At 33.6% G+C, this 72,089-nt stretch overlaps 3 protein-coding genes across 3 annotated transcripts; 1 reads left to right on the forward strand and 2 right to left on the reverse strand.

Moving 5' to 3' along the window:
- Positions 1 to 25,954: 25,954 nt before the first annotated feature.
- LOC127110307 (uncharacterized) lies at positions 25,955 to 26,410 on the reverse strand. The gene has a single exon (XM_051046085.1). It carries the CDS (start codon positions 26,408 to 26,410, stop codon positions 25,955 to 25,957), a length of 456 nt encoding a protein of 151 aa, XP_050902042.1.
- A 4,014-nt stretch (positions 26,411 to 30,424) lies between these two features.
- LOC127074436 (MYB-like transcription factor EOBI) lies at positions 30,425 to 32,621 on the reverse strand. The gene is made up of 3 exons (XM_051015761.1): positions 32,288 to 32,621; positions 31,625 to 31,754; positions 30,425 to 31,482 (listed from the first exon to the last, which is right to left on the reverse strand). Exons 1-3 carry the CDS (start codon positions 32,460 to 32,462, stop codon positions 30,783 to 30,785), a joined length of 1,005 nt encoding a protein of 334 aa, XP_050871718.1. The 5' UTR covers positions 32,463 to 32,621; the 3' UTR covers positions 30,425 to 30,782.
- A 26,875-nt stretch (positions 32,622 to 59,496) lies between these two features.
- LOC127074445 (protein MAINTENANCE OF MERISTEMS-like) lies at positions 59,497 to 61,867 on the forward strand. The gene is made up of 4 exons (XM_051015771.1): positions 59,497 to 59,612; positions 59,707 to 60,428; positions 60,510 to 60,600; positions 60,688 to 61,867. Exons 1-4 carry the CDS (start codon positions 59,553 to 59,555, stop codon positions 61,801 to 61,803), a joined length of 1,989 nt encoding a protein of 662 aa, XP_050871728.1. The 5' UTR covers positions 59,497 to 59,552; the 3' UTR covers positions 61,804 to 61,867.
- The last annotated feature ends 10,222 nt before the right edge of the window (positions 61,868 to 72,089 follow it).

A 72,089-nucleotide genomic window follows, 5' to 3' on the forward strand; every position in this document is an offset into this window, starting at 1 on the left:
GCCTAGCGAGCGTGACAGCCCAGTACAGCTCTATAAGTAGCAAGTGCCACTTTTGAGAGCCATACCTAGTTTTCCATACTTTTACACTTTTTTTAGATATTTTTACAGCATTGTTCTTGGAATCTTTTGTGCCCTAAATTTCATTTCTCTTCATCTCTTAACCATCTTTTACAAAAAGAAGGTGGATTCCCATCCAATCTCGATTATTCGACTCGGATGTTGATCAACCTTCTTCCGAAACTTGCCGACCAAGCTACCATGAAAATGAGTAGCTAAGCCCTCCATTTGTCAAGGTTAGATGTAGATGATCATTAGCTTTGTGTGTAAATGTAAGGATCTTCATGTGTAAACTCTTTAATGGTGAATATATGATGAAAACTTTGTTCTTATTCAAAACTCTTTGTGTTGGTTTATGATCGAGAGATGTTTACCAACTCTTAACCTAGGTTTTCATCCAATCTTGTTTGTTAGCTAGAGATAGTAATGAATGATTTTGTTCACCATAAGGTTGAACCAAAAAGTTGTCATTTTGATAGGTTGTGTTAGAGATAAACAATCGATCAAAATGGGAAAACTCACAATGTGTGTTCGAGAGAAACACATTGGGAGGACTTTGTGAAATAATTTATCATCTAAAGGAGTTTATAATATTGTTGATCGAACAAATACATGCAAAGCGATTGTTGAACCCTAACTTTGACAATATTTCTCAAATATTCAAATCAAACTTTTACCGCATTGTATTACCTTTTTATGCAAGATAACATGATTAAAACCAAAACCCCCTGTGTTACTTAAGCTAAGATTAATACAACCATCGAACGGCGGTGATATCTTACAATCCCTGTGGATACGATAACAAAAACCCGACACTTAAAATTACAAGTAAGAGTACCTTACCATATTTCGTATTCTACTTAAGTGCACCGTACCTTACGATGTTCCTTAGTTACTCTATCTCTCATCAATCCGTCCTTTGTGTGTGACCCTATAGGTTTTCATGGCGTTGGCAATTATATTAAATCACGTATTTAACATAATAAACAGTGAGCGGTATCTAGCAACACATCACTGCTACCCAAGACACGAAAATGTCATGTGATCTGACAAAACCTCCTGTGATAATAATTATGTGTATAATTACCCCTTTGCCCTTATGTCTATATTGAACACAAGGTATAGACCGTGTCACCCTTGTTCAGTTCAATATTGGGCCCATAGACATTTATCCTGTTACGCAGGACTGGCAAATTCCATCTAGGACACTCATGTCCCTCAGCATGCTTCGTGGAGTACCCATCAATTGTCTTTATGGTTATCCAGTTACGGACAATGTTGGATCAGCAATAAAGCACTCGACTCTACATCTAGGATCCATAGTGGTTTCAAGTCGAAGAGTGGTATACACTATTATCACCATGAGAATAACTTATGACACTTTGCATAACTTTCTATATAGTATTCTCATAGCGGGTCAATCCGGTATAAATATTACTCCTAATACTCATACCTATGTTTAAGACTTGATAACTCTTTATCCATGATCCATGAGATGTGATCATCAGTCTACAAACATAATAGTCTTAATGTTTTAATGTTATCCCACTTCACACTAAAACTCGACTACGGATATTTTAAGAATAGTTTCCTTATGTTTAATGTGTTCTCATGATTAAGTCACACTTAATACATTAAACGGACTATCTATTCCAGGGACTTTATTAATCAACCATAATAAAGAAAATGCATTTTATTATTAATAAATAATTCAATACAAGTACCAAAAGTATTGGCCTCTAGGGCTTACACCAACAATCTCCCACTAGCACTAGAGCCAATCAGGCATACCCCATATGCCCATTGATCTAGTATGGCCATCATGCTTCGGCTGCGCAAGAGGCTTTGTCAGTGGGTCAATCCTATTGTCAAGTGTAGGTACTTTACATATTTTCACATCTCCTCTATCTATTATCTCTCGAATGAGGTGATAACGCCTGAGTATGTGTTTGGATCATTGGTAAATCTAGGCTCCTTAGCTTGTGCGATAGCACCATTGTTATCATAATAGAGACCAATGGGATCCACAATGCTAGGGACTATGCCAAGTTCACTAATGAACTTCCTGATCCAAACAACTTCCTTTGCTGCACATGAGGCAGCAATATACTCGGCCTCGATTGTAGAATCAACAACTGTATCTTGCTTTGAACTTTTCAAGCTCACAGCGCCACCATTTAAGCAAAACACATAACCATTGGAATCATTCACATTAAAGCATCTCAGCACTTTGTCTATGTACTCTGACTTAGGCCAAGCATTTTATGATCTATCTCTATAGATTCTAATTCCTAATATATAGGCTGTTTAACCTAGGTCCTTCATAGAAAAGCATTTCCCCAACCAAGACTTTACTTGTTGCAGGGTAGGGATATCGTTTCCAATGAGTAATATGTCATCTACATATAATACCAGGAATACGATCATGCTCCCACTAAACTTCTTGTAGACACAAGGCTCATCTTCGTTCTTGATGAATCCATATTGTTTTACTGTTTCATCAAAACAAAGATTCCATGAGTAGGTCACAGGCTCATCTTGATCCATGAGTAATACATCACCTTGATCTGTTATGAGATATCCATATCTCTCAGGTAGGTGACATATCCTGCTTGACCTACGCTGGTCTTGTTCTACTTGAGCAGGTTGCTCTTACACAACTACTTTGTGTTTCCTGCTCTAATTCCTCCATAGGTGTATCGATGCTTTGTGATTCTTGAATTTCTTCAAGTTCCACTTTCCTCTTACTGGTTCCTTTGGAAATAAAATCCTTTTCTAGGAAAACTCCAGTTCGAGCGACAAACACTTTGCCCTCAGAAGGATTGTAGAAGTAATACCCTCTTGTTACTTTAGGATACCCCACAAATAAGCATTTGTCAGATTTGGGCTCAAGCTTAGTTGAAATTTGTCGTTTCACATAAACTTCGCAACCCCAAATCTTCATGTAAGACATATGTGGTTTCTTACCACTCCATATCTCATATGGTGTCTTCTCAACCTTTTGGATGGAACACGGTTAAGTGTATAAGCTGATGTCAATAGTGCATGTCCTTTCGAAGAGTTTTAATATTCTTACCTAGTTGGTTTTGTACTTCATTCTTGAATTCCTTGAACTTTTCAAAGGACTCTGATTTGTGTTTCATTAAATACACATCACCATATCTACTGAAATCATCAGTAAATGTGATGAAGTACTGAAAACCTCCTTTGGCCGGCATGTTCAGTGGTCCACATACATCAGTATGTATGAGGGCCAAAAGATCATTATCTCTTTCACCTTTTCCTGTGAATTGAGACTTTGTCATCTTTCCAATTAAACAAGATATGCATGTCTCATATGATTTATAATCAAAAAAGTCCAACAGTCCATCTTTATAGAGTTTGGAAATGCGTTTCTCATTTATGTGGCCTAATCGACAATGCCAAAGGTAAGTTGGATTTAACTCATTAGGTTTCATCCGTTTAGTATTAATGTTATAAATTGGCATTTCAATATCAAGGACATATAGTCCATTGTTCATTTTTGCAGTAGCATAGAATATATCATTCAAATAAATTGAACAACAATTGTTCTTTATTATAAATGAAAAACCAAACTTGTCCAAACAAGAAACGGAATTAATATTCGTGCTAATTACAGGTACATAATAACAGTTCTCTAACTGAATTATTAAACCACTAGGTAAAGTCAATACATAAGTTCCTACGGCTAAAGCAACAACCTTTGCTCCATTGCCAACTCGTAGGTCAACTTCACCTTTTGCCAAATCTCTACTTCTTTTCAGCCCCTGCACAGTTGTACAAATGTGAGAACCGCATCCAGTATCTAATACCCATGATGCAGAAGTAGATAAATTAATTTTAATAACAACAATACCTGAAGTTGAAGTCTCTACTTCATTCTTCTTATCTTCCAGGTACTTTGGGCAGTTCCTCTTCCAGTGTCCGGTCTTACCGCAATGGAAGTAGGTGCCTTCTTTTGCTATGCCTCCACTAGGATTTAAAGTAGCAACGGTGGGTTTGGGTTTGGCAACTTCCTTGCCTTTCCCTTTATCACCCTGCTTAGTGGGCCTTTTGTTCTGTTTCTTTCCATTTCCGATCATCAGAATGGACTTCCCTTTTGACTTTAGATTCTGATCGGCAGTTCAGGAAGCGATTTGTCCATATCATTCATATTGAAATTTAGGACAAATTGACTGAAACTATCTGGCAACGATTGCAAGATCAAATCAGTCGCAAGTTCCTTTTTGAGGGGAAAACCCAATCTCTCAAGGTTTTCCACATACCCAATCATCTTGAGTACATGGGGACCTACAGGGGCTCCCTCAGCTAACTTGCCTTGAAAAAAGGGCTTTTGAAACTTCAAACCTCTCATGCCTTGCTTGTTCTTGATAGAGCAACTTCAGGTGTTCGATCATATCGAACGCTGACATGTTCTCATGTTGCTTTTGCAATTCTGAGTTCATGGTAGCTAGCATGAGACATGCAGTTTCATTGGCATCATCGACATGCTTCTTATAAGCATCTCTTTCTGCCTTAGGTGCAGAACTAGGAGGTTCCTCTTCAGGAACAGGTGTCTCCAAGACATACAGCTTTTTATCATGTTTGAGGACAATCCTCAGGTTTCGGTGCCAATCCAGAAAATTTGTCCCAGACAATTTTTCCTTATCAAGGATTGATCGCAAGATGTTGTTAGAGGTGTTTGCTGTCATGATAATCTACACAAGGATTAATGAAAATATAAGTATCATTGACATATTTAATTAGGCCTTTAATTAAATATGCTCCCACTATTTTATTCAAAACAAATGACCCTCATCACTTGATTCGGAAAATCCCGTTGGAAGATTTTCTAGTGGGTCGAGATCCATATTTCACTTCGTTCTAAGTCCGCGTAGGCGGATTACACTAAACTAGGTTATTTAGGTAGGAACTCCTTCCAATTGTATCTCATACAACTCTCGAAAATTTCAGTTGGGTGAATAACTCCTTATTCCAATCCATCATATGGATCATTCCCAACTCTTGCTTCTAAACATATATAATATTATTATAATTAAGCTTGACCCATTGTCTTAGCAGTTGGATATTACATTTATCCCATCGCACCCTACTAATATAGAACATGCACCTCGCGTAGGCGAAACCTACATATCCTATACCAATCTTGATGAGTGCTAAAACTTGGAAAGCAAACATATATAATATTATTATAATTTGTTTAGTTAAGTTTGACCCATTGTTTTAACAATTGGATATTACAATTATCCCATCGCACCTTACTAATATATAGATCATGCACCTCGCGTAGGCGAAACCTACATTATCTGATATTAGTCTTGATGAGTGTTAAAACTTGGAAAGCATAAACTTAATATTTAATTTGAGGGAATTGCAATTTTTCTGATCTCACCGGCTTATTTATCATATAAATCGCCTCTCACATGCATCAACATACATACATACATAATGAAACAGTTATGGCCCCTAGCGCAATTGTTCTCCCAAGCCAATGAGAGAACCTAAGTTAACCTACAACGATCTAAGCTTCTCCAAGCAAGATCTTCAAGGTTGTCCTCCTTTGGCACTGACTTCTTTGCTTTCTTCATAATATTACATTACATAAAGAAACTCGTTTTACATACGAGGGAGTGAGATGAGAAAAGAAGTTACATTTGGGAGTTTAAGAGAGAGGCACGACACGCAGGTCGTATTTTAAAATCCAAAACAAAATAAAGGAAGACTAAGGCCATAACTGATCACCACAAGACAATAATAAACACTTTATTATTATTATTAATTCCTTTAATTAATTAAAATCAAATTAAATCTCGACGACCGATCACCACATTTTAATGAACAATTCATTTAAAATCGATGTCGCTTTTCGTATCAACACTTGATACTTTAAAAGCACTGAGTTAGCCGAACGGGTGAAAATTTCCTTGCGTTAACCGGTTAACACTATTTGAAATCTGTTCAAAAAATTATTTCCTGCCTTGCGTTAACCGGTTAACCAAATGTGTTAACCGGTTAACACTGTTTGAAAATCTCTTGGAAAACTGTTTTCCGTCTTGTGTTAACCGGTTAACCAAATGCGTTAACCGGTTAACACTGTTGAAAAACTCAAAAATTTTATTTCGTATTTCGTTAACCGGTTAACCATACGCGTTAACCGGTTAACACTATTCCAAAAAGTGTTTAGAAAGCACAAGTCTTGTGCAGTCAAACCCCAATCGCATAACTCTCTGACAACACAACCCTTGTGCCGTCACTAACCCTGATGCACCAATTTCAGACCGTCAAACACATCTCGATTGTTAATTCAGTATGATTGATCAACACGTCATTGCTTCACCATACTAATGTCGGATCAAGAAGCAAATGACCATTGATCGCTCAAAGGAAAACAATCATTGAGTGTTTGAATGAACGAAACGAGAACACTATATCATATATAATGTATTTTGCATCAGGATTACATATATCACATATATGTAACTTGACCGATCTCAATTTAATCTTTGATTCATTCTGTCTTTAATCATATTAATACAGAACAAAAACAGTTATCAGATTCATGGTTTCGTAAGTGGCTCTGATACCACTGAAGGAGAATTGTCATCCAAGGTGCAGTGGAATTTAAAAATTTCTCCATTTAGTGATCCTTACGAATGGGCATGATCAATGATAGAACCGTTACCTCTTGTGGCGATTCAAACCTTTGGTGCAGATCTCTTGTAAAGATCAAAACCTTGGATACAGATCCACGGGGCGATCACGAACGTTGAACGATGACAACGTCTCTACTCAGTCCACACGAACGAATTCCTTCAATCGCAGTGCTAGCTGTTATGAATGAAGGCTTTGAGTGGGAGAAAGAGAGATACGAAATTCCAACTCTTCAGTTGTGTTGTATTCCCATACAATGCTTCTGCACAAGAGTTCTATTTATAGAACCACTTGTGTGGGCTTCAAGTCAAAAAGCCCACTTAAGTGTATTTTGGCCCATATCTCATAATATGCCAAAGTCACTTGAGTATTTGGTACCTTACCATATTTCGTATTCTACTTAAGTGCACCGTACCTTACGATGTTCCTTAGTTACTCTATCTCTCATCAATCCGTCCTTTGTGTGTGACCCTATAGGTTTCCGTGGCGTTGACAATTATATTAAATCACGTATTTAACATAATAAACAGTGAGCGGTATCTAGCAACACATCACTGCTACCCAAGACACGAAAATGTCATGTGATCTGACAAAACCTCCTGTGATAATAATTATGTGTATAATTACCCCTTTGCCCTTATGTCTATATTGAACACAAGGTATAGACCGTGTCATCCTTGTCCAGTTCAATATTGGGCCCATAGACATTTATCCTGTTACGCAGGATTGGCAAATTCCATCTAGGACACTCATGTCCCTCAGCATACTTCGTGGAATACCCATCAACTGTCTTTATGGTTATCTAGTTATGGACAACGTTGGATTAACAATAAAACACTTGACTCTACATCTAGGATCCATAGTGGTTTTAGGTCGAAGAGTGGTATACACTATTATCACCATGAGAATAACTTATGACACTTTGCATAACTTTCTATATATAGTATTCTCATAGCGGGTCAATCCGGTATAAATATTACTCCTAATATTCATACCTATGTTTAAGACTTGATAACTCTTTATCCATGATCCATGAGATGTGATCATCAGTCTACAAACATAATAGTCTTAATGCTTTAATATTATCCCACTTCACACTAAAACTCGACTACGGATATTTTAAGAATAATGTCCTTATGTTTAATGTGTTCTCATGATTAAGTCACACTTAATACATTAAACGGACTATCTATTCCAGGGACTTTATTAATCAACCATAATAAAGAAAATGCATTTTATTATTAATAAATAATTTGATACAAGTACCAAAAGTATTGGCCTCTAGGGCTTACACCAACAAGAAGTTCTAGCAGACTATTGATGAAGAGAAACTTCAATTTGTTGGTCTTCAGAAACAACCGGCTGTGCACCGGCTTCTTCCATAACACCTTCTGGATGCCCATAATCTAGCTCAACTTCCTAAACAACTTCTTGAACCACTTCCTGAATAACTTCCTTAATCTCCAGAGCAGGAAGACATAGTGGAGCATTTCTTAACTTCCAGAGTTCCATTAAGGGAATAAACGCAGAATGGAAATTTATTTCAGATAAGCCATACCCAAAATCTTTTAGCTTGGAGATTTTAGAGTTAATCCACCTTTTGCAGGCTTCCCAAGCAGAATTACTTTCAGCCGAATTAGTTGAAGAATGATTGATCATCATAGCTTCATGCAAACGACTTCTTGAATCTGACTCAAATTTCCTCAAAATCTTACCAATATTGGGACTTGGTTTGGGTGGTTTAGGAATTCTGACAAAAGGTTAATTACGGTTTCATCAGGACCAAGACCATAAAGAGTTAGAAGTGTAGGGAAAATGATCGGGGGTGCTTCTCAAATAAATACTCATGTTTCAGGTTCATAACTGAACATGCCTTCAGGATTACCCTCAGACATATGGTTTCTAGAATCTCTAGAGGGATATGTTCTATGGGTTGTTATCTTTGGATTTTCTATGTAGGGAGCGGAAACAAATAGAGGTGGAATGAGTGAAGAATGTAAATATGAATGAGGTGGTGTGATTGGTATTTGGTGTTGTTGTTGTTGTAACAGAGTTTCAAAAACTGTAGGAGTTTCTGTTACAGGTTCTATGATGAGTGTTTCTATGGGAGATGGAAGTAAAATAGTTTCAGAGATTGGTTGAGAGATGGATGAAATTGGTTGAGATGTGGGAGATGATGGAATTGGTAAGATTCTTTCAAAAATAGTAGAAACAGAAACATCAAGATTACTAGCTTCAAGAAGCTTACCAGAAGTAGTAGTGTCAAAAGCTTTAGAAGATTGTTGGATAACACCAAACGTGTCCTTCATAAGCATTTGTTTCTGCCGCTCACTGAGAGGCACCTCATCTTCATCCAGAAGGATAGCAGGCTTCTTCTTCTTCTTCTTCTTCTTCTTCTTCTTCTGAGGCCTTAAAGATCATTTTTCTCTAGATTTTTTTTTCCTTTTCCCATACACATCTGGATAAGTGTCTGGTAAGTTAAATGGGTCAACCATTGGGTAAATACCATCCTTAAGACAACTCTCAAGATAAGCCATTAGAATTTCCAGAGGATCAATCTTAGTGAAGATAGGATAGTTTTCCAAGGGGACTTTAATGCCACCAATTTTGTCCTTGGAAGGGAAATATTCTGGTTTAGAAATCTTGGAGATCAGACCCATACTTATCAAGGTTTTTCCCCATAAGACTTTACCAGATTCCTTGACCAGTTCATCAGTAAGTCCACTTACAAGTAGGATCCACTAAGCCATTCTCGACCAAAATTTCTGAAATCAACCATCCATTTGGAATGAACTTTCCTTTTCTTCTTTTTTTAAGAACAACCAGTTTTGGATTCTCTAGTTAAATCCATCAGAAATTTGAACAAAATAGAAGGGAGTGCTAGCTTGAGACCCTTTTCCAGAAAGAACAACATAAACTTCTGACGAGTGTTGACATAGTCAGAACTATTGGTGCTAGGTCTATGGTGAATGCAACCTAGAATAATCTTAAACCAAACTGTGAGGTTGTTTGTCAAGTCCTTGGCACTAAGACCTTTATCATCATCAAGATTAGTTCTAGCCTTGAAGATGCCAGAAGCTATTGTTGCTTCTCTCTTAGCATTGGTTTTGGCACTATGGATTATTTTTCCTCTTCCATTGTGCGAGATTAAATCAGTAATGAATTTCTTAGTGGTTACTATCTTCCTGTTCATAACATAGGAAGTTATCGTTTCCTTTTCCGCATAAACATGCACCCAAAACCGCTTTACATGCACTGGGTAAACTGGACCCTTTAATATTTCGAAGAAAGAGTTCCATTCTCTCAAAGAAATAAAACCCATTTTATTTGAGATTATCAAAGTCCACAACAGTCTCACAGAGTACCATTAACTCATTAATAGGAGTATTGAGAGTTAACTCAGGAATCCATTCCATAACGGGATGATTTTCATCAGCCATGGAGCGACTGGGAGATTGTTGTTATTGAATCTGTTGTTGAGAAGCAGCCATTGTTGAAGTTGAAGGAGAGGATGAAAAGTTGCAGAGAATGTGTTTTAGGTTTGAAAGATGAAAGTGTGGGAATATTGTGCCCGTGGTGTGAAAATGTGAGCGAAGTGGGTTTATATAATTTTTTTTGCAATGATGACAAGGTAAAAATACACAGTCGTGGGGGGAAGCGGAAGAGATTTTAACCTAATTCCAAGAATTATGAAACACAATACGTCACACTATTATGACACATGCTCAGAAAGTTGGACATCTGTCACCACTTAGAACCACATGAAATCAAACGACATGACAAACATTTAATGTTATGCCTGTTCATAATCAAGAAGACAAATTGATAAGATTGCTTCTGATCAGAACCTTTCTGATTCATGGATTGTCCTTACTTCATAAAGCTCATGTTTCAGAGTAAACAAATAAATCCTCATAATCTAATCTAGATTTCTGAAGACTTAAACATTTTGAAATACATCTTTTCATTCTAGACATAAATCCATAAATAAGTTTTTCAGAATGAAAACGAATCTATCTTCAGCAAGGGGTTTTGTAAAGATATCATCCCATTGAGGGTCTGTGTCAACAAATTTTAAGTGAAAAATACCCTTCTGAATATAGTCACGTAAAAAGTGATGTTTAATTTCAATATGCTTATCCCTAGAATGCAAGATATGATTCTTAGACAAACAAATAGCAGAAGTATTATCGCAGAGGGTATGAATGTTACTCTTGAAAATCTGACAATCTTCCAACTGACTCTTCATCCATAGTATCTGAGTGTTGCATCTAGAAGTTGCAATATATTCAACTTCGGTTGTTGAAAGCGCAATTGTTGACTGTCTCTTGCTGGACCATGAAATCAGATTGTCTTCCAGAAATCGACAACTTCCAGAAGTACTTTTCCTTTCTATTCTGTCTCCAGCATAGTCAGCATCACAATAGCCTACTAATTTATATTCATGTGATTTTCTATAAAACAAACCAAGGTTAGTAGTACCTTTCAGATACCTAAAGATTCTCTTAAAAGTTGTTAAGTGAGTTTTCCTAGGATCTGATTGGAAACGAGCACATAAGCAGACACTGAATAAAATATCAGGTCTAGAAGCGGTTAGATAAATGAGATAGCCTATCATAACTCTGAATATCTTCTGATTTACCTTACTGCTTACCTCTTCTTTCTCCAGAATACGTGTAGGATGCTTTGAAGTCTTTGTTTGCTTGTATTCTGACAAGTTAAACTTCTTCAGAAGTTTCCTCGTATATTTGTTTTGATGAATATATGTTCCTTCTGATTGTTGATCAATCTGGATTCCCAGAAAGAACTTAAGTTCTCCCGTCAGACTCATTTCAAATTATGCTTGCATTGACTTCGTAAAATCCTTGCACAACAAAGCATTAGTAGAACCAAAAATAATATCATCAACATAAACTTGCACAATCAGAATATCATTCTTAAAGATTTTGCAAAAGAGAGTTGTGTCCACTTTTCCTCTGGTAAAATTATTTTTCAAAATGAAGTTACTTAGTCTATCATACCAAGCTCTAGGAGCTTGTTTCAGACCATATAACGATTTTTTCAATTTAAAAACAAAGTCGGGATTTTGAGAAATTTCAAATCCAGGAGGTTGGTGCCCATATACTTCTTCAGAAATATATTTAAGAATGCACTCTTAACACCCATTTGATAAAGGATGATGTTATGATTGACTGCAAAAGAAATTAAAAGACAAATAGACTCTAATCTGACAACTGGAGCAAAAGTTTCTATATAGTCTATACATTCTTGCTGACTATAACCTTGTGCTACCAGTCAAGCCTTATTTCTGACAACTTCGCCCTTTTTATTGAGCTTGTTTCTGAAAACCCATCTGGTTCCAATGACATGGAACACCAACTTTTCTTTATTTAATCAAAATAGTTCTTACCTTTTCTTTGTTTTGTTTTAATCTTAGTTCTTCTCCAGATCATTTTATATTGGATTTTGACACAGTCGAATTCATCAGTTTCTTTGTTTACTTTCAAGTTTTTGTTACTTTATTGAACACTCAAGTATAAGACCTATAACAACAGTCGAACACATTCTCTTGGAAAGTTATGCACAAAAATGCTCTAGGATTCCTAGTTTGATCCTGGAAGTTATTATTCAAAACTAAGTGATTATTTACCAAAAACTCTGATAAACAACCATCTAATCATTCAATCGACTTCTAAAATATTTTTCCGATCACCATAATATCATGTACCCAGCTATAGGGGATCCAGGCCCTAAGCATATTCGACGGTCTTTCGCTTTTCATGTAAGAAAGATAGAGACACCGTTATTCTTATCCCCTATATAAGGAATGATGTCAAATCAGGTGACAAGTTTCAAACACAATTTGAATACTTTCTCACACAATTTGAGTATTCCATATTGAGTCTCTTAAGTATCTCTCTAGCATACTTTCTTTGATGTAGCACTATACCATGCTCTGACATTTAAAATTACATGCCTAGGAAGTACGACAACTTTCCCATATCCAACATTTCAAATTCCTTCTTCATAAGCTCTTTGAACTTTGACAAGTTCTCAAAGCTATTTCCAATTACTAACAAGTCATTGACATATAAGAAAATGATTGTTATCTCTTGTGCCTAAACCTGGACATAGACACCATACACAGATTTGCATTTGATGAATCCCAATTCAACCAAGTATGAGTCGATCTTCTTGTTCCATGCTCTAGGTGCCTTCTTGAGACCATATAGGGCTTTGTGAAACTTGTACATTTTCCTCTCTTCATGTTGTGTCAAAAACCTAGGAGGTTGTATGACATATACCTCATCATCTAGAGGACAATTCAAAAATGCTGATTTCATATCTAAGTGATATGTAGACCAGCCTTGCTTGCATACCAAGGCTACCACCAATCAGACAATCTTCAAACTTGCTACTGATGCATATACTTCAGAGTATTCGAGTCATGCTCTATGAAGGAATCCTCGAGCTACTAATCATTCCCTGTGTCTTACAATTGATCCATCAGAATTGTGCTTCAGTTTGAACACCAACTTCACTTTGATAGCTTTTGTGTGTGTTGGCAATTCGACTAGCTCCCAAATATTGTTTCTTTCGATCGTTTATAACTCTTAGACCATAAATTCCTTCCATTGTTTATCTTTGAAGGCCTCACTATAGTTGACTGGTTCTGCACCTACAAGTAAAGCAAAATGAACTGACTCTCCATCTTTTATGAATTTATCATCACCAACCAATTCACAATCTTGAAGCCTTGCTGGGAGTACTTTGGTTCTTTGAGGCCTTGCGCTAGCCATACCCTCTTGATTGTCCGCTTCAACTTCAACAGTGACTAGAACATTATCGACTGTAATTTCTTTGTGCTCACTACTTTCTTCATCAACTTCATAGCTCATCAATGGCTTGTTAATTGCATCACCTGAATTCCAGTCCCAGGAAGAGTTCTCATCAACTACAATGTCTTGACTCATCAAGATCTTATTATTCATTGGATTGAATAACCTATATGCTCCAATTTTATGATATCCTACCGGAATCATAGGTTCACTTTTATCATCAAGCTTCCTTATTCTTGCATCAAGAACATGCTTGTAGCAAATAGAGCCAAACACCTTTAGATGACTCACTGATGATCGTTTTCCACTCCATACTTCTTCAGGAACCTTGTTCTTCAGCTTCTTGGTAGGGTACATATTCAGAATATAAATAGTAGGTGACATCTTCACCCCATAAGGATTTTGGAAAATTCTTCTACTTCAACTTGCATCTCTCCATATCCAATATGTTCTTGTTTCTTCTTTCTGTTATTCCATTATGTTGAGGCATGTAAGAAGAAGTTATAACACCTTCAGTCTTGCCTTTCTTGTATCAACATTTCTTGGCCAAATTACCCCATTTTTCACAGCTATAGCACCGCACACCATTTTTCTTCTTCTTTGTCTTTCTGATAGGAATTTCTTTCTCCTCTTTTCAAGGATTCATAAGCTCTATCATCGAACTTATGCTTTTTAGGGTTCGACCAAGACTTCTTGCTCTGAGTCATGTCTCATTTTCCCTTGAATTTTTTGGAACAACCATGTTTCTTCCATGTTTGGGCCTGTAGAGCTTGTATAAAATCTTGAACACATTTTCTTTTGACAATCATCATCTCATGTGCCTCCAACGGATCAACCAAATCTTCCAGTTTCATAGTTTAAAGATTGTTGGATTCTTGAATGGCTACGATAACGTGATCAAAGTGAGAGTCAACATACGCATTACCTTCTCAACTATCATCTTATCAGTTAGGGCTTCACCACAACCTTTCATGAGATGGACAAGATTCTGCACCTTCGAGACATAGCCTGCAATCTTTTCTTCTTCTCCCATCTGCAGTAGTTCATACTGCCTTCGTAACGTTTGCAATTTGACGAATTTAACCTTCTCACCTTCTGCGTAATACTTGACAAGAATATTCCATGTCTCCTTAGCCGATTCAACATGAGAAATCCGATCAAGGTTTGTCGCGTCTACTGCCGATCAAATATAAAACGCAACCTTGTAGTCTTTCTTTTTTGCCTCCTTGTTCGCGACTCTCTGAGCATCAATTGCGTTTTCAGCAAACTCATTGACGTCATTAGTAACCACTTTTAGGGTTTTATGAAAGCCAAACAGAGATTGGATTTGTTTTCTCCATCAGATCCAATTCTTGCCGTCAAGAATTGGAAGAGAATTCAGAATGTCATTGTTACCATTCATTTTTGCAGCAAACGCGATTAACAACTCACGATCTCGGAAACACGATCACCAACGTGTGATTCTTGAAAACACTATCAAGAAACTAAACGAAACTCTAAATATCAATTTGTTAGTGCGTGAGACATTTTTAGTGAGGAAAGAAAAGAGGGAGAGAGAAAGAAACTAAACGAAGCTCTAAATATCAATTTGTTATTAAATGTTATTAAACTGAATTATAAAATATCTATTTATATACAATTAAATGACTTGATTATTAAATAATAAACCTTTACTCTAACTATCTTGGACTCAGACCATAACTTAGATTATATCAAAACATTTTTTTAGTGTTGAATTTTGCTTTTGTTTATTTTTAGGTTGAGATACTGCTGGCCTCTCTTGTTCTGGTATTTTTTATATGTTAGTGTAGGGTGTTGGTTTGATGACAGGAGATGTTATCTTTTGTCATCGATGTTTATGTGTTTTGTTGTTAGCTTAGGAGTTGTGCTTTGCAGTGAGTTAGTTGCGGTAATTTGTCTTTTTTGATGGTTGTTTGGTGGCTTCATGTTTCTGTTCATGTATTTGAATTTGTATAATTAGCATTTATTAAGCATGGTTATATTAATTGTTTTGCTTTTGCTAAAAGAATTATTGATTAAATTTTGGCCAAATGTTTGTGACAGATTTATAAATTCTATGATAAAATTCTCTAACTAACATTTTATAAGGAAAAAAATTGTTACATATTTTGACAAAATTATAATACATAGTGATAAATTACCACACAAATTGTTACAAAATTATAATACATTAGTGATAAATTACCACACTTTTTTTTTAGTGATAACGATATTCAAAATAATCCATTATAAGTCTTCATTGTACATCAAAAATAAACCCGTTACTCATGACAATAAGAAAAATTAGTGTTCTTTTTTATAAATTAAATGTTTTTTCTTACGTGGAATTGCAAAAAATTATCTCAATAACAAATATTTATTTTTAAACAAATTTATTGTGCTACTTTCCTATTCGAATCCATAATTTATAATTAAGATGTAAGAGATTTGTACATTTTATTTAAATATTTTCAATATTCTCAAATAATAAATAATAATTTTTTAATGAAAATTTATTAATTGAAAGAAGTCAACCTAATTAAACCAAATTTGATTAAATATTAATAATCTCTTTAATTTTATTTATAAAAAACAGTTTACTTTTTAATTTAATTAAATAATTAATATATCTAATTTAATAATAATGGAATATATATATTGATTGGATTGGAAAACAGTAGGATTGGAAAACAACTATTCAATATTCAAATAGTATTGTTTGATATTACAAATTGAGTCAACAAGTGGGCAGCTGGATCCCCATCTTTTCTAGTGTGGGATAAGTTGACTTGTCAAAAATTCTAATTTCCTATTTCAAAATAATTCTAGAGTATTATTGTAACATTTATTATTTTGCACTATTACACCAGTTATTTTTAATTTTTATTTCAGTTAACTACTCTATTATATAATTATATTTAATAATAATATTTTTTTTAATTATTATTAAAATAATATAATTATATTTTAAAAAATTATCATAATTCAAACAAATATTTTTCATGAGCAGAATATTTGTTTGAGTTATGAACAATTTTTTAAAAATTAATGAACTAAAGTCTAAAGAATTTATGTCATGAACGTCGATATATAGAAACACTTTTATTTAGGAGAGTATTTTGTAGTAATTAAATATAACTATTGCTTTTTTTCTTAACAGAATTATATATATATATATATATATATATATATATATATATATATATATATATATATATATATATATATATATATATATATTAACAAAAACTTGATAAAAATATCTATAGGACTATAATACAGCTGGTATTGCGAGAGTATATTGACTACTTTTGCAAAATGCGGCTGCAATTTGCAAGTGGTGCTACATTTGTATGAAACCGAATTAAGGTCATTTATTGTTTGAAGTCTTTATTCACTACTAGTTCAGTCTAATAATATCAACAAATTGAATTTGATTATCTAATTTTATTGATAGCCAGCCAGAACGATATTTATCTTTTATGTATGTAAAATCCCGTCCCAACTTTGGACGGGATGAATAATTAAACTTCAACTTCTTTTCAAATATGTTCAAGTATTTCTCTTTCACGTCTCCATCCAAGCATTTAAATCAAAAAAAAGAAAATAAAAATAAAAATTGTTCAAATTAAAATATCAAGGCATTAATCAAACAATAAATTTTTTAATTTATTAAAACAAAATAATTTTAAGTATCAACAAAGCAAATTTACAGTAGGTTTGAGTATGGGTGTTTGAGGTGCGATTTCGACGGTTTTAAAGATAAAAATCCTTCGGACCGCAAGAGGAAAAAAATTACGGTTCAATTTGGTTTGATTGACTTTTAAAAATACAGTCAAACAAAACAAATACGATTTCGATTGTTTTGATTTTTTAGAAAAAAAATTATTGAGCCATACATATAACTGTAGAGAACAATATAACTTTTATGTTTAATCATTCATACATTACTAAATAATATCAAAATGCATCATATTTAGACAAAAACTTCTTATTCAATATATAAAAAATCAGATTAGACAAAAATAAAATAAAAAACATATATAAAATAGTAGCATACAATATTATCAAATATATTATAATAAAACATACAAAATAGATTAGAGAAGCTGGAAAAAAAAGTAGATGAGATGCGAGATTAGAGAAGAAATGTGCGATAAAAATGTAATTGGAAGAGAAAGCAATAACATAAAATTGAAAAGATGAAAAAGAAAGAACATAAGTGAGGAGATATTAAAGTAGAAAAAACAAAACGGACATGGAAAAGAAGATGAGAAAAATGTGCGATACTACTAGTAGAGATTTAAGAAGGTTGAGAACTGAAATCCTAAGTGCGAGAAAATGAAAATCGTTCATGATTATAAAGTTAAAGCATAATAGGTTTGAGTTTGGGGTTGGATGTGGGGTGAGTGAAAATGGTTGTAACATAAAGCAACTTGATTTGGATTAGTTCCATTTTGAAAATACAAACAGCAAACCAAACCAAATTGCACGGTTTTATTAAAAAATTGCCAAACGCATCTAAACTAAATGCATTTTTTTACGATTTTGATTTGATTTGGTTTGTTTTGCTATTTTCTATTGGATTGGTTCGGTTTTAAACACCTATTAGTATTCCTTTTACCTTTTTAGTCTTCATCTTTTAAAGTTGAAAAAAATAAAATTGAATTTCAATTCAATTCGACGGATTTTTCATGTAATATTTAGAACAAATTTGAATGACTACTCGCAAGTACGAATTTTGTAATCATGATTAAAAGAAAAAATTTAAGTTTATATTTATAGTTTCTGGCTACACTAGTATTTTGTATTATACTTCATCTGATTTTTATTATAAAAAACAAGTTTACTTTTTAAATACATCGGATAATCAATATTACGAGTTTATATATAGTATACATTAAGTATTCAATGTATATAAAAAGTGAAAATTTTCTTATAATAAAAATTAGAGAAAATAATAAATATAAAATAAAGAAAATAATTTGAAATTAAAATAGCAAAAGTTATACTTCAATTAGTTTAATGGTCCAATTTGAGAACTAATTAAAATTACATTGGTAGTTAAATGTGACTATTTTTTAGATAAATATTTTTGTAACTTGTGATTGTTATTTTAAGCACATTGTGAGTAACATAATAGATTGGGATAATGTTATTGTGCATAAAAGGGACAGTACATGATAAAATGATCTAATCTAAGTGCATCAATATTGGTGAGCGCTCTAAACGGGTATGGTCACCCAAAGCAGACCTAGTCGCCCGAAGTGAACCTAGTCGTCCGACCCGAGCATCCTATCACTTATCCATTCAGACTTGTACGTGACTTGAGATATGTGGGAAGTGATTAATAGTCTTGACCAGATCATGGGGAAGAAAGGTGGGAATCACTCCTCCCATAATGCCACAAATTCCCCCAAAAGGGGGGAGAACTCGTTATTAGATTGAATCCAACCCATGGAGACTCTTATAAAATGCCTACCTCAAGATTTGAGAAGGAGGATTCACGAATTCCACAAGGTAAAAATACATAGTCTTTCACAATCCTTATGTGAGCAAACTTTCTCCCACTATTGTACTTTTAGCAAGTATCGTTGGCCTCCAACATGGGGCCAGACAAAACTGACATAGTCCATACCCACCTTCAATTCATAAGCCTTCTCAATCACCTTTCTTAACATGGTGACAAGATGAGGCATCGCGAGATCCATCTTCACGATAATGACATAATGAACATATATGTGTAGTGTGACAATTGGGATATAAAAGGGGTACTGCTTTTCCTAGGGAGCTCATGAGATGTTTTATACTATGATGCCTTTGAGAAGCTCCACTTGTATCCAAACAAACTCGAGACATTCCAGGGTTCATTGGTCGGGTTCTCTGGAAAGCAAGTACAGTTGAAAGGCCATGTTACTCTCAAGACAATGCTTTGGATGAACGAGAGTGCAAAAATGATCAAGGTCATGTATCTCGTGGTAGACACCCCATCTTCGTTCACATTATCATTGGACGACCCACCTTTAATCGTTTAGGGCCCGCCCTATCAACCTGTACTTAAGCATATGGGTGGAAATAGACTGGGTCAAGCTAGACTTGCCAAACCTAAGCATGTCCTGCCAAAAATATTAACGCCTAAGTCAAGCCTATAGCCTGTCATATGCTTATTTTTAGTTCATAGTATGACCTTTTCGAAGGTTTGATTAGCATGTTAGCTTACTTAAAAGCATGTTTCATTTGAACATACATAAATAAGACATTCAATAAATTTTTATATAGACTAAAAAAATAAAATATCAATGATATTAAAAGTTTGTTTGCTTTGACTTATTTGAACTTAACCAATAACATAAGTTTTGTGAGACTATATGTTTAGAAAAACTTATGAAAACAATTTATGACATTGTTCAAAAGATGTTTTCATCATATTTTCATAAGTTCTTTAAGATATCGAAGTTTTATTTTTGTCTATAATAATAATTATAATAATAATAATAATAATAATATAATTATTCATATTTGTTTAAATAGGTCAGCCTAATAGGTTTTAAAAGATTTTTTTATAGCTTGAGACCTAGCCTTTTAACTAAATAGACTTACAAAAAAGCTTTGTTATTTTCTATTTTAAAAAAATTATGACTTGGCATGGGCCTGTGTACGCTAGGACGTAGGCCTATGTTAGTTGGTCAGACATATTCTCACTCATTCTTAAGCATGAAGTATCCGCTACCTAATGGGCGGGTTGGAATAGTCTAAGGTGATCAAGAGACCGCCTAAGAATGTTACTAGGACATCTTGAGGATAAAAAAGATAGAGATGGATGCAACCGCCTCTTACAACTACGCGTGCAAAGAAAGAATTTTGTGAATTTGGATCTCATAGTAGAGCCCAATAAAGAAAGGTTCGAGCCCAAAAAAGATCTAAAGGAGGTTCAGATTTGGCCCTAAGATTTTCACACTACCAAGTTGGGTACCTGCTTGACCAAAGTTTAAGAATAGGAGTTGGTCGCTCTGACAAGGAGGAATATTGATTTGTTTGCTTGCCCCCCCCCCCCCCCCTCTCTCAAAATACCAAGTATAGATGCCATAGTGGTGCTCCACCACCTTGCCCGTTTACTCAGTGGCAAAGAGAAAGCGCAAAGTTGATGAACAGAAGCAGACGATGATCGACAAGGAATTCAAGAAGTTGAAGAATGCAAGTTTCATTAATGATCTTTGTCGTATCTTGAAAAATACGACCTCGCGAAGCGTATCGCCCGCTCACGAATGACTAATAAAGTCGCCATCATTCTTTATTTATTCCTAAGGAAGGAGGAAATGATGATAAAATCGTAAAGTAAAAAGGATAAGACGGTCATCACAACCAAATATGGATTCAAGAATTGATTATGCGAGGGAAGGTATTAGCACCTCTCACATCTGTTGTACTCAACAGGAATCTCTTAAACCTCTAGCATTGATTGTTTGCTTAAGGATATGTTTTTTTTTAATTTCATTCCTATTAAGGGATTCAAACCTTTATGCCTACGTATTCTCGGGTTCAATGAAAAAATTAAAGCATCGTAGTTCAGTTAAAAAGTTTGTGTGTCATTTTCACACCACAAAGCGGGGCACCTCATTGACCAAAGCTGAAGAATAGAAGTTGGTCTCCCTGATAAGGAGGAACATTAATTTGTTTACTTTCCCCCCTTAAAATACCAAGTATATATGCCAGAGTGGTGTTCCACCACCTTGCCTGTTTACTCCGTGGCATAGAGAAAGTGCGAAGTTGATAAAGAGAAGCAGACAATTATCGACAAGGAATTCAAGAAGTTAAAGAATCGAAGTTTCATCAATGACGTATGTCGCATCTTGACATATACAACCTCAAAGTGCATCGCACGCTCACTAATGACTAACACAGTCGCCATCGTTCTTTATTCATTCCTAAGGAAAGAGGAAATGACGATAAAACCCTAAAGGAAAAAGGATAAAATGGTCACCACAACCAAATATGGATTCGGAAGTCGGTTATGTGAGGGGAAGGTATTAACACCCCTCATATCCATTGTACTTAACGAGAACCTTCTAAACCTCTAGGGTTGATTGTTTATTTAAGGGAATGCTTTTTTATTTTCATTTTTATTTATAAAGTATTTAAAAATAAAAATTATTCATAAAAGAAAATAGGGAAAATAAATTTTGTAATTATTGAGCTCACCAAGGATTCAAACTCTTGTGCCTATGTATTCTCGACGTAATGAGAAAATTAGAGCATCGTAGTTAAGTTAAAAAGTTTGTGTGTTGGTTACTTTTATAGGATAAATTTAAGTTTCCCTCGTGTTTAAACGTCGGCTTGTATGCTCGCATGATGGAGGCTTAAGCGCTTGTTTTTGTTTTGCGTTGAGAATAACTTGAACTATCCTTTTATGAAGAAAAAATCACTAGTGCACAAGGGCACAAAATAGCTTGATGAGTTGTGTCATTTTTAAGTTGAGTTGATCTTAAGTAATCGATCGATGCGGCGAGCACTAATCAATTGATCACTTAAAGGTGTAATGGATGTATACCAACTTCTTTATTTGCAAAAATATATTAATTTAATTTAATTCAAGAAAATAATTTGAAGATGTATATATAATAAGAAATACTTATAAATTTGAGAAAAAATAAGAATTATGATGGTGACTTATCTTAATTTAAATGTAAGGAGAAAAAACATTGTTTATATATACTTTATAATTTTAGTTTAAATGGAACAATAAATTAATTTAAAAAAACTATTCTTCATTGTTTTTTAATTAAATAGATAACTACATTAATTAGATAAATTATTTTAATCAAGAGATAATTAAGATTAATTATATGAGTTAGTCTACAACTAAACCTAATTAAAAGCTACTTAAATAATTAATAAATTAAAAAAAGCAAATTGAAAATAAAATAAATAAAAGAGAGGGGTGCAAAGCCAGTTAGGTTTTATTGGGCTAAATGGAATAGGTTGCAGGAAGCAAAGGTTCAAGCCCAATTCATTAAAATGTCATAAAATACATAAAAAAAGGGGGGGGGGGGGGGGAAAGAAAAGAAAAACGTGGAAAAAAATCAGGGTTTTTCTGATTTGAATACCTAGGCCAGTCAAGATCCCTCTGGGAGCGTTGGATCAATTGAGTATTAGGGGTTCAAGGAAAATATGATGGGCGTGTGTGTGTATGATCAGTCAAAGTAAACTAATCAAGTAACTCTCAGTGAAGCCACATGTGGATTATTAGAGGGGAGGCGGAGGGAGTGGTTAAACTCACCTTCAAAAATTCCTCATTTCCGTTTCTCTTTTCTCTCTCTACTTTCATCTCTCTCTCTCTCTCCCTCTCTCATCCATCCATATCTCTCTAACCACACTCCCCCTTCTCTCTAACTACGCCACCGGCCAGAAATCGCCTCCGCTGGTCATTTGGCCAAATGACATGCAAATGATTGACTCTGATACAACAAGGCATTATACACTAGCTCAAGTGGATTGAGCCTGACCCAAGACACTTAGATACTGGACACCCTAATGCAGACTGTGGTTTTAAATGATTATGATGGATAAAATAAAACGGTTAAAATTTGGGATATCACAGTTGTCCCTATTTAATTAACTTCAACCCGAAAGCCTAATTGACGACGAGTCATCATGTGACCATGACATGAGATAATTAAATACAAAAGAACCTAAAATTTTGTATCTTTCTCTCTCATTATGGTAATGGTAATGCTTTCTGAAATTTTATGTTCTTCTCTAGGGTTACATTTCATTTCTTGGTTTCTTTTTTAACATAATGACATTGTGATGTGTATTGTCCATGTTGCCATGTTTAGATTTTGTGGTCATAACTTTGTGTAGTTACAAACTCATTATTGGGTTGTTGATTGTAGTTATGGTTATGACTATGCGTTAGGTTTTTAGCATTGTTAAAGGAAGTAAATGACAATAGACACTAAGTGAAGGAGATTTTTTTATTCATTAAGAAGACATTACATTTTGGATCCCAAAGATATTAGATAATTTTATTCTTCATCACACTCTTATTCCATTGGATCCTCCTTCCTCTTAGGATCTATCATTGTTGTCTATATTCTACCGTTTTGGAGGCCCCAACAATTGTTCATACTCTTTATGAGACAAAGGACTTCTGAAACTTTAAAGCTTCCTCAGACTTTTGCTTCTCTTCCTTTGCTTTTTTCTTCATCAACTTGGAAATCTCCTTCTCATAATCCCTCTTTCGAGCCTTATACTGCTTTGGTTTATCCATTTTAGCTGAAGATTAATGTGATCTAGATCGTTATGAAAATATCTATTTTTATAATAAGAAATCTTGGATAATGTACAATCTTCCTTGAAGACTATGCATCTTGGGAAACTTTACCTTTCAAAATCTGACTTCGACTATCTTCGATATTATGGACAATCGCTTACCTTTTTCTCCCGCCATTGAGATTTTATGAATATTTTATTTCTGTTTTTACTCGGATTCTCTCTTATCTTTTTTTTAATCTTATGTGTGTATATTCTTGTTCTTACGCAACACAAGTGCCTACTTCATATGAATAACATCAAGAAGGAATATGGGAAAAATAACAAGTAAGTATTTTATATTCTTCATTCATAATTTACTCTAAGTTATAATTTCTAAGGTTATTTACTCACAACTATTTTTATTTGGAATCATAGGTGTTTAAATCCAAGACACCAAGAGATAAGACAACACGATAGCATTATTTCTAAGGTTATTCACTCACGAATTGGTGTATTGTTGTTACTGGTATGATACGATTTAGAAATATTCGATACAAACTTTTTATAAATGAACTTCTTAACTTGTGCCTTAGGACACAGGTTAGCATTACCCATAAAATAATTTTATTTTTTGTTTATTAATTAATTTTAGATATAAATTATACTCGAATGTCACATTTATATAAACTAGTAAGAAACATGTGCTTCCATATTACATGTATCTATTCCTCATTTGTTAAGTTTGAATTCATGAATTTAGTGGGTTAACATTTATATAGTTACAATATATAATCATTTATCAAATTTGAATTCCTATGTTCGGAATCTTAACTGTTCTATATATCACAAACATACGCTAATATAATTAATCAAATATTGAAGTTTTTATCCAAATAGTATATTAAACAACAAAGTTAACATAGTTGTCACTTTTAATAATACATAATTATTATAAATTTTATAAGTCAACATGTAAACATCTTAAAAATTATCTCCCAAGTAAACCATAAAGCTTTGAACTTCATCACTGCAACAACCAGCCAATAACAATACACCACATCATGCAATTGCATGAAGAAATGTATAAAATTATATATTGCTTATTCGAAATTGCAAAAAACCAAATAAAGTTTATGGTATACATAGATATTAAGTAAAAATGGATATTTAAGTTGGATCACAAAAGATAAGGTAATTTTTTTTTTACCAACTAACAAAGTGCTTGGAACGTCTCCTTGTACACAACATCTGTAGTAGTTAAACACAGTGCATTATCCTTGTCATGTATTAAGATTTTCAGACCACTTTTACTCTTAACTCTTGAAATTTTAACATACAATTGACCATGACTAAAAATAGGAGTAGGCAAATACAATCTGACACTATCAATTGATTGACCTTAGGATTTATTAACTGTAATTGCGTATGAGACAATGATCGAAAATTGTCTCCTAATTAACTTGAATGACCCAGATGACTCCTAAGGTGAGATAGACACTTGGGGAATTTAAAAAATGTTACCTATGTTCTTTCCAGGCATAATTTTTGCCTGAATGACGTGATTCACTAACCTTGTAACAATTAATCTTGTTCCATTGCACAACCCTTCAGTATGGTCCAAAATTCTCATTAGCATAATGGGGGTACCAACCTTTAATTTGATCCTATGATTTGGTAGACCTGATGTTCTCAGTTTACTAAGAAATTCTGGCGTTAGCACTTCATACAATTTACTATAACTTGTATCTATTCTATCAATTGAATCGACACTTAGATACTCTTTCTCTTGTCCTAAAAAATGGTTTAAAATAAAAACATTAAGACATTAGTAAAGTATTTGATACAATGTATTGTTGTATGTATAAATAGATTATAGTTAACACATGTTTACCCGGAATGAAGTCTAATACATAATGATTGATTTTGTCCACTATTTCAATGGTTGAAGCAAGAATATTTTTTCCTGGTAAGAATGCAATATCGTGAAAATTTTCCAATAGATTGTGATACGTGCTATCAACAATAGCCTTTATAGGATCATCAAAACTTGATATTAATAGTTCCTAAGGAACTTCTATATCAACTAAACCATCCTTTGGTTCACAAATCTTACCATCCCCCATATTTAAAATTCATTTTGCGAATTCAACTAGTTCAGTATAACTTGTATTTCCTGTTCCTTGTTGAAGTTTCATATTTTTTGTTAGTGTTAAAACTTGACAATAGTCCCATACATAAAATGAGCTAATTGATTCATGTACAATATATGAGCGACTTGCTCTTGGAACAACATGAAGAATTTGTCTAAAATCTCCTCCAAAAACAATAACTTTGCCAGCAAAAATTGTATTCTGAAGACCCTTTTTGCTCATGACATCTTTAAAGGTTTTATCCAATGCCTCAAAGCAGTTCTTATGAGACATAGGTGCTTCATCCCATATTATCACATAAATTGCTTCAAATAACTGTGAATGTTTGGTGTCTTTGTCAACGTTGCAAGTAGAGTTGTCAAGTGTTGGCATGGGTATTTTGAACTTTGAGTGGGTTATTCTTCCACCTGAAAGTTTTACCATTCCCTCCATAACCATGTAAAAAAAACACCCATCCTCTTTGTTTGTTGACAGCTTCCATGATTTTATCGAAGATTGGACGTTGTTAATCTATCAATTATAATGTAAAAGTTATCATTAAAAATGTCATATATCATGTCTGTTTGACACAAAATCATAGTACAAAGAAAATTAATTACTTGTAAGAGCACGAAAAAAGATCATGGAAATTTTGTCTTTTAGTATCAGCATTGTAATCATGTTCGTCATAAATCAGTGTACTGCCAACGTGCCTTGTGAAATATGAATCTATATAAGGAATAACTTTAAATTCTTGCAAACTTCTTCGATTTGATTGCAACATATTCCCAATCTCAATGAGTGTCAAATTTTTTATCTCCGTGTTGGTCAACTGCAAATCTATCAAAAATAATCCAATCAACACTTTATATAAACACCTTGTGACTACATCCCTATGAACAACATAAACGGAACGTGATTCATGGAATAAAAACATTAACCACCTCAATTTTAAATCTGCAACATCTATTTACTATATAAGTTGCAACTGCAGGCCTATAATGCATACAAGAACATGAAAATTAAAATAATACATACATACAAAAAATTAAAGCACTACATACATACAGGAAATTAAATGGAACATCAACATCAAAATAATACATACAACAAACATCATATAATGTAATAACAAAAATAAATAAGATATGGAACAACAAAATTATATAATAGGACAACAACATATAATGTAGAAGCTGCTAGTTCATTGTGATATATAACTTTAATAACAACATATTTTTGTGTCAACATATCACTGCCATATAGTTAATTATATGTTTACATTTATAATAGTGTATTTCAAAAAATTAAATAATAATCATTTATCTCTATTATTTTTCTTCTGCTTTTGTTGATAGAGAATACCGTCAGATAACGTCCTCCAAGTTTTTCCCCAAACCTAACGTGGTCTATTGATGGTACCAGATAGTAGCATAATAACAAATAACTTTCTCAAAAAATGACTAGAACCCCAATCCTTTGCCTTATTTATGGGTGCAACATATTCCTTGTCAACATTAAGAAATCTCATTTCAAAACATGCATCCCTAAAACTATCCTGAACCTTTCCACCCACATATTTTATATCCTCATAGAAAGTTGGTCCCTTGACAACTGTTAGCACCACGATCAAATAATACAACTCACATGTACTTGGAGGAACCCAAATTAGTTTGCCAATGGTATGACCTCTTTTACGTGGTCTCCAGCGTCAATATCTTTTTTCATAAACAAACTTGGAAATAAATTAAGAGTATGACATGTTTTTTGCCTCTGGATATGTCTTGTTTGCTTCCATCCATAAAGTAAACATTGATTCTTTCATAATTGGTTTGTTAAGCACTTCATCTATCATCTCATAATCAATATAGTAAACAAAATTGTCGCCCTCAAGATGGAAATACAATCTTTCAACTGCAGAAGACCTACCATAAATAGAAAATGAAAAAAGCCTTCAACATGTTTCACTTGGTGAGACATATCTACAATCAAGATATTGTTTGATTTCATCAATATTTCTGATCACAGGAGATCCGTCATATTCAGTTTGGACAACAACAACGGTAATTCTATCATACCCTTTGTTAATATACTTGAATAAGTACTTCACTGAAGTACTCTAATTACACTATTCCATATTAATGTGTGCTTGAAATTTCTTCAACAACTATGGATTATAAGGAACGACATATATGTTATCAAGAACAACATGATTTTTCATCAGTTTATTACCAGTTTCTCTTCTTTTCTACACATGTATCTGTTCTGATCAACAATGGTTATATGCTGATATTTTTTGGGAAAGTATTTAAACCACTTTTTGTTTTTCATGCAAGGTGAAGATCTGTTTGCTAAACCACATGGACCATGAACCATATGTGTCTTGACCAAGTGATACAGTTTCCTATCATCTTCTTTCGTTGGTATCTCTGCTGAAAAGATCTTGTTTATATCATCTAGAGGTTGATACTTGCTCGATGGATGCAAGAATAACATAATATGTGCATGTGGTAAATCCTGCTTTTGGAATTCAATCATGTATATATCTTCAAATAAGTGAATATAGTATTAAACAATGCATATTAAAGATTTAAAATGGGTAATGGAACAACATGTTAACTATAGTCAACTGGCCTTAATTTGACTTACATGCAAGTACTCTCCCTAAGACATGTTTCTTTGTTAAATCTCATAACAACTTATCAAATTTTATTTTGAAGACTCTTGAGATGATATCCGGATGATCTTGAGGATGCAAGTTAATTTTGTTAAGCAATTTTTGAATTTCAAGCCAGTTTGGATTACAAATAAATGTTGTTTCCGGACGATCATGAGGATGCAAGTTAATTTTGTTAAGCAATCTTTGAATTTCAAGCTAGTTTGGATTACAAGTAAATGTGATAAAAAGATTTGAAAATCCAATATGGCTACAAATTATCATTCTATCAAAATAGAGTTGTTCCATGTACCTCCGACTTCCAACATAACTTGACAACAAAACCACTCTTTTACATTTGTTTGATCCTTGAGTGTTTGCGGCTTGTTCTAATCCAGTTAAATTGTAGTATTTAGAAACTCTAAACTTTTTCTAATGCTTGCGAATATAATTCAGTCTTTATGACACAAGTTAGCTTTTTCTTAACTTGTGTCTTAGGACACTAGTTAGCCTTATCCATAAAATAATTTTATTTTCAGTTTATTAACTAATTTTATATATAAATTATACTCGAATGTCACATTTAATAAATTATTTGTCATATTTTATCGTTTTAAGTTTTCAATGCAATTTTATTTGTTATCTTTCATTAGTATCTTGTAATTCATATTTTTAATTTCCTATTTTTCTCATTTTTTATTAATGATAACTAAAATCCACTAATAATCAATAAAGATAATTTGACAAAATTATTATTCTCCCTTCTTCTTTTATCATTTTTTTAATTTATGTTAAAGTGTTAAATATTAAATTTATTTTGGGACAGAAGATTAATATTTATGATATTAATAAAATTAATTATATTTTAAAAACTGTACATCAATTATATAGTAAGTAACTTTTATTTAATGATAAAACAAATAAAAGATCTTAGAATATTGTTTTTGTGGAAAGAACTTTTAGTTTTTCTTTTGAAAAATAAAAATCAAAGGACTTGTTTGAAACATGACACGTGTCACCTTCTAAACACATCACTCATTGGGACCACTTAAATGGGTTCCCCTAGAGGCACGCGCCCTACAAAGATTCCCCGCCGCCACAACCATCTATTTTTTCTTTTCTTCTTTCTTTTTCCAACTCAACTATTCTCTCACGTTTTCCGTAACTCATCTTGCACGTGCTCACTTCAAATTACCATATTACCCTTTAAGGTATCTTAGTACTACTACTCTCCTCGTATGAAATGGATTGGACTCAAACTTCAAAGTTGGTCATTTTCTATCTCACTCCAACTTTGTTCGTACGAATGAATACCAACATATTAAGGGTGAGAAAATTTGAGTAGGGTCCTTTGAATCGTGCTTAGGTGGCAGATTAAGCTTTTTTATATCATTAATTCTTGTTAATAATAGACACTTATTTTTCTGGATGTTCTACATGTTTTGTCTCTAATACAAAACCAATAATTCAACACACCAAGTCTTTAAATATTACATTTGCTTTTTCATCTCTTTTTAACAATCTAGAAACACTTTGTGGGTAGGTTCAGCTCCCATGGAGAACAACGCTTCAAAAGTGGATCCAAAATATTAATTATTTCTAATAAAGAACAATTAGGGTATATTGTGTGGAATCAATTATGCACATTCATTTGTATATTAGAGAATTAAATAGTAGATGTTTAAACTTAGGTATAGATATGTGCAACGGTGATAAATTCTATTCATTATAATTTTATATGACTCGAGATATTAGTTTCTGTCGTAGATAATATTTGATTTATATTAAAAATATGTACTAGTTATTGGATTAAGATAAGAATCAAAATATAATAGAAAATTTAAATAGAATGAGTTTAATAATTTCAAAGAATGAAATCTTACATAAAGGAAGCTTAAATTACAAATATTTAATTTCCGACACCCCTCTAATTAAAATAAGGAAAATTAAAGAACAAAAAGGAAAAAAATAAAAAAATCTACAAACTTATAACACGTACTAATTAATTTACATTTTTCTTCTTTGTTCTTATATTCCTTATTTTTAAATCTACATGTGTGTCCTACATATGAATTTATTCTATTTCCTCGTTTTTCTACTTCTATTACTTTATCATGATCTGTAAAATATATTTCATAATAGTTAATAACACTCTTTTTTTTTCTTTCATTATTTTCACATGTTGTCATTGAGTTGTTGAAAGAGCAACATGTTTTCAACATTCCAGAAATTGTCGGATGTGTCCCCTTGAATCCAAGGTGTGTTTGGTTCCATGGAATTATTGAAATCCATTTGAGGGAACAAACCTGATGGACTAGTGATGCAATCTGAAAATCCAAATTGTTGGGCTTGTTGGTAATAATCAGAATTAGGGTTCATATTGTTGTTACCGCCGACCGGGACATTGTAATAATCTTGAGTTAAATCCGAGATAGGCGAAACTTGTGTCCCGAAAGAATCGGACGACGCGGCCGTCGCGCCATTGCTGCTATTTTCCGGTGTAAAACTTTGTGTTACATGCGAACTACATAAATTGTTGGTGTTCATGTTGGTTGGAGCTAACATCATGTTCGCATTCGAGCTATAAACCTCAAAATTGTTATTAAGGTTGTACGTCGTATTGTTCGGAGCGACCATTGTTGTAACATTTGAAGAATCGTTGTTAGTGGTGGTGGTCGGGGCAGCTGAAGTGGACGCGGCGGCTTGGATCCGCTCCACTAGTCTTGGCATCCAAAGATAACGCATGGCATCTTTGAATTGCTTGCTATTGACGTCACATTTGAGTTGTTTTGCGTGTTTTTGAACACGAGTTCTCCAATAATTCTTGATCTCATTATCCGTTCTTCCAGGTAAATATTGAGCAATTTTCGACCAACTGAATTCATTAATAAAAAATTATGAGATAAATTAAATAAAAATTGATAAATTATCAACAATACTTTAATATATACAACAAAGTTAATTTTATTTAATGACCAAATAATATATTGATAATAGTATATGTATATATTACTTACCGATTTCCCCAACGACTATGAAGCTCGAGAATCAAAAGTTGTTCTTCGAGTGTGATGTTACCTCGACGAACATCTGGACGAAGATAATTTAACCATCTCAATCTACAGCTCTTCCCAGTTCGTTTGAGTCCTAAAACCAAAAACAAAATTTCTTCAATTGGTAAAGTTTTTGAGAATGCAAACTAAAACAAATAAGGTAAAAATAAAGATCAAATTTTTTGTTCTTTGTTTAATATGGAAAATATACATGGTATTGCGTTATAGTATCAAATTCATTATTCTTTTTTCCATTTTCATAAACTTGATGCAGCCTAGCAATTATTTCTGGGCCACCTATAGTTATATATTTCATTTTCAATATTAAAATTTTTTTGCCCCACCACACACACAAGTATATGCTTAAATTAAAGTCCTTGCTAACATAATCACTATCATATGGTGCTCTTCATTAGAAAAACCGCAAACTTTGGCTTTTATAAAAAAATTGATTGGTGTGATATGAAACTAGACGAGAAGTGAAGGAGCTTTCACACCATAATTATAGAAATTAACTAGAAAAAACATAGTGTTGAAGAATATAATATAATAATATAGGAGTATATATATATATATATATAGTTTTTATTTAATATTTAATTAAAGGTATAGAAGAAAAAAAATTACCAGCTGAACGAGCAAGGGTATTCCAACGACCTTCACCATGAGTTGCAATGTAATTGATGAGAGCAAGATCTTCATCAACAGTCCATGGACCTCTTCGAAGATCCATCTCATCATCATCACTTTGGAGCATGGTGGTGATGTTTGAGTTGCTAGTTACACTTGCTTTCACTTCCATGAAATATTGAAAATTGATTACACTAGTTTGGAGAAGCTATAGGTATAGGTTTGTGTGGATTTGGTTTGGTTTTAGTTTGAGAGAGAGAGAGAGAGAGAGAGAGGTGTTAAGAGAAAGAGAAAGAGGTTTTTGGCTTATTACAAAGAAGATAGAGAAGGGTAGGGGCTTTTTATAGATATATTCAAAGGATGGGGTCAAGTAAACGAGTTAGAAGAAAAAATGAAAAAGAAAAAGGAGAAAATGATGGAGTTGTGAAGGGATTGATGAGAGATAAAATTACTACTACTAGTAATAAACTTTGGTTTATTTTAGGGAATTAATAAACTCAGCTCAAATAGTAAAAGTTAATGATTTAGTTAATGAGATTTTTTAATAGAAATAGTAATAGTAATATGACTTGTAAGTAAGGAAAATTGATGCTTGACTTTTATGACTTTGCTGTGTGGGAGTCCTTCAGCTATGATTTATGGTTGCTTATAGAATGGACTATTGGTCTATGATGGATAAATGTGTAGAACCATTAGATTAAGTAGATTGATTTTATGATGTATCCTCTATACTTTTTTCTTTTTTAATATTACTCTCTCTCTCTCATCTACTTTTTGCTCTCTTTTATTTTTATCATCTCTTCTCTCTCAAATATAACATAATAGTATTTCAAGTGAGAGTAGAGCAAGAATCTTTTAGTTCAAGAAGTGGATATTGTACAATACATTAATAAGATAGGTTTATAAATTAAATGTCATAATTTTATGAGTTAGATTTTGAGGTAAGATAGGATGTTTAACTTATTTACATAATTATAATTGTAATGGGATGATCTTTTGAATATTCCGGTATGTACTTCTATATTTTTGGTTAAGCAGTCACATATAATTTTTTGGTTAAGCAGTCATGTATGATTGAAATTGTAGTTGGTATTATTTTTTATTTAGATATTATGTTTAAACTTGATCTATGTGTAATTTTATTTTTTGTTATTTGTAATTGTGTGTAATTATGTTTTTTCGATTATTTGATTAGGTGTGTATCTTTAATCTATCCTTACATTCAATAAATTAGTTTTGGACTCATGACAATATGTTTTTTAGCCTAGGAAAATTGGTTCAAGTCAAAGTGTTGAGTATAGCTTGAATCACAAGTTAGTAAATTTAAATCAAGGTTTTTGTGAAGTTTGATTCGAATCATATCTTATAGTGATTCAAATCAACCATCTAGTTGAAATCTAGAATTTGAATCTATCAACCTTATTTGAATTAGGAACGTGTGATTCGAATCACAATACTTCTTCATGTGAATCACAAGAAGCATTGATTTGAATCATGATAATCAAGAATCTTTTAAAACATAACTATGATTTGAATCATGTCTTAGCTTGACACGAATCATAAACATAAATCTTGATTCAAATCAAAGTGTCAAATTCCTCATTTTACTACCTTGATTCAAATTACTTATTTATTTCACGACCTCATGATTTGACTCGAATAATTTTATCTTTTCTTCACCTTTTTGTGTATAACCTTTAGCACCTATTTAAACCTTTTTGGTATCTCTTTTTAAGATTGATTAATTAATGAGTAAGACAGTTGGTCATTATTCATTAGCTAGTGAGCTAGTGGTTTAACCTTGTTAATTGACTCAATGATGTTCATCAAAAAAGAGAATTCTTACAATGAGATTCTTCAAGAGCGAGATTTAGTGAGATCCATACCCATAATTTCAAAAAGCTTGAGAAAAACTATGAGAGTCATTACATTCACAAACACACTTCCTCCTTGATTCGACCTTGTGAAAAACTTCATAGAATATTGATATTGTGAGATATTAGTTGTGTTGTATGAGGTTCTTTAGATACCCTTCATCATCTTCATTCTTATACCAAGAAACTATTTTTGTGGTGCTTAACTTTAAAGATTGAGTGTGAGAGATAGATCTAAGGTACATTAGGGAAGCTAATATTTTTTTGGTGATGTTTTGTTGTATGTATAAAAAAATGAATCGCTTTTTGTGTATGTCATCTGGTGGTGATTATCCAATAAGAGGAGAGTTATCTTCACTCCATGGAAGACTTCAATGGGGCTGAGAAAAGGTTCCCACATAACAAAGTTCAGAGTTATCTAATTATTCTTGTATATAACAATCACTCAGATAAGGAATCGATAGGGCAAAAGGTTGTTGTATAATGGAGGCTTGGAGTAGGATTATTATGTTTAGTAAGATCGTTGGATCAAGATCATTGAAGATCTTGAATATTCGTAGTTTGAGTAATATGCTTCAACGTAAGGGAAAGTCAATTTAGATATGTGTTGGCTAAAGCATTGAGTTTGTAGTGTTCTGATTGATATTATTCGTTGTACCAAAATACTAAAGGTGTGAAAAATACAAGAAAGGGGGCTTGAATTGGGTTTTACAAAACAAAAGCTTTTTACCAACTCAAGAACACCACTTAAAAGTTAATAACAAAGAGATAAAAACACAAGTATTTTTATCCTGGTTTGCTTGAAACTCAAAGCTACTCCAGTCCACCCGCCAATGTGATTTCTCCTTATACACAAGGACTTAATCCACTATAATCAACTGATTACAATAACCACAAAAAATAACATTCTTTGTCTTCTCAAGGATCCGACTATACCCTGGTCTCCTTAAGGAATCAAACAAATAATTTGAACAATATTTTGTGTGTTACAAGTTGCTTCTATACAAGCAGATTTTACACAAATGATAAACAAATACTTAAAAAAAGCGGTGTACAAAAGTTGATAGCTTTTCACAAAGAAACAGACTTGTCAAGTTGTTGTAGCACTGACATTTTTCTTCAAGTCTCAAAATCTCACTTATATAGCATAAGAAGAAAACCGTTTGAAGGAAAATGGGGAAAGCTCATAGAGCGGTTGTCCACTGTTGGATGGTGAAAGGAGTGATACTGCGTACTGTCCTTCACCCACAAATTCAGTGACAAGTATAATGTATAGTATTGTACTTGCCCACAAAATGAGGTAGTGCAATGGATATTTGATTTGTACTATGTACTATTTGATCACATACCAATTTGATCTTATCTTCAAGTTCATTAGCTTCTGATGAAAGTTGATGATGCATGAAATGAAGAAACATAAAGCTAGATTCAGAAACGTCAGAATCTTCGGTCAGAACCTTGACAACGTCAGTAGTCTAGCTTGAGATCTTCAGTATCTTCAGAATCTTTAAAGTCTTTAGAATCTACAGTCAGAAACTTGATAACCTCAACGTCTGACTTGAGATCTTCAAAATCTTCAGCTAAGTAACATAACTTCAGAAGCTTGCCATTCTTCAAAAGCTTAGTGGCCAGAGTCACTTCCTGAAGCATGAACTGAGAGAATGTTATAACAACAACATAACGTCTCCTCAAAAGCTTTTCAGGAGTGAATCAACTCAGAAGCAGAAAGATCGTTGCAACAACAATATTGAACATCTTTCAGAACTTCTTATGATTGGCGCAAAAGTGGATTTGGAACTCATCATTCAAAACTGATGACGTTGCACGTCATATACTCAGAATCGAAACTGGCTATTAAAGCTACACAATAACAAACCAGTAGGGTACCAAAATTGTTCTCACACAAATACAATATTATTATCATCAAAACTCAAGGTATAAATACAGAACCAAATCTTGTTCTACAATCCCCCCTTTTTTATGATGACAAAACATGTATTTTGATAAACAGTTTTATATAGGGTAATCATAGAAGAATACATCTTACAGAAGCACAAAGCTTCCCCTGAGATGTATAATCCTAAAAATATAAAATCATAATGAATGAGAACTTTCCTGATTAACCTTTTTGGAGTACCAGAATGATCTTAAATCAGAATCTGGTTTATCTTTAGAAGTTGCTTGATGTTGTCCAGAGCACTGGTTTGTTAACATCAACGTTCTTATGAGCTTTACTTCAGAAGCTTGGTTGAATTCTTTTGAAGAAGCTTTAGATATGGTTATCTTTAGAAGCTTGAATTTTGGTTCTCTTTGAAATTCTCTTTCATAGCTAGATTTCCTTTGAAGAGTAGAACTCTTTGAGAATAACTTTCAGAACCTTGTTAAGAATTCTTCTTAAGATCTTGATTTCCAAGTCTTATTACTATGGAAGTTACACTTTCTCATAGTTTGGTGCAGAATTTTCTAATTCTTCAGTACTTGATGCCAAGTACCCAATGTTCCAAGTTTAGAAGGTTATTAATTCCTTGAAGACTCATATGCTTAGATCTGATTTTCAATCATTAGCATGAAAGTTTTCAGACTCAAATAGTATACCATTTCATTAGAAACTGGTAACTTACATTCTGATCTTTGAAACTTCACAAGAGCTTCTGATGTTTGAACTTGACCATTCTGACCTTTGAACATAACCCTGCAAAATAGTTAACAAACTATTCTTTAAAGTAATTGTTAGTAGAAACATTAAACAATGTCTAGGTTCTTATTCAGGAATTTAGGTATGTCAAAATGAAATAAATATTCTTCCCCTTAGATATGTTTATCCCTCTTTGTCATTAGTAAAAAAGACATAGACAAAAGAAATAAGATAAAAAGAAATGGAAAGAAACAAATATGATTTTCATTAAGTAAGCCAAAGGTAGAAATGATATAATTGAACAGAAAAACACTTAAAGCAAAAAATAATTTAAAAATGCTAAGGGTTCTGAGGAGGAGGCGGAGGAAGTATGGATAATATCAACTGAAACATCATATCCTATTTGTCCAAACGCTCTTTGACTAGAGCATTATCAAATTTGATTTCCTCAATGGTCTTCCGAAGTGCATCAACAATTTCTCCAAAAGAAGTTCCAACAGACTGTTGATGAAGATAAGCCTCAATTTGTTGGTCTTCAGACTGTTGGTTCTCAAAAGCAACTAGATAAGCATCAACTTCTTCCATAACACATTTTTGGATGCGTAGAATCTGCCTCAGCATCCTGAACTACTTCCTTAATCTCTGGAGCAGGAAGACACAACGGTGTATTCCGTAAATTCCAGATTTCTATTAAGGTAATAAACCCAAAACAGAAGTTTCTTTCAGATACTTTATACCCAAATTTATTTAGTTTAGAGATTTTGGAGTTAATCCACCTTCGGTAGGCTTCCCAAGCAGAATCACTTTCAAACGGATTTGCTGAAGAACGACTGATCGTCATAGCTTCATGCAGACGACTTCTTGAATCTGGATCAAATTTCCTAGAATATTACCAATATTGGGAGTTGGTTTTGGTGGTTTGGGAATTCTATCAGAAAGGTCTATTCTGGTTTCATCATGATCAGGGTCATGAAGAGTTGGAAGTGTAGGGAAAATGATCAGGGGTGTTTCTGAATCAGATACTTCTGGTCATGTTCATAATTGAACATGCCTTCAGGAGTACCCTCAGACATATGGTTTCCAGAATCTCTCGAGGGAGATGTTCTGGGAGTTTTTTATCTTTGGATTTTCTGCGTGGGGAGCATAAACATATGAAGGTGGAATGGGTGAAGATTATAACTGTGAAGGAGGTGGTGTTGATGGTATCTGTTGATGTTATTATTGTTGCAACTGAGTTTCAGAAACTTAAGGAGTTTTTGTAACTTCTAAGATAGGAGTTTCCGTGGGAGGTGGAAGTAAAATAGGTTTAGAGATTGGTTTGAAAAAAATTGGTTGAGAGATAGATTAGATTTTTGAGAAGTGGGAGGTGATGGAATTGGTAAGATTCTTTCAGAAATAACAGAATCAGAAACAACAAGATTACTAGCTTCAGGAAGCTTACCATAAGTAGTAGTTTCAGAAGCTTTAGAAGATTGTTGGACAACACCAGGCATGTCCTTCAGAAGCATTGCTTTCTGGTGCTCACTGAGAGGCACTTCATCTTCATCCAGAAGGATATCAACTTTCTTCTTCTTCTAAGGCCTTGAAGATCCTTCTTCTCTAGATTCTTTCTTCCTTTTCTTGTGTACATCTGGATATGTTTTTGGCAGGTTGAAAAGATCAACCAATGGATCAATTCCATCCTTAAGGCAACTTTCGAGATAATATTCCAGAACTTTCGGAGGATCAATCTTCGTGAATATTTGAAAGTTTTCAACTGGAATCCTCATTCCATAGATATCATCCTTTTAGGGAATGAAATTTGGCCTTACTATCTTAGAGATGAGACCCATGCTCTTGAGACTCTTCCCCTAGAATATCTTTCCAACATCCTTCACTAACTCATCAGTTAAGCCACTGATCAGAAGATCATCCACAAGACCGTTTTCAACCAAAATATCAAAAATTAATCTTCCATTTGGAATGAACCTACCCTTTTTGGATGTACTTCCAGTTCTGGTTTCTCTAATGGAATCCCTGAGAAATTTGAACATTATCGCTGGAAGTGCTAATTTTTACCCTTTTCTAAGAAGAATAACATATACTTATGGATAGTGTTGATGTAGTCGGATGAGTTTGTATTGGGTCGATGATGAATGCATCAGAATAATCTTGAACCAAACCCTCAGTTTATCAGTTAGGTCTTTAGCATTTGGGCCTTTTCCTTCTTCCAACTTGGTTCCTTCCTTGAAGATGACAAATGCAACCATATCTTCTCTTCTTGCATCAGTTTTAATGTTATAGACCCTTTTTCCACGTCTGTTATGAGAAATAAGATCAGTGATAGATTTCTCAGTGACAACAATCTTCCTATTCATGATGAAGGAAAAGATTGTGTTCTTTGAAGCCATAACATGAATCCAAAACTGCTTCACAATCACTGGATAAACAAGGCCAGTTAACCTTTCAAAGAAACCCTTCCATCCTTGGAACTCCAATGTTTTAGAGAAATCGAAACCACTGTCCTTTAGATTTTTGAAGTCCACGATAGTCTCACAAAGTACCATTAACTCGTTAACACGAGTATTTAGAGTTAACACAGGAATCCCTTCCATAAAAGGGTGATTTTCACCATCCATGGAGCGACTGGGAGAAAGTTATTGTTGAGAAGCAACCATTGTTGAAGTGGAAGGAGAGGATGAACAGTTGCAGAGAGGTGTTTTATGTTTGAAAGAAGAAAGTGTGGGAATAATGTGAGTGTAGTGTGAAAATATGATTCATGGGGGGGGGGGGGGGGGAGCGTAAGAGATTTTAACCTAATTCCAAGAATTATGAAACCCGATGTGTCACGCTGTTATCGGGCATGCTCAAAAAGTGGGACAATTGTCACCACTTAGAACCACATAATATCAAATGATATGAAAACCATTTAATGCAAACACTGTCCAGAATCAAGAAGATAAATTGATAAGATTACTTCTGATCAGAACCTTTCTGATTCGTGAAAGTTCCTTACTTCAGAAAGCTCATGTTTTAGAGTCAACAAATAAATTCTCATAATCTAATCTAGAGTTCTGGAGACTTAAATATTCTGAAATTCATCTTTTCATTCTGGACATAAATCCATAAATAAGTTTTTTAGAATGAAAACGAATCTATCTTCAACAAGGGATTTTGTAAAGATATCAGCCCATTAATGGTCTATATCAATAATTTTTAGATGAAAAATACCCTTATGAACATAGTCACGTAAAAAATGATGTTTAATTTCAATATGCTTAGTCATAGAATGCAAGATAGGATTCTTAAATAAACAGATAACAAAATTATTATCACAAAGAATAGGAATATTACTCATAGTATCTGATAATCTTCCTGCTGACACTTCATCCAAAGCATTGAGCTTGTAGTGTTCTGATTGTTGATTATCCGTTGTACCAAAATATTGAAGGTGTGAAAAACACAAGAAAGGGGGTTTGAATCGGGTTTTACAAAACAAAAGCTTTTTACCAACTCAAGAACAACACTTAAAAGTTAATAACAAAGAGATAAAATTCGCTTAAAACTCAAAGCTACTCCAGTCCACCCGCCAAAGTGATTTCTCCTTATACATAGGACTTAATCCACTATAATCAACTGATTACAATAATCACAAAGAATAACCTTCTTTGTCTTCTCAAGGATCCGACTATACCTTAGTCTCATTAAGGAATCAAACAAACAGTTTGAAAAAAAAATTGTGTGTTACAAGTTGCTTCTATACAAGCGAATTTTACACAAATGATAAACAAATACTTATAGAAAAAATGTGTACAAAAGTTGATAGTTTTTCACAAAGAAACAGACTTGGCAAGTTGTGTAGCAATGACATTTTTATTCAAGTCTCCAAGTCTCACTTATATAGCATAAGAAGAAGACCGTTGGAGCACAAAATAGGGAAAGCTCATATAACGGTTGTCCACAGTTGGATGGTGAAATGAGTGATACTGTGTATTGTCCTTCACCCACAGATTCTGTGAGAGGTGTGATGTATAGTAATGTCCTTACCCATGAAATCAGGTAGTGAAAGGGATATTATATTTGTACTATGTACTATTTGATCACGTACCCATTTGATCTTATGATGAAAGTTGATGAAGCATGAAATGAAGAAGCATAAAGTTGGATTCAAAACGTCAGAATCTTCGGTTAGAACCTTGACAGTGTCAGTAGTCTGGCTTGAGATCTTTAGTATCTTCAAAATCTTCAGAGTCTTCAGAATCTACAGTCAGAACATTGATAACCTCAAAGTCTAGCTTGAGATCTTCAGAATATTCAGCTAAGTAATATAACTTCAGAAGCTTGTCATTCTTTAGAAGCTTAGTGATCAGAGTTACGTCCAGAAGAACGAATTGAGAGAATGTTGCATCAGTAACATAACATCTCCTCAGAAGCTTTTCAGGATTGAATAAACTCAGAAGCAGAATGATCATTGCAACAACAACATTGAACATCTTTCAGAACTTCTTATGACTGGCGCATAAGCGGATTTGGAACTCATCATTCATAAACTGATGACATTGCACACCATATACTAATAATCGAAACTGGCTATTAAAGCTACACAATAACAAACCATCAGGGTATCAAAATTGTTCTCACATAAATACAACATTGTTATCATCAAAACTCAAGGTATAGATGCAACATCAAATATTTTTCTAACAAAAACTTGTATATTAACATTACGATAGTGGAAGAACATACAATTTTCAATCGTGAAACCATGGAAGAATGGACAAAGTTCTAGCGAGGACGAATAAGTTGAACCACTATACATCAGACATATATTTTTCTTTTACACATCTCTTTAATTTTATGCATTTTATCGTATGCCTTAAATTATTCATCTTTAATATGTCATCTAGATTTTTTATTTTACTTATAGTATTTTATCATATAAGTTTAGGTATGTGATACAGTTAAATCAATGACTACTCTATTTCTTGATTATAATTGTAAAGACTTTTATTTTGGATTAATCAATCTTTGATATATTTCAATTTTGAGCTATGCACATAATTGTATTATGATCAATGTTGAATGGCTTGACAAAGCAACTTCTTTCATATTGGTTATGTTGAATATTGATTGAAGTATGCATATTAGATTGACGTTGAAACATATATTCTTCAAACCATTTGTTGTATTTTTTTTCTGCATGCCACTCATGTTTTGTTTATTGAACTGTAATTTTACATAAAAAAAAAGTTTTTTAAAATAGGTAAATGGATTAGTCTATTCAACCCCTTCTAGAATATTTAATCCCCATATTCTTATTCAACAACACTTGTACCACTATTGGTACTCTTACCACATCACAAACACTTCAACATAACACATCACCTAACTACCACCTTGTTAAGAAGATTTTTGATACAAGGAGTCGACCCCTTAATTGAGCCATCAATTCTGATAACATTAATGCAGTTATGAGATGAGCAACTATATTGGGTCAAAGAACAATCACGCAAGTGAGAGAGCACTGTATCTCCATTCAAAATCATAAGGCATTAGGTATATAAGTCATGTAATTTATAAAGTGTTTAACCTCTATTTTTTTAAGCAATGTGAGATTTCTAACTCACACATATATCAAAATAGTTGTGGTGATGATTTTTAAATTTCACGAGGCATGTATTATGGATTATTATATGATAAGTGCTTTATCTAATTTAATCCGTGGTTTTGACCGCCATTGAGTTTGGGTTGGTCTTTAAGTTCAAGATAACATTTGTAGGTTTTCTTCTTACTTTTCCAAAACATATTTGAAAGCTTTAATACAAAAATCAGAGTCCGAGATACGAACTCCAAGTGAAACAAGGTAAATATGATTAATTCAATAATTACCTAAATCACTAAAGCCCAATTAAGATATAATATTTGTAAACAATCTAAGAGACGAGGATTATCTATTATAAGTGTTCAAAATCATCCAATAAAATATTATAAAAGTATGTAAAATAAATGAACTAATCAAATATTATCGCACACTATGAGCTAAACTCAGGTTCAAAACTCATACAAACAAAAATCATGATGCAATTTTAAAAAATTATAAAAGTGAAAATATGTAAATAAGCACACATCATATACTTTAAGGAGCTCTGTCAATATTGGATGATATTAAATAAATTTCAAAGGAAATAAGATAGAAAATCAACTAAGGAACGCATCAAAAGTGATAAAATCCTCAAAGGATATTAATAAAGTATTCCCAACCACTTAAATGTTTAGGTTACTGGTTACACTTAAAATATATTCTAAAATCTAACATTATCATAAGCTTGACAAACATCTCATAAGAATAATTAAAACACATGCATATATAGACCGGAAAATCATTTTCAAGATTGTAATCCCAAAGTTAAGGTGAGATGATCCTAAAAAGAACTAGACTATAAAATTAAAGAGGATAAAAGAGAAATAAAAAATGAAAATCAATTATAAATTAATCATGAGAGACATTTTTGCTTCTCTACAACATTTATTAATTATCATTCCTCCACTTTCACAATTTTTTTTGTTATTTTTTTCTTTTTTTTCTTTTTCTGTATAACTCATTTTTGTGTACTTATCAAATTCTGAATTTTTTTTTTAAATATCCAGAATTTTCAAAAAAAATTCAAAATTAACCATTTTTTCAAAATAATTACACAAATGGTCATTTTTGGCCAAAATTAACACCTAGACGCCACCCTAGTTGGCGCCTACCCTTAATGGGTAGGACAAGTCGCCACTAGGAGTGGCGCCTACACCCATTCCATTTTTTTTTTTATATGTTTTTTTTTTAATTTATAAATTTATATTTTTTATTAATTATATTAATTTATATTAACACATATATATAAATAAAATTATTTACACGATATATATATATATATATATATATATATATATATATATATATTAATTTATATATATATAAATTTATATATATATATATTAATTTAATTTATAAGTAACTAATATTATTTGTAAGTTTTTGGAAAAAAAATTAATTTATATACGTGTAAATAAATATTTATACACATGTATATATATATATATATATATATATATATATATATATATATATATATATATATATATATATATATATATATATATATATATATATATATATATATATATATATATATATATATATATATATATATATATATATATATATATATATATATATATAAAGATATGATAGACAATATCTTTAAAGATAAAGATAAAGATATAAAGATAATAAACAGAAAATATTTTTATTTAAATAATAGACAAGACAAATATTACAAAGATATGATTAATCACATATGATGCGGTCCCTGGTACGATCCGCACGGGGGAGGTCTAATTACTCGCCTAGACGGTTCACGTGGTGGTGGTGCTTCCCTATTACCATCCCTTGCCCTAACGCGTCCCCTTGCCGTTTGCCGTTGTGGTTGGGTCGAAGTCCCTTCAGTGCTGTAGGAAAGACGGGTCCCCTCTGCCTCCTCAAAGCTTTGTCTCGGTGGGACAAACTGACTACTGCTGGGTGCGCCCTCGAATTGTGGTCTTTGGTAGTTTAGGGTTGAATCGGGTTGGCCAAAGTACAATGTTTGTTGTGGTGTATAGTAGTCCTGTTGGTAGTCCTCTTGTATACCCGTGTCGGGGCTAGGTGGAGGACTGGAAGAGCTCGGGACATTGTCATGATGGAAGTGTTGGGATTGGTGGAAGTAGGGGGATTGATATTGTGGTAGGTGTTGGGACTGTTGATGGTGGTGGGAATGTTGAGTTTGTTGTTGGTAGTCTTCATGGTATTGGGGTTGAGTTTGTGGTATGTATTGTTGATTTGGTTGGGGGGTGGACATGTGTTGTGGTGGTTGTTGTTGGTAATATGGTGGTGGTGGTTGTTGTTGGTAATAAGGTGGTGGTGGTTGTTGTTGGTAAAATGGTGGTGGTGGTTGTTGTTGGTAATAAGGTGGTGGTTGTTGTTGTTGGGAATACTGTGGTGGTTGTTGTTGTTGGAAATATGGCTGTTGCATCCGGGGATCGTCCAAATAGAACGGGTCAGACACAATCATTTCTGGATTTGTATTTGCTCTATACCAATCCACATATTCCCTTGTCGGCTTCATTTCGTTGGTTGAAGGAGAAACGGCTGCTGCTTGGAGTTTCTTCCTTAAGAATCTCCGAACGCACGTGACTCCACAAGCTGGCATCTGTGTGATTTCTGACAGGCACGCTTCAATAGACAGTGCATACAATAATCCAGCAAATGGTTGGCATGACCCCCCGTCTACCCATGTTTACTGCATCAGGCATATTGCTCAAAATTTTATGCGGGAGTTCAAGGATAACTTCTTGAAGCAACATTTGATAAACGCGGGGTATGCATTAAACCAACCTGGATTCCAATACTACCGCCGGGAAATAGTGTTGGCAAATTCTGATGCAGGGAGGTGGATTGATAATATCGACAGAGCGAAGTGGACTAGATCATACGACGATGGGGTGAGGTGGGGCCACATGACAACGAATCTTGTGGAATCAATGAACGGCGTCTTTAAGGGCATACGTAACCTTCCGGTAACCGCATTGGTGAGTGCGACCTATTTTCGGATGGCAACGTTGTTCGTAACAAGAGGCAGGCGCTGACATGAAGTGTTGCAGACGAGTCAGGTATATAGTGATGCCTGCATGAAGTTTATGAGGCAGGAATCTGCCAAAGCCAGCAGCCATCGGGTTACGGAATTCGACCGCCATGGCCACACTTTTAGTGTCAAGGAAACAATTGACCACAACCAAGGGCTGCCCAGACAAGAGTATAGGGTCCTAATACCAGACCGTTGGTGCGACTGTGGTCAATTTCAGGCCTATCGTATGCCTTGTTCCCATGTCATTGCAGCGTGTTCACACAGCCACTTCGATGCATTATCGCTAGTGTCTCCCATCTACAAAGTTGCAACATTGCTCAATGTATACGACAATCCCTTTCCGGTGGTAGCATTGGAGGCGTATTGGCCAGAGTATGACGGGGAAATTGTTTGGCACAACGAATCGATGCGGCAGAATAAAAGTGGTCGCCCAAATAGCAGGCGCATTAGAACTGAAATGGACGTCGCAGAGAAAATGCAGAGGAAGTGTAGCATATGTAGACAACTAGGGCATAATAAGAACAAATGTCCATATCGTGGATCTACTTCCACAACTTAGTTTTCATATTCATAAATCTGTGTACCAATGCTATTTATCATTAAAGTTTACTTTTTATTCCAAATAGAAGATGACACTTGAACAACAAACACAAACATCTAACATTACAACACCAATTACCTGAGAAACAAAAACAAACACTGGAACAAAAACAAGTACTAAAACAAGAACAACTACTAGAACAATAACAAATACAACAACAACATGACAGACAACCATTAAAATCTAAGAAATTACAACAGTTAACACTATATCGTCTGATCCATGCATCATTTGGATGCAATCAATGTCGCTTTCAACTTCAACCCACCAACGTATTGTTTCTCCAGTTTCAAATGAGAACCTTGTTCTAAGCCTCTGAATCCTTCTAATGACTTCACCAGGTTGGTAATCTCCCTCTAACCAAGACATCAAGGACCTTTTTAGTTGGTCCAACGAACGGATGTTCCAAAATTTCATCTCCATTGGGGGTTTCAAAGGCGAAAAAATAACATGCCCATCCCTTTTTAAGATTACTTGTTCAGGATCCGGGCGCCTTGATGATGTTCGCTGCCATGACGACGGTCTTGGAGATGCCATGAACTCAACTTGATAGAGAAAGTGATAAGAAATAGTGGTGAAGAAAATGCAAGGAAATAACACTTTATTTATAGGAAAAGATCTGGGTTGTACACCAATGTACTTAACCCTAATTAGTGTCGCACTTGATTAATTAGGGTTTCAATTAGGTCATAACTAACAAACTCTGATTATAACCGATCAATAAACCCTAATTATAATTGATAAATTAACATTAACATGATTAACCCTAATTCTCCCAACAATTTATAAATAATAATATTTAGTTATAAATTAAATTAATATATATATAAAATATATATATATATATATATATATATATTATATATATATATATATATATATATATATATATATATATATATATATATATATATATATATATATATATATATATATATTATATATATATATATATATATATAATATATATATATATATATATATATATATATATATATATATATATATATATATATCTTGTAAATAAATATTTATATATATTAATTTACATGTGTATAATATTAATTGTTTATAAATTAAATTAATATATATATATATATATTAATATATATATATAAATTAATATATATATATCTTATAAATAATTTTATTTATATATTTGTGTTAATATAAATTAATATAATTTATAAAAAATATAAATTTATCAAATATCAAATATTTAAAAAAAAAAATTAATAAAAAAAAAATATAACATATAAAAAAAAAAAAAAATTGGAATGGGTGTAGGCGCCACTCCTAGTGGCGACTTGCCCTACCCATTAAGGGTAGGCGCCAACTAGGGTGGCGCCTATGTAGTATTTTAGGGCAAAATTTGCCCATTTGTGTAATATTTTTGAAAAAATGGTTAATTTTGAAATTTTTTTAAAATTTCTATTTAAAAAAAAAATTCTCAAATTCTCACACATGATACAATTTCCACATATTTAGAATAAACTCTATAATTTAAGCACCCTCACACTTATACAACAATACTTTTTAAACTAAACTCCTTCATCCTCTAAGATTGGATTAATTGTTTTTCACTTTTTTTAATTAGTAATGAGCTATAAAACTAAACTCTTTCATTCACATACACACTTGCAGACGTATACGCGCGCACACACTTCTTAATGTATAGAAATAATTTTAATGCATTTTTGACAAGAATCATAAAATAGTGAAGGAGATGAGAACTCTCTAAATTTAAGGTTCCATCGTAAACTTTCATGTTTTTTTTTTTTTTGAACTATATCAAAAGGTTATGGTGGAGGTCTTTCTGCACTACAAACTCTTGATATATGGAAAAATAATTAGTAAATAAAAGTGAATATTGTTAAATAATCTGGTGGCTTCAGATGAATAAATTTTATATACGGTAGCACTATGTTTATCACCCTGCAAGGCAAACTAAATTTCAAAGCATACATAATATAATTGATCATTCTTGCAATTACCACAAGTATAAATGCCACTAGTGACAATGTTTGTGCCATGAGTAGCACTATGATTGTCCCATGTATGATATTACTCAGTTTTAGAGCATACATAGCATAATTGGTCATCATGAAATTATCACTTGTTGTTGGCGGCATTCAAATATCTTCACTTGGAATTTCTGCATTTATCTCATGACAAGTATCACAAACACCACATTCACAAGAGACAATTTCAAGAGTAGTGTATGATGTATCCATATCAAATTTCAAGAAATTTTGTTAGAAAAGTCTCTTCTATACATTCACTTCAGTTTCTTGGTTTATACACATCAAATGAAACAAGTAATGTTTTAATGAGATTACTTGAAAGTTCATAAAAAATTATATCACATTGTGTCACCACAAATAGTTCAACAATTTGTTCAATGTCATGCAACTTCTTGTTGTCATGCTATTTGTTCACACTTTTTCCTTAAATCCTAAAGGGCTACATCTATTCTTTATTGGTAATATTGAAGGAGTGCATCTATTTTTTTTGGGATTGCAGAGTGTGGTATGCCAACTGTTTGAAAAGTTCTTTCAAAGATGAAACGGGAGCCACAACTAGTGTATCAAATTCATTAGCGGGGTTACTTTTCCCACCTCATAGGGCGAAAGACTACCTTTTGGAAACTCGAATTTTCCTTCTCATATTTCAAAAGTGCATATCTGAATTCACTTTAATTACACACCGGTACTTTATAAGTGAGTCATCCATCCTATTTAGGCAAAAAAAAGTGTATCTCTTTGTATTTTTGCAGGTGAGTCCGTAAATGCATCTTTGGACTAATCCTTGATAGAATTTTGAGCCGGCGGAAGAGTGTTTTTCCATAGTTCAGTGGGTATTTCAAAAGTGCATCTCTAAAAAAACCTCTAGAATAGAAAACATCAGTCCTAGGCAGCAAGTTTGTCATGAAATTGTTTTTTTTAGACAAACATATATTTTAGGCCATTTATACTAAGGTTATCATAACACAATATAAGTAATGTAATTCATGGTGTCATATATAAATTCAAACAACAATACAAATTCAAACATTAATCAATTAATCGAAAATGTTACCATGATACATAATTTGTTTAGAAAAACACAAATAATACAACTGCTACCAAAATACAAATAAAAATGAACTAATGTCTATTTTTTTTTCTCATATGCCTCATATACTACAAGACATTTCGTGTCTCGACTAAGATGGCATGTATGGTTGCCATATCAGAACTGCCATCCTCAAAATCTCCTCTCCCTAGAGCATCTCTCGCAAGCGTCGCAGTATGCCAACAGGTCAGTAACACGACCTGGGCGTGGTCATCCCTAACATACTCCTCTTCCAATATCTCTCGGTGAACTGGCCTAGGTGGCGCTCCTATAAAATCTTGTGTCATGTAAGGATGCGACACACTATAGAACCATTGGAAATAGCCGAAGGCAACAACCCATGGATCCGGAGCTGGAACAAAACGTGCATCATCTGGTATCAGATGACTATAGAGATCATTGAGTATGACATCAATATCTTTGCGATGGACCATTGGAAGAGAAAACACGGAGGGATGTCTTGGAATAAACTGAAGAAACCCGAACTAGCACATGACCCACTTTGGCATATGGGGATACATGTAGCGCGACCCACAAGCCAACCATCTAGAGTATAACTCTATGTAGTCGAAGGGACGCGTCTGAAGGTGATATTCATATGTGTAGTAGCATGTTTCATATACTATAATGCGGTCACTAAACACCCATAACAATTATATCTCCTGATTCCCTCTAAGCGGAATATAAGAGCAATAACTTGGTCAATCCTCTATGTAGTTATCATCAAGTGCCCAAGCAGATATTCGAGGAACGTGAGAGAGGATCCATGCTTGAAAATGATTTAGATAAAATATTTGTAACAAAGTAGCACAAGTGTTATGAAATATTAGTAACATTTTAGGTGTGAATATATTATCATAAGCAGCGTGCAACTTTCGGTCAATTGTCTTGCATGTCTTCCAAAGAAAAGTTTCGTCTAGCTTTAAGTATAAATAAACCAAACATGCAACCCCCTAATTGTACTCGTGGATATGTTCAAAGTCGATGAAGAATGTCAGGTAGACTACATCAATGTTGGTTGCACTTTTATCCATAAATATGGTTGTGTCAACTAAGTATATGAAGTATTACCTAAATGCACATTCTTTGTGGTACAAAACCTATTCATCATCACCTTCGGCCTCCACTATCCCAACCATGTGGTATTTTTACAACTTATCCATATATGAAAATCTAGCACTAGCGCCTCTCGTGGCATCTGCAGCACCCTAACTCTCTAGTGCAAAAATAATACAAATTTAAAACAACTACACACATAGGGTGTCACGCAAACACAATACAAACCTCCTTCGTAACACGGTTTAGACAAATCATGTAATAATTTAAATGTATGTCATCACATATTCGCCATATCAAAGACTCATCGCAGCAGAAAATAAAACAATTAAAGTAACTCAACAAACAATTAAGTCTCATGACGAGGCACGAGTCTAATGCTCACATCAACAACTTCAATAATAATAATAAATAATAAGAACATAACATTCGTTCGCCCAATGTTACTAATAAGAGAAACAAAATCTAAAACATCGCATAAAAAAGGAAAAGAAGAATAGCCTAAACGTCATCCTTCAACTTCTAAGCAACTACTCATTTACTTATTCGTCTGTACCCCAAGAAGGAGAAAAAAACCACACAAACAACAGAGAGGTGAGAATACGCTCGAAATATATAATAGTGAAAAAGTATACAAGGGTAGCCTAAGAAAACATCAACAATCACATAAGTGCATACACATCATTCCAACTAAATTCATTTGCATCCGCCACACAAGTATTCCTAGTCACCAATATCAACATAATCATCAATTGCATATGCAAACAACGAATGCAGTGTACTCAACACCAAGACTCTTCATGTATGAGGTACCATTATGGACAACACATATCCATCTCGCTCCTGAGTTCCCACCTTAGACCCAAAGCACACCAAATCTCTACTAACACCTTTAGTAACGCTTCACCGATTCCCATCTGGAACCTCCTACTCGCTCCTGAATCCACACCATCAAACTAGAGCACACCAAAACTAGACCGAAGCCCGTACACCATGATCTATGATTCTCAACAACATGCAATATCACCAAAGTTATTATCATAAAATTACCACCATTATGCACAACATCATAACACTTGATTAATTCAACAATCAATAATAAACAACACCAAAATATCTCCAGGCAATGGCCAAACAGTAGCCTAATCACAACATAACCACCACAAATCGGAACCGACACTCAATTCCAAGCAACTGAGCGAATGACGCTCATTCTGGCAGCTTGACGGGTTATCCATCACCAAGGTGATGCTCGTCATCGCCCATACCACTTCATACGTCATCACTATGACACTCTCACCACAAAATTGGTCCTGGGGACCATGACGGTTTACCCTCCATGCAGTTGACGCCCGTCAATGCCTCAAAGGCCATGCCAATCTGGTCGTCATGAGGGTGACGTCTGTCACTCTGAAGTAGAAACATAATTTGTAGTTTTGGTCATGGAGTTTAATCCAGAACTCCAATTTCCCCCTCCCAACCTTCAAATCAATCAGCAACATTAAGGAAAATATTATCTAACATAAAAACAACATTTATCCATCAATTAACATGCATTTTCATCGATTAATCATGATCTTTACATGTTTTACTCATCAAAATGACCATTAACATAGAAACACCAATTCATACCATTTTCACCAACAAAAACCCACAATTTCCATAGCAAAATATTACATGAATTTGACATAATACAACATCTAAATCATGCTATTACATGATTAAATCCATATTAATCAATCATTCAACAAAAGGGAGAAATTAGGGAGAAACTTAATGGAATTAAGGACTTTCCTCTACCCAATCATGCACTCAACACCATATTTGGAGTAATCCCCCTACCTTGAATTTTTTAGCAAAAGTACCTTCAAACTCTAACAATGGAGGTTCTCTTAAGCCTTTGTTTTCCTAGCCTGTTCTTTGCCAAATTATGTTTTTCACGTACCAAGCTTATACTTTGTACAATGACCAACCTATATATAATGATACCCCTCCAAAAGTTTGTGACAACAAACTCAAACTAATTTTCAACAATGCGACAACCATTACTCATACTAGCATGCTTGAAGTTTCCACTCACCAATTCAAGCTCAAGATTATAGCATACATTATGAATGGAAACTTCTCCCATTATTGATTATATGGTAATCATACATTCATTCTCATAATACAACTTAAGCTGCTTCATTGACTATTCATTCATTTTTACTCATACTAACAATTGTTTTTACATGGAACCTTGAATAGTTTTGGGGTCGTAAGCAATCTCTCATTTCATTTTTCATTTTGTTTCAATTTAGATGTAATTGGATGCTTACATGAAGTCATCAGAAGACAAAAACCTGGGAATGGAAATAAAGCAATTGCAAACATTGCTCTAAGTGATGCAGGTGGAAATAACATTGATTGTACTCGATAGGATAATTATGCTTGCAAACTTATGAATTTCATCCTCCCAAACAATGTTATTGGACAAAATATTGTGATTATTATACATGCTTCGTTAAAACCAAACACAAGTATCTTCTAATAGTGTTCATTCATAGTTACAATTTTCTACCATTTAGATTCTTATATATTTAGTTATACTTTTAAATTTTTTGTACAACCAGCTGAGAAACCAAGTTTGTCCAATACTTGGAATGGATCTAAACTACACATCAACTTGGAACATCCTCGAGTGAAACACTTCAAATCAAAGTAATAATTTTTACATACAACTTTTTGCGTCTTTTCTTTTAGAATCTTTTATAACTTGCATTTTCCTTAAAACACTGCTTTCCTCTGCTTAGGGGACTATAAACCGTCCCATACACAATCTCAACCTATGTCCCAAAATTGGAGCCCTAAATGAAGTTCAACAAATACACATACGAAGAGAGACACTCCTACGATTGACCTTGATGATCTTCCTGTCACTTCCTTTATAACACCCAAACAGTCTGCAACCAAAGCAAAACAAATCATTCAACAAAGTTGAAAATTGACACAACTATTATGTTGTTGCGAAATTTGGATCAATCTAACGGGTTGTACATTGTTACAAGGTTGACTGTTACTAGACTAGCAAATCATGCAATTGAGGCAAAAATCATCTCTAAAAAAAATATAGGGAATATCACCTCACCTATATTATAAGGATGTTTACGTCTCATTCACAAGCACTATGGTCATTCAAGCTTGTAAGACGACAATTTTCAATTATTATCTCATTTGTCATGACCATTAACAAGTCACAAGGCCAAAGCTTAAACTATGTCAGATTATATTTGTCAAAAGAGATTTTTAGTCATGGTCAACTATATGTTGCATTTTCCAGAGTCAAAATCAAAGAAGACCTCAAAATCTTGATTCATGACGAGCAAAAATAATGTTTGAATACAACTACAAATGTAGTATTTAAAGAAGTTTTTTTATAACATTTGAAAGGTAAATATGTTTTAATTATTATCTTAAATTGCTTCTATAATTCATTTTTCTATCAAGTTTTTTATTTATTTTTAGATTCAAAATATGATTTAATTGTATATTATTATGTAGTAGAAACTTCTTACATATTTTGTTCATATATTCATACGATATGACATAACCAGTAGAATATGGGCCCGTTTGTGAATTTTTTTTTTTAATATCCAAAATTTTCAAAAAAATTTCAAAATTAACCATTTTTTCAAAAAAATTACACAAATGGGCAAAATTTGCCCTAATTGTGTACTAAGGCGCCACCCTAGTTGGCGCCTACCCTTAATGGGTAGGGCAAGTCGCCACTAGGAGTGGCGCCTATGCCCAATGCCTTTTTTTTTTTTTTTTTTTTTTTTTTTTTTTTTAATGTTTTATTAATTTTTTTTTTTAATTTTTTTTTTTTAAAATATTAGATATTTGATAAATATATTTTTTTTATAAATTATATTAATTTATATTAACACTTATATATAAATAAAATTATTACAACATATATATATATATATTAATTTATATATATATTAATTTTTAAACATTTAATTTATAAACAATTAATATTATACACATTTAATTAATATATATAAATATTTATTTACAAGATATATATATATATATATATATATATATATATATATATATATATATATATTAATTTATATATATATTAATTTAATTTATAAGTAAATAATATTATTTATTAATTTTTGGGAGAATTAGGGTTATTCATGTTAAGGTTAATGTATCAATTATAATTAGGGTTTATTGATCGGTTATAATCCGAGTTTGGTAGTTATGACCTAATTGAAACCCTAATTAATCAAGTGCGACACTAATTAGGGTTAGGTATACTGGTGTACAACCCAGATCTTTTCCTATAAATAAAGTGTTATTTCCTTGCATTTTCTTCACCACTGTTTCCTACCACCTTCTGTATCAAGTTGAGTTCATGGCATCCCCAAGACCCTCGTCATGGCAGCGAACATCATCAAGGCGCCCGGATCCTGAACTAGTAATCTTAAAAAGGGATGGGCATGTTATTTTCTCGCCTTTGAAACCCCCAATGGAGATGAAATTTTGGAACATCCGTTCGTTGGACCAACTAAAAAGGTCCTTGATGTCTTGGTTAGAGGGAGATTACCAACCTGGTGAAGTCATCAGAAGGATTCAGAGGCTTAGAACAAGGTTCTCATTTGAAACTGGAGAAACGATACGTTGGTGGGTTGAAGTTGAAAGTGACATTGATTGCATCCAAATGATGCATGGATCAGACGACATAGTTTTAACTGTTGTAATTTCTTAGATTGTAATGGTTGTTTGTCATGTTGTTGTTGTATTTGTTATTGTTCTAGTACTTGTTCTTGTTTTAGTACTTGTTTTTGTTCCAGTATTTGTTTTTGTTTTAGTAATTGGTGTTGTAATGTTAGATGTTTGTGTTTGTTGTTCAAGTGTCATCTTCTATTTGGAATAAAAAGTAAACTTTAATTTAAAATGATTTTGGTACACAGATTTACGAAAGTGAAAACTAAGTTGTGGAACTAGATCCACGATATGGACATTTGTTCTTATTATGCCCTAGTTGTCTACATATGCTACACTTCCTCTGCATTTTCTCTGCGACGTCCATTTCAGTTCTAATGCGCCTGCTATTTGGGCGACCACTTTTATTCCGCCGCATCGATTCGTTGTGCCAAACAATTTCCCCGTCATACTCTGGCCAATACGCCTCCAATGCTACCACCGGAAAGGGATTGTCGTATACATTGAGCAATGTTGCAACTTTGTAGATTGGAGACACTAGCGATAATGCATCGAAGTGGCTGTGTGAACACGCTGCAATGACATGGGAACAAGGCATACGATAGGCCTGAAATTGACCACAGTCGCACCAACGGTCTGGTATTAGGACCCTATACTCTTGTCTGGGCAGCCCTTGGTTGTGGTCAATTGTCTCCTTGACACTAAAAGTGTGGCCATGGCGGTCGAATTCCGTAACCCGATGGCTGCTGGCTTTGGCAGATTCCTGCCTCATAAACTTCATGCAGGCATCACTATATACCTGACTCGTCTGCAACACTTCATTCCAGCGCCTGCCTCTTGTTACGAACAACGTTGCCATCCGAAAATACGTCGCACTCACCAATGCGGTTACCGGGAGGTTACGTATCCCCTTAAAGACGCCGTTCATTGATTCCACAAGATTTGTTGTCATGTGGCCCCACCTCACCCCATCGTCATATGATCTAGTCCACTTCGCTCGGTCGATATTATCGATCCACCTCCCTGCATCAGAATTTGCCAACACTATTTCCCGGCGATAGTATTGGAATCCAGGTTGGTTTAAGGCATACCCCGCGTTTATCAAATGTTGCTTCAAGAAGTTATCCTTGAACTCCCGCATAAAATTTTGGGCAATATGCCTGATGCAGTAAACATGGGTAGACGGGGGATCATGCCAACCATTTGCTGGATTATTGTATGCACTGTCTATTGAAGCGTGCCTGTCAGAAATCACGCAGATGCCAGCTTGTGGAGTCACGTGCGTTCGAAGATTCTTAAGGAAGAAACTCCATGCAGCAGCCGTTTCTCCTTCCACCAATGCAAAGGCTATTGGGAAAATATTTGAATTGCCATCTTGTGCGACCGCCATCAGTAACGATCCTTTGTATTTCCCATACAGCCAAGTTCCATCGACTTGAACAAGTGGTTTGCAGAATGTGAACCCGATGATGCAGGGACGGAATGCCCAGAAAAGTCTGTGGAAAATTCCATTACCTTCTAGACGAGTTCCGTCAGGGGATTGTGCAGGCAAGGTCTCCATTATAGTAACCGTCCCAGGTGAATACAATCGTAGTGCAGCCAGGTAGCGTGGTAGTTGTTTGTATGATTCCTCCCAGTTACCGTACACCAGTTCAATTGCCTTGGTTTTCGCTAACCAAGCCTTTCTGTATGACGGTGTATATTTGAAAACAGCCACACAATGGGAGATAATTGTTTTGACCTTCAGTGACGGGTCAGCCTCAACTAGAGGTAATATGGAATGGCAGATCATGTCATGGCTAAGTTTGCGATGATCCTGTGCCATGTTGGTGTTGACGCAAATGTGAGCTTGAGATATGGACCCTATCACCCACGCATTATGCTTCTTCTTGTACGATGCCATCAACCTATATCCACACTCCGGATTTTTGCATTCAATAACGTATCTTTCCGGATTTGATTTGATAACATCGTAGTCAACACAATTTTTCAAGTGCCAGTTCTTTATTGCTAACAGACACTCTTCCTTGGTCCGAAATTGGTCACCCTTCTTTAAGTCCTCATCAGACCTCATATATGGGTTGTAGAACATATCTGATGAGGGCTCATCCTCGCCCAAGTTAAGTGTTGTGAAGTGCGCAGGAGGTGAGTAGCGTTGCGCTATAGGTATTTGAGGTTGGTCTTCGTCTTCAGAATGACGGTTCACCAAGTCATCAACCACGTCTTCAGCATCATCAACCACATCGTCTTCAACGTGGTGCTCAGCATCTTGTTCGTCATCAATCACAGGATCAATAACCTGTGATTGAATATTCTGAGTTGGTTGAGGTTGTTCCAACACAATGTACAACACTATGTAGTCGTAACCAGAGTACTCATGGTTACGAAGCATGTATTGTGTCTCCATGTCATTTTGAATCAATGACTTATAAAACTTGACAGAGTTGTTTTCTGAAAAAAAAGGTTGTTGATAAAAAATTTGGGACACGGGTTGTCTTAGTTTGGACTCAATCTTCCTTTTCAGATAAGAGAAGTCAGCTCCTCTATTTAGACAAAACCGAGTGCATTCGGTGTTTCTAAATAGGAAGCCAGACATATCACATTCATAAGTCTCACCGTTGACGTGAGCTTTGACTTTGTATTGTGAAGAAGATGACATGTTTTGTGAAGACATTGTGAAGGTTTTGTGAAGGTTTTGTGAAGGTTTTGTGAAGGTTTTGTGAAGGTTTTGTGAAGGTTTTGTGAAGGTTTTGTGAAGATATTGTCAAGGTTTTTTGAAGATTGCTGTGAAGATATTGTGAATCCCTTTGAAAATGTGTGTGAATATTTATACTGCAAGAATCTTACTGAAGATTGCTGTGAAGATATGTGTGTGAAGATTGCTGTGAAGATATTGTGAATAACTCAGAGATTCCCACGCATGCCTTACACGTGTCACACCCTTGAATGCAACCCTCCCACCTAGTCTGTACTAATGCATGCCAACCTATCCACCTATAGCCTGAACCTAGTCTCAGAGATTCCCATGCATGCCTGTTCCCCCATCAAGTCTTCACCACCAAGTCTCAGAGATTCCCACGCATGCCTGTTCCCCATCAAGTCTTCACCTATTCTGTCTCAGAGATTCCCACGCATGCCTTACACGTGTCACACCCTTGAATGCAACCCTCCCACCTAGTCTGTACTAATGCATGCCAACCTATCCACCTATAGCCTGAACCTAGTCTCAGAGATTCCCATGCATGCCTGTTCCCCCATCAAGTCTTCACCACCAAGTCTCAGAGATTCCCACGCATGCCTGTTCCCCATCAAGTCTTCACCTATTCTGTCTCAGAGATTCCCACGCATGCCTTACACGTGTCACACCCTTGAATGCAACCCTCCCACCTAGTCTGTACTAATGCATGCCAACCTATCCACCTATAGCCTGAACCTAGTCTCAGAGATTCCCATGCATGCCTGTTCCCCCATCAAGTCTTCACCACCAAGTCTCAGAGATTCCCACGCATGCCTGTTCCCCATCAAGTCTTCACCTATTCTGTCTCAGAGATTCCCACGCATGCCTTACACGTGTCACACCCTTGAATGCAACCCTCCCACCTAGTCTGTACTAATGCATGCCAACCTATCCACCTATAGCCTGAACCTAGTCTCAGAGATTCCCATGCATGCCTGTTCTCCCATCAAGTCTTCACCACCAAGTCTCAGAGATTCCCACGCATGCCTGTTCCCCATCAAGTCTTCACCTATTCTGTCTCAGAGATTCCCACGCATGCTTTAGTACAGACTATTATGCATCATAGTAACAAATTATGCTAATGTAAATGTGTTCGAGAAATATATTTAGACACCAAAATATTGATATCAGTTATTGTTTTAATTTATTTTTTTCATTCGAATCAATTAAACTTTTGGTGAATTTTAAGATCGATTACCCATAACCACCTAGTCTGCACCAATGCATGCCAACACTACCACCTAGTCTGCACCTATTCTGCAAGATTCCCACGCATGCCTTACACTTGTCACACCTTTGCATCATCAGATTCCACCAAGTCTTCCCCAAGACAAGACAACTCCCACCTAGTCTGCACCTATGCATGCCAACACTGCCACCTAGTCTGCACCTATTCTGCAAGATTCCCACGCATGCCTTACACTTGTCACACCTTTGCATCATCAGATTCCACCAAGTCTTCCCCAAGACAAGACAACTCCCACCTAGTCTGCACCTATGCATGCCAACACTGCCACCTAGTCTGCACCTATTCTGCAAGATTCCCACGCATGCCTTACACTTGTCACACCTTTGCATCATCAGATTCCACCAAGTCTTCCCCAAGACAAGACAACTCCCACCTAGTCTGCACCTATGCATGCAAGATTCCCACGCATGCTTTACACTTGTCACGTTTCTGCATCATCAGATTCCACCAATGCATGCCAACACTACCACGCATGCCTTACACTTGTCACATTTTTGCATATTCAGTCTACTTGAAAACGAGTATAAATAGAGGGTCATTCTTGCAAGTTTTCATCAACCACTAACACTTTTATTCAGAGAACTCAGGCGAAACTTCTCATCCACCAAGCTTCTTCCTACATTGCAGTCATGTCGCTTCTTACCATGGGCCAAGAACACAGAGGAACTAGGGCAAACATTGCCTCATTCGTAAGTTATTCTTGAACATTGCCTCTTTCGTATGTTTGTAATTAGTTTTTTAAAAGTCCAATATAATGATTTTTTATATTGTTTGTTTTTAAAGGATCCCAAGAAATTTCGTCAACGTTCACACCCAATGCCTTATCCAGACCCATGGTGCGTACCTTACATAGAGCGTGCGGGTTTCGGTCATGTAATGCATGTCGTAAATGCCACCATTGATGCCAAATTCATTTTGGCTCTGTGTGAACGTTGGAGACCTGAGACACACACCTTTCACCTACCAACTGGTGAATGTACCGTCACATTAGAGGACGTGTACATGCTTTTAGGTCTTAGAATAGATGGTAAGCCTGTGACCGGAAATGTTCAACAGCCTAACCAAATATGTGTTGAAATGTTGGGGGTAGATCTGGTCGAGGGTGAGGGGTCTGCCAAAGCAAGGGGTCAGGGTATTAAATTATCTAGCCTACAATTGTACCACGACTCCATAACTTTGACTGAGGAATCCTCCGAACAAGAAAAAGTCATAAAAACCCGGGTTTACATTATGCTATTGTTTGGGAACTTGCTATTTCCCGAAGGGACGGGAAATAGCATAAATTTTATGTACTTGAGTTTGCTCGGGGACATTGATAGAATAAGCACATATAGTTGGGGTTCTGCAGTATTAGCATTCCTATATAGCTCTTTGTGTAAAAATGCACAAAATGAGCACTGTACATTTTCTGGATGTGCTTTTTTGCTTCAAACATGGGGGTGGTGGAGATTGCCGAGGCTAGCCCCAGAAAATCCTAATGACTACTCCTTCCCCTACGCAACTAGGTAAATTTATGATCTTATTTCATTTTGTATATTTATTCTATAAATATTTGTAACTAATATTATTTATCTTTTTTTGTTTAGGTTCATTACAACCGGACTGGATTACAGTCTTACCCCCAAAAATAAAATTATATTTTATCGTCAACTGTTGGATCGTCTCCGAGCACAGGATGTATTACCACTAAATCACTCAACTTCTAACTGATTTATTAATGTCATGCATTCTCGATAAATAACATATTTACTTTTTTCTTTGCAGTTTATTTGGAGGCCATATTTGGGATTGGAACATCAACCAAACCCCGAAGATGCAGCTGTTTGGACAGCAAAAACGGCCATAATGCGGTTCACCACTGTGGAGATGCACCAAAGTGACCGTGTCAAGCTTCAATTCGGAATGCATCAAGACATCCCAGGCCCCCCAATGTCCATGGAACCTTGGCATCTGAAAAAAGTGAGCCACCAGTGGTATGCCCAAAATTGGAAGGAATTTGCTAAGGAGTTTCGAAAAATGTGGAAAGACCGTGCCCACTATGTTCTACAATTTCCGGTGGCGCCCAACGAAATGAAGCCGACAAGGGAATATGTGGAATGGTATAGAGCAAATACCAATCCAGAAATGATTGTGTCTGACCCGTTCTATTTGGACGATCCCCGGATGCAACAGCCATATTTCCAACAACAACAACCACCACAGTATTCCCAACAACAACAACCACCACCTTATTACCAACAACAACCACCACAACCATTTTACCAACAACAACCACCACCACCTTATTACCAACAACAACCACCACCACCATATTACCAACAACAACAACCACAACACATGTCCACCCCCCAACCAAATCAACAATACATACCACAAACTCAATCCCAATACCATGAAGACTACCAACAACAAACTCAACATTCCCACCACCATCAACAGTCCCAACACCTACCACAATATCAATCCCCCTACTTCCACCAATCCCAACAATTCCAACACGGCAATTTCCCAAGCTCTTCCAGTCCTCCACCTAGCCCCGACACGGGTATACAAGAGGACTACCAACAGGACTACTACACACCACAACAAACATTGCACTTTGGCCAACCCGATTCAACCCTAAACTACCAAAGACCACAATTCGAGGGCGCACCCAGCAGTAGTCAGTTTGTCCCACCGAGACAAAGCTTCGAGGGCGCAGAGGGGACCCGTCTTTCCTACAGCACTGAAGGGACTTCGACCGAACCACAACGGCAAGCGGCAAGGGGGCGCGTTAGGGCAAGGGGTGGTAATAGGGAAGCACCACCACCACGTGAACCGTCTAGGCGAGTAACTAGACCTCCCCCGTGCGGATCGTACAAGGGACCGCATCATATGTGATTAATCATATCTTTGTAATATTTGCCTTGTCTATTATTTAAATAAAAATATTTTCTGTTTATTATCTTTATATCTTTATCTTTATCTTTAAAAATATTGTCTATCATATCTTTATACATATATAAATTAATTTTTTTTCCAAAAATTTACAAATAATATTAATTACTTATAAATTATATTAATATATATATATATATATATATATATATATAAATTAATATATATATATAAATTAATATATATATATATATATAAATAAAAAAATTTAGACAAAATATATGTGTGAACATAAATTAATATACTTAATAAAAAACATAAATTTATAAATAAAAAAAAATTAAAAAAAAAAAAAAAAACATTAAAAAAAAAAAAAAAAAAAAAAATGGATTGGGCATAGGCGCCACCCCTAGTGGCGACTTGCCCTCCCCATTAAGGGTAGGCGCCAACTAGGGTGGCGCCTAAGGGTAAAAAATGGCCAATTTTGGCCATTTGTGTAATTATTTTGAAAAATTGGATATTTTTGAAATTTTTTTGAAATTTTTGGATATTAAAAAAAAAAATTCCCCGTTTGTAGTGTTATATATTTTGATGTAAAAAAAATTTACAAAGAAATTTTTCATAAAAGTTTCAAATGAAAATTTGGTTTGAATAATTATTCTTAAAATGTTATATTTCATCATTTTATCGAAACTTTTTTTAAATATCAAAATTTCAAAAAATTACTTAATTTTGAAGCTATTTCAAATAGCTTTTTATAAAAATCATTTTTGAGATACAACTTTTTGAAAAAATTGTGATTTTGACTATATTTTAATCTTCAATAATATATGTCTATGTTATAGAATGTTAAAATTAATCTTTTAATTTATAAAAAATAAATTTAAAAAAATTTAGAATATTTTAAAAAACATTTTTATAGAATCATTTTCAAAAATACAAAGAAAAAATCTATTTTTTTAAACCTAAAACAAATTGGTCCTATATTTTATTAAAATGATACTGACACCTCCTTTAATTTAAAAATATATAATAATTTTTTTATTTATTTATTAAAATAATACTGACAACTCCTTTATATTTTTATAATAATTAAAATTTTATATATATATATATATATATATATATATATATATATATAATATATTATATATATATATATATATATATATATATATATATATATATATATATACCTTTTGCTTATCACATAACAAAACTGTTGGTGTATATAAGTTAAATTGATGCATATTTAAAAATTAGAGGGAACATCAGTGTCATTTCATGTAGTTTGAGGTGAGTGTAATTTTCCCTTTAAAAATTAATAGTGATTTCTAAAGAAATTTTGATCTTTTCCTTCTTTTGTTATGTTCATTCTGCTTTGATCTAATGGTAAAACATAAAATAAATAATCTACACTATAAAATAGGTAAGATCAAATGATTAGACTAAATTTAAAGGGAAGAAATTGTGCATGAAAGATATCAGTAGAAATTGTGCATGAAAGAGAGGATCCATCTCCCCTCTATAGGGAGGGGGGTAAGTAAATCTCTCACTTGTAGACCATTATAAACATCAAGTAAGGATTGATAGATTAGGAAAAAATATATGATTTTAATAGGTACTATCACACATGATTACATCTATACATCTTCCCGATCATTATTATAAATAATAATTTTTATTTTAGATTCATTGAATAATTGATGTATTTGATCATCATTATATATCAAATTCATCAGTTATTTAAACAATTTAAAAATAAATTTGTTACTTATAATAGGGACTAGAGGCATGATCGGTCCTAACTTTTTAGAGGCACAAGCCAAATAATAAAAATGGATCCCTAATAAAAAATATATTTTTAAAAAAAAGAGAAATGCCTTGTATTCTTTAAATAAAAAGGCGTTATTACACGCACTTCTATAAGAAAACTTTTTATTCGTCGGCGTCAACATTTGTTATAACGACTCCCTCCTCCAGCTTGAATATTGCGAAAACTTTTTTATTAGTCTAAATAAGCAGTATCAACATTATTAGGATCAACCTTGATATAATTAATCATAAGTTAAAATTATCAAATTAAGATTACAAGCTAGCTATGCTAGAAATTTTAGACAAGGGAATATCCTTAAATAAATAAAAGCTTTGCAATTACTATACTTAAATACAATAATGAATTTGTCAATAAAATAAGATTCAGAAATGTTGAAAATGAAAAAAGATCACCAAATCATAAAGTTACATAATATCATGATGTTACTCTATATATACCGTGGTGCATAGAAGTCCATTTAAAAATCTTTTGTTTTATTTTAGACAATCTTATCAAAGTTATTGGGAGAGAAAACGACCGCAATAAATGGAAGAGAAAATATCTTCACATTATTATCTATATTAACAATATATTTTATACTAATGTCTTCAAAAGATCATTAAACAATTAATAAATAAAATTAGAGAAAAAAAAGAAAAATTAACAATTACAAAATAAAAAAAATTAATGATTCAAAAATGAAAGAAAAACATCAAACCTTTAATTTCATTTTACTTTTATATTTTTTATTCATCTTTAAATAGTTTAAATTATTAACATTTATCATAATAATAAAAAAACTAGAAAACCATAATTAAAAAAAGTATAACAAAGAGGATTAAACATTATGTTTATTTAAAAATCAATCTCATGTCATTTAACAAACGATAAATTCATATTAATTATTCATTTTATAATTTATTTAATATAATATTAAATATATATTTTACTTTTTTTAAAATAAAATAAAATCCTTTAATTTGAAGATCCTAGATTAAGGGTCATCCTCATCCTGCTCAGGAGGAGATGTATCATCTTTTTCTCTCAACTAAATACATGTTTTGTGTCTCTAGTACTTAAACCAAGGCCACCCCTTTCTCTCATGTGTTTATTCACCATCTCAAATTTTCCTGTGCCAAAAAATCTAAATAATAAGTGTTTCCTTCCCTAACTCTATCTAAATCAACATGCTAGCACAACTAATTGTTTGAAACTGTTAAATAAAAAAAATACCAAAGAGAAAAAGAAAGATCAAATCAATTAACACGAGGACAATTGTAAAATAGCATATTATCAAATCACATAGAACTGAAACAATTTTTTTCGTCAAAGGTTGATAATATGCTAGACCACTCTAGATGCTATATCCTGATCCCTATTAGTCATGGTTCATGGTGAACCATTTACATGGTGATTCATTCTAGATGCCACCCAAAATTAATATTACACCCATATAATAATTTTACATTATTTTGTAAAAAGACCAAAATAAAATGTATTAAAAAAATATTTAAAAACACAAGATGTGCCTAAACAAATATTAAAACCGAGTAACCACATTGTTAAATACGAAAGAAAACAACAATAAATTTCCTAATTAAATACTGAAATGTCTAATGGTTATTGCATGGTTAGTCCACCAAGTACTTATATAAAGCAATATGAGTGGCCTCTTAACTTTCATCCACCTCACCTTGAAGATATGATATTGATCTTGTTTATTAATTGAAAGAGTTTTGATTCTTCGTTGTTAATGTCCATAATTTTTTTTCTTTTCAGATAACCCAAATACTTGTAAACTACATGACTTACAAACATTTTCAATCTTTCTTATTGAAATAACGAGTCTACAAAATTGAAGAGCAGTTTCTACGATAAATATTAAGATGAGTATATAAAATATTTGGCCAATGTTAAAACACAATTCTAAATATGAGCGAATAACTCACAATTTAAAAAATGATGTTGATGGTTATCCTCCTTTTCGCCTCCACTTGTACAATCCGTCAATCCTAATGGGATTATCCCTTGTCTCGCTAGGTCGTGTCTAGTAGAAGCAACCACAATTAGGTACTTTACTTATTTAATATAATGTCAATGTGGAGTGAAATAATTTGATGTTTTTATTTCATCAACTTTTTGAAGTAAGAAAATAATGAATTCTATTATATTAAATATTGATGTTGTTGAAAGGTAATTGTTGTTGAATTTGAAAGCTAGTCGATGGATTAACTAATATCACTTACTAGTAATTTCATATTTTTCTCTCTAATTGAATTGAGGGGAGAATCCTAGTTTGATTAGGGTTTTAAGAATATGTGAATGAGTGACTATCTCTTTAGTAGATGAGTTATATTTATAGAATCACGTATACACATTGAAATTTATGGTACATCACGTTTCTCTAATTAGCGTTAGTGCAGTGTAATAATGGACCACTGATCATAATTGAATCTTATTCATTTATTAAATATCTTGCTTATCGGTACTTATGTGTATGACCATGTATGTTCTCGTAACATTGAAAATAATGTTAACTAACCTATTTAATATTATATACAAAGAGAGATGTCTAGTAAAAAATCACTCATACCCAAGTTATGAGATTTCCATATGAGATCTAACATAACCCTTATGTGATAATGATCACGTGTAAAATTATCATTTTGTCCTTATATCTAAATTGAACACAAAATATAGTTTGTGTCACCATTGTATAGTCCAATATTATATTCCTTGATATCTGATTATAGTTACTAACGATAAATAAACATAATATACCATATTGACTCATTTTAGCATGACTATGCATTTCACAATTATACTCGATCAAGGAGTCTGTAGATATTACTCTTGGATATTTTTAAGGGGAATATCTCATTTAGGCCATCTATGTCCTCACACATGAATAATGGAATACCCAACCAACCGACTTTATAATTGTCTTTTATAGACAATGTTCGACAATAGTAATATGATGAACTCCTCATGTAAGGAGTATTATGATTTTAGGTCATAGGGTAACATACACCACTATCACAATGAAAATAACGTATGACACTTGCCCAACACATTATATACTATTCTCATGGTGTGTTAATCCAATATAAATATTAATCCTAACATTTATACTTATGTGAAGACTCAATATCTCATTCCCATGATAGCCATGACCTATGAGATATGATTTATCAGTTCACTCACGTAATAGTCTCTACACATTTATGTTTTACTTTTTGATAGCAAGGCTTAACTTCAAATACTTTTAGAAAGAAATCCTTATATTTAATGGTGTCTCACAATTAAGTCATACTTAATGTTACATTAAATAAATTAACAATTTAGGGGCTTAACTACTCTAGAAACAAACATAATAAACAAAATCCTTTTATTATAAATAATAAACATGATATAAGTTTTAAATTCAATCATAAAATGATTGGCCCCTAGGGCTTACACTAACGATATCCCACTAGCACTATAGACAATCAGCATATACCTAATACTCATAGATCTAATATAAACATCAAGCTTTTATTGAGTAAGAAGCTTTATGAGTGGACATCAACATTGTTAAGTGTTGGTACTTTGCATAACTACACATATCCTCTTTTGATTATCTCCTGAATGAGTTGATAACGCCTAAGTATGTGCTTGTATAGCTTGTGAAATCTAGGATCCTTAGATTGTGCAATGGCACCATTGTCATCACAATAAAGATCAATGATGTCCACAATATTATAAACTATACCAAGTTCAGTAATGAATTTCTTGAACAAAACAAACTTGTTTTTTGCGTTTAAGGAAACAATATACTTAGCCTATGTGGTAGAATCAACAATTGTTTCTTGCTTTGAATTCTACCATATCACAACGCCATAACTTAAACAAAACGCGTAACTAGACTTTGATCTAAAGTCATTTTATTTTCCTACAATATAGTATAAGTGTAACCTATTACAACGAGTTTTTCCTTAGTTCTTCTTAAGTACTTAAGAATATTCATGACAACAACCTAATAGCCATCACCAGGATCAGACTAGTACTTGCTCGTTGTGCTCAAAGCATACAAGATATCTAGTCGAGTGACAGATCCAATCACATGTGAATATAAAAACTTGTTCATTTAATACTTTTCTTATTTCATTTAAAGGGATTATTTTTTGTCAGATATACGATATGTGGCATGACATGTCTCCTTTCTTAGAATCATGCATATTAAAGTGTCTCAACATTATATATATATATATATATATATATATATATATATATATATATATATATATATATATATATATATATATATATATATATATATATATATATATATATATATATATATATATATATATATTTGTATTCTAACTTAGGTAAATCAACCTTTGATAACTATATATATAGATCTTTACTCCTAATATATAGGTATATTTTCCCAAATATTTTATAGAAAAGAAATTCCTCAACCAAGTTTTAGCTTGTTTCAAAGTAGTGATATCATTTCCGATGAATAATATGACATCCACATATAACACCAGAAATATAACTACGCTCCCACTAACTTTCTTGTGAAAACGAGGCTCGTATTCATTTTCAATGTACCCAAATGGGATTATTGTGTCATGAAAATGAAGGTTCCAACTTTTAGAAGCTTGCTTTATACCATTGATTGACCACTGTTACTTGCATACCTTTTTGGCATGCTCTAGATTGGTAAAGCCTTTTATATGTATCATGTACACACCTCAAAGATATTTCCATTAAGGAAAGAATTTTTTACATCCATTTTCCATAATTCATAGTCATTGTATGCAATGATAGCAAGTAAAATTGGAATATATTTAAGCATTGCAACCAGCGAAAAAATTTCATCATCTTTTAAACCATGAATTTTCTTGAAACCTTTAGCAACTAGTCTGTCGTACCCCAAAATTTTCTCTCCCCTTTTCATTCTTCACTCAACCTTTGACTTGAGATTCATCTTCACACATTCATGCTTCATTCATATGCATCATGCATTCATGTTAATACAAGCATCATAAATTCAAAGTTGGTGGTTGATTCAAACTAGGGTTTTGTGTGAGTATTAGAGTGTGGCTCATCATATGAGGGGAAACCCTAAATTCATGCTCTCTTGGATCTTGATTCATGGAGTTCACATCATAACACTCATTTAGGCGTTTAAATCCTAGTTCTTGAATTTGGATGTTAATTTTGCCTTGAGTGGTTCTGAAACCCTAATTTCATGAGCCAGTTGTCTTGGTTGGCTTGGAGATCATTACTGCTTGGCTCTCGTGGCTTGAAACCCTAGTTTTTCTTGGTTCATGTCATTAATGATTCTTTGATTGCTTGTTGTAGTGGTAAATTCATGACCACCAACCTATGGATAAGCTTAACGTAAATAAAACCAGAGTTGCCATCGCGCTTTTATTGTTTTCAAAGGAAAAGGGAAAATTACGAACAAAACCCAAAGATAAGAAATTTTCAAATCAAAACTAATAAAATGCCAGAGATTACAGGTAAGGGGTTTAGTTACACAAAGGGAAGGTGTTAACACCCAAAGTATCCTAGGTATTCCTAGGGAGCCCTTTTTTATGTGTGTATATGTGTTTGGTATAAATGATGTTTGAGAAAAAATAGAGTGCGGGGATGAGAAAAGAATTAATTGGTTATATATTTATGTTTGGCAAGACCTTCGGTCTTGTGCCTACGTACCAACATAAAAATGAGGAATCAAAACCTCGTAGTTCGTGGTAAAAATTTCAAAGTTAATGAATTGCTTTTAACAAAAATGTTTAATAAGAAAAGGGCACAAATGGCCAAAAATTTGAATGAGGTTGTTAGTTATTTTTGTCTTTTGAAATTTTAAGTCAATATGATTAAGTTTATTTACAAATTTGATTTAAGAAAGAGTTTGAAAATTCAATGACATGAGGCCAAAGTTTCTAATCATTATAACCAAGTCTAAGTTTGAAAATAAAAGCAAAGAATTTTTTTGAAAAAGAGGGAGAGGTTTTGAAATTTAAGAAGTGGGAGGAGATGAGCAGACTATCCTAAGCATAAATTTAAAAGTTAAGAGTTGAAAAGATCTGACCAATGGGATGCAATCCAACAGACAAGAATGTCATATAGAAACCCAGTTTTCTTTGGACTTTAATCAAACAATAATCAATAAGCAATGAGCAATATCCATAAATCATGAAGACCAAGGCATCAAATAAAGATATCCACATCCAAGCAAGCAATTCCAATATCTAGCAATCTTTATTGTCTTCCAATGTATCAGATGAAATATTCCTTGATCAACTCAGAGCAAAGTATCAAACACAAGATCAAAATAACAATTAAGCACAAAGACTGAGTAGCAGATGAATTCAAACAATTCCCAAGGCTTGCATCAGATGAAGACTTAGTTCATAATAACTCAATCTCATAATGTTAGCATTGGCCAAGTCCTTTTAGCATAGGAAATGTTGCCTAATCCTAAGTCCAAAAGTTCAAATCAAGTTCAACAGTCCACCAAATGTATTTTTTTTAGGGTTTTTGTTATTATTAGGTATTTTAAGGTCCTAAGATCATAAACAATATATATATAATCATAAGATATGGATCAAATGAGTAAAGTGAAAATGACATTAACATTAATAAGTTATATGAAATGTAAATGGCAATGAATGATAAATGACTGGAATTTAAATTGCATAATAGTAAATGACAGAAGAGTAAAGAAATATTAACAAGAGTTAGTCAAATGTTAGTTAAGAGTTAGTCAAGTGTTAGTGGTGATTTCAATTGATTACGTCATTCTTTGGAGAACGCTCAACCATTCATTCACAAGTATGAATCCTTAAACCAAGACATCTTCCATGAGAAAGGCTCCAACTTGGATAATTCAACAAGTATGCCACTAGCTCTCATGAAAGGAAAAAAGGACAAGTCTCCATACAATGCCATGAAGAATGGGAGACTTACAATCTCACTTACTAGAATGTTATGCCTTGAGGGTCAAATTTAGCTCTATGTTAAGCAATTGTAATTGGACTTATGTAGAAGTCACAACTATCTGAGGCCAGGCAAAAAGAAATTCGGTGTTAGTGCATGCTAGAGATTTGGTATGAAGAACCAAACTCCTAAAACATACCACACAGTAACAGAAAAGATCAAGAGGAAGGGACATATCTTAATCATACTTGTATTGATTCATCTGACACAAGGTTATTGATGAATAAATTAGCCTTTAGATATTAGAGATTTCATTGGTCCAATGAAGAAATGGGGAAGAATGGGGATGAAGATGGAGGGAGGGGAAGATAGAAACACAAATTGATCGTGGGAGGAATTTCATCAAAGCAAAACCATCCATTCATTTTGGGAGATGGAATGTAGATTTCATCAATCCACTAAATCCAATGGTTTTGATTTAACAAAAGTAAAATCAACCTTTACTAAGGCCTAAATAGAAAGTCAAACATCACAAGACTATAAAAATAGCTCAACAACATTTTTAAACATTTAATCAATTTAAAAACGAATTAAAATACATTTTTATTTGGTCAAAACCTAAAATCCCTTGAAAACATCGAATAAATGGCCAAGGGATTTATCCTAGGTCAACGAAGGTCTTAGACAAAAAATCACTATTTTTTAAAAGTCAGAAGTATTTTAAACAATTAAAAATATGCACAAAAACATTTAATTCATGAAAAATATCAAAATTAATCCAAAAAATAATTTTAATTCAGAATATGGAAAAGGAAAATATTTAAAGATTTTTGGTGAAAGTCCCATATTTTTTGGATTAAAAATGAAAGTTCTATGAATTAAATAAAATAGGAGCAATTAAAAGAAAATCAGAAATTAAAATAAAAAGCAAAAAAACAAGGGTCGTCCGATCTCCCTCATTAATTGAGGTGGTTGATCTGATGGCCACACGTGTGCTATCTACCATGGTCTCTAGTCAATGCAACACACACATGGTATTTTAAAGGAATGACTCAGATTAAAATAAATTAACATGATCGGATGGTTAGGAGGCATGCCAACACATCACCGGAGCTAGGGCTCCGGTGTTCTTCTCCTGTGGACCTCACCGGACTAGTCCACCATCAAGCTTCACTAAAATGAAAAACAAGGACATGGATCCAAAGGAAAAATGCCCAAGAGCTCGAATGTGACCTCAATTTTCTCCAATTCCAAGTATATTGAAAGACACGGGGATTTGAATTTTGAGGATCATGAATTGAGTTGTTTCGATATGACCTCAAAGCAACTCAATCTTGTTGCCTACATTAGTAGGACTTCATCCAACCAAAAATCAAAGAGAATGGTGAAAATTGAGAGAGAATCGAAGAGAGAAAGTTTCTGAAAAATCACCTTCGAGGAGCATGAATCTTGCTTTATCTTGCTTCCAATTGGCCTTGGCTTAACTTCAGAAGCTTGTAGGAAGTGAATTGGATCAAAGAATGGCTTGGATTCT

The sequence above is a fragment of the Lathyrus oleraceus genome, chromosome 1 (genome assembly GCF_024323335.1).
Source record: "Lathyrus oleraceus cultivar Zhongwan6 chromosome 1, CAAS_Psat_ZW6_1.0, whole genome shotgun sequence".
NCBI lineage: Eukaryota > Viridiplantae > Streptophyta > Magnoliopsida > Fabales > Fabaceae > Lathyrus > Lathyrus oleraceus.

Bases quoted from the DNA above. Each gene is read 5' to 3' on its own strand.
- LOC127110307 (XM_051046085.1), bottom strand. From the start codon at position 26,410: ATGGTTATGGAGGGAATGGTAAAACTTTCAGGTGGAAGAATAACCCAC.
- LOC127074436 (XM_051015761.1), bottom strand. From the start codon at position 32,462: ATGGAAGTGAAAGCAAGTGTAACTAGCAACTCAAACATCACCACCATG. The intron at 31,755-32,287 runs GTAATTTTTTTT...TTTTGGTTTTAG, and splicing joins TACCCTTGCTCGTTCAGCTG to GACTCAAACGAACTGGGAAG. The intron at 31,483-31,624 runs GTAAGTAATATA...TAATGAATTCAG, and splicing joins CATAGTCGTTGGGGAAATCG to TTGGTCGAAAATTGCTCAAT.
- LOC127074445 (XM_051015771.1), top strand. From the start codon at position 59,553: ATGTCGCTTCTTACCATGGGCCAAGAACACAGAGGAACTAGGGCAAAC. The intron at 59,613-59,706 runs GTAAGTTATTCT...TTGTTTTTAAAG, and splicing joins GGGCAAACATTGCCTCATTC to GATCCCAAGAAATTTCGTCA. The intron at 60,601-60,687 runs GTATTACCACTA...TTTTCTTTGCAG, and splicing joins ATCGTCTCCGAGCACAGGAT to TTTATTTGGAGGCCATATTT.